This window comes from Haematobia irritans, chromosome 5 (genome assembly GCF_050003625.1).
Source record: "Haematobia irritans isolate KBUSLIRL chromosome 5, ASM5000362v1, whole genome shotgun sequence".
Lineage (NCBI taxonomy): Eukaryota > Metazoa > Arthropoda > Insecta > Diptera > Muscidae > Haematobia > Haematobia irritans.
This window is the reverse complement of record NC_134401.1, coordinates 92,599,285-92,671,373: the sequence shown is the minus strand read 5'-3', so window position 1 is coordinate 92,671,373 and position 72,089 is coordinate 92,599,285. Positions and strand designations below refer to the sequence as shown.

Here is a 72,089-nt window from a genome sequence, read left to right as displayed (position 1 = left end):
ACTCTGCGTCACACTGTGGAACAGGGTATTATAAGTTAGTGCCTATGTTTGCAACACCCTGAAGCAGACGAGATAGGGACATGGTATCTTTGGCAATACTGCTCAGGAATCGATCTAGCCATGTCCGTCTGTCTGTGAACACATTTTTATGATAAAAGTCTAGGTCGCAGTTTTGGTCCAATCGACTTCAAATTTGGAACAAATATGTGGTTTGGGTCAGAATAAAACCCAATTGATTTTGGAAGAAATCGGTTCAGATTTAGATATAGCTCTCACATATATCTTTCATCCGATATGCATTTATATGGCTCCAGAAGCAAGAGTTCTACTCCGATTGTGCATGCCATTGTTTGAAATCGGTTCAGATTTGGATTAGAATTAACATTGTTACTATACATGCCAATCGGAGGAAATTTTGTTCCCCATGAGACTTCAGAAGTAAAACATGAGGATCGGTTTATAGTGGGGGCTTTTTATTATTATGGACAGATATTGGCAAAGTGTTGCATGGTTGTTAGAGAGCATATACGAACATCAGGTAACAAATTTCAACCGGATCGCATCAAATTTGCCCCTGCAAGAGGCTCAAGATGTCAAATCGCGGGGATCGGTTTATATGGGGGCTATATATAATTATGGACTGATGTGGGCCAAATTTTGCATAGTTCTTAGAGAGCATTCCTCTAAACCTAAAGCACAAATGGTCTCTATTCCAGAAACTTTAAATTTAACTTTGGGAATCGTACCATTTTAAGCGATCTTATTGAGGGATCGGATCAAAGTAACAATTAATATCTGTGACTGGGCGCTTTCCAACACAGAAAAAAATTCACGAACATTTTTCCAATTAAAATTGTAATTGATTTGTTCAACAAAATCAATCACAAAAATGAATAGCATCAATTATTTTTTAATTGGATCAATTAATTTTTTAATTGACTTTCAATTAATTTTTTAATTGATACTATCATTTCCGTGATTGAAGACATTTCAATTAAAAAATTAATTGGATCAATTAATTTCGTGATTGAATCAGAAAAAATTGTTTGTGTGAAGCAAACATTTACATTTGATCCATGGTGGTGGTTATTTAAGATTCGGCCTGGCCGAACTTACGGTCATGATTTTGATTTAAAAAATATTGGTGAAATTTATTTCTGTCTACTCTAAATATTATTTTACGTCTCAGCCCACTGTGACTGGTTAACTGACACTCTAGCTTTTGCGATTTTTTTTCTATTCCCTTTTATTGTAGTTGCTATTGCGGCTATGTCAATCTGCACAATCGTACAACAAGCTTAGAATTTTCAACTAAGCGAACAAAAAAAAAAGTTTTTCTATAACACGTGTATGATTTTCTTTTTCTAATACCATGACTAATGATTCCGAAATTTTCAAAATTGGAAAACGGGGCGTAAAATGCACACACAATTGTGATGTAACACCAAATGACACCCAACATGCGTGTTACATGTGTTCAAATGGGTTATGCATGTCCACCGCATTCTACCAATGCGGCTCCACCATACATCCATCCATGGACAATTCATTGCATTTGGCATTTTGGAATTTTGTGCAAAATAGTGCGGTGACAACCACGTAAAACAACAAAATCGGCGACGACAACTGATTTTAAGAAAACTCCAAAATTTAAATCGTTTTGATTTTGCGATAAGATCTAGAATTCCTCCAAAAAATATCTTTGTGGCATGTGTAATAAATAAAAAGCTCTTGATCGATTAAGGTAGTGGCAACAGTTAGAAAAGAATTCGACAGATATACCAAAGTTATTACCAAAAATATAGGGCGGAATGTAGAGCAAAATACACTTGGTACAATCAATTTCGGAACTTGTTTTTTCTTGACCCTAAATGATTGGAACCTTTGAGCTCAACGTTTTATACCAAATGATCTGAGGGATATTGGGTTAGGTTACATTATAATGGTATCAGGCTCAGTTAGCATGGGTAACCAGATGAGATTCTTTTAGCATTTCCTTATTTAATGTCTTACTACTCACAGCATTACGTTATAAATACTAATGGGTTACCGCTCTCAGTAAAAATCGGTTAGCAGTGGTCAACAACGAAACACATCATATCGTGGGGTTCGGTTTCGAATCCTGTCCTGACCTTACTTCTTCAAACTGATTATTATTAATTTTTTTTTAACTATTTTGTTATTTTTTTTCTGAAAAAATAAAATATTTTTTTGCCATAATCAACTTGCGAGAATATAAAAATACTATCACATCTGATGCAACGAAATGTCCCAGACACAAAAGTCAAACTGGTTGAGATCCGGAGATTTTGGTGGTCATGATGGGGAGAAATGAATCGAGGAACCTCATTTTTAAGCCTGTTGGAACATTCATGGTCTGCAGCCGAAATGTTTGTATGTCCAGCGCTTTACTTATGTCTTTAGGACATTTCCCGATATTATTCGTCATTTATTTTTAATACTCCACGGTCGAATACGAGAGGGGAGCGACCATCGGACATTACAGCGTCTCACACCATTCCCATAGCCGGAGTGGCCAATTGAAGGTGTAAATTTTCAGCTGACCTCTATGGCAAATAAACCCCATCTTTTTTGTTCACAAACGTTTCAATTTTGGATGGCTTCTCATAGTAAACAAGTATATACGACCGTAAGTTTGGCCAGGCCGAATCGTATGTACCCTCCACCATGGATTGCGTAGGAACTTCTACTGAAGGCTGTCATCCACAATCGAATTACTTCGGTTGTGGTAATACTTACCGATGGCAAGATATCTTAACACTTCTTAACATCGTCTTCTAAATTCTAAGTTAGGCCATACGTGGTATATACACGGATGAAAAAGACTGTTTTTCATATGTTTGGCTATAAACATTATATGTTTGGAACACAAATTTTTAAACACAATATTTTTGAGTGCAAGCATATAATGTTCATAAACTAGCATAACATGTTTGGGACATATATGTTAATATGTTAGAACATATTATGTTTGGGACATAAAATGCTTGTAAATATAATATGCTTGGATGCAAACATATATTTATTTAGAAATAGCCTATAAACATATATGTGTTTAGTAGCTTGGAACGCTATTTAACAGGGAGCGATATTGAATTAAGTTGGTGGTTGTTGCTAGTTATTACAAAATTAACATTTTATTTTTCCTTGGGCAATTGATCAGCTACTTCTTTGATCCTTACAAACTGTGTGGTCCGCTGTTCGAATCCCCGTCCGGCAAAAGGTAAAATTAAAATAAAAAAAATCATACAATTGAATAATTTCTTCTACAATGTTTGTATTACAGAAAAAGGTGCTAAGAACTAAAAAATCTCGTGGAAGTGAGAAAGATGTGGGGGAATATACTATTGGGCAGAAACAAAATTTTGAGCATTCAGGTCGAAAACCTATGTTGTTAGCACCTATATTACCTGTTCATTTTCATAATTCATTATGATTGTAAATATATAAATAAATAAATAAAATTTTGAGCACAATATTGTTTGGGAGAATTTTTTTAAGCATATAATATTTTTGGGTGCAAAATGCTTCCAAACATATTATATGTTCACATAATAACATATTGTTTTTTGGAAGACAACATTATTGAATTTGGATGCAAAAATACAAAATGTTTGGAACTTAGACTACCCAAACATATATTGTTTAGACCAATATGCTTTCAAACATATTATATATTGGTAGAGATCAAACATATAAATGTTTGGGCAATACCCAAAAATGTATATGCTTGAAGCAAAATATGTTTGGGAGTATATGTTACAGAAGCGATTTTTTGTGAGCGTGTATTAAACTAAAAAAGCATACGTATATAATTCAGTTCATGACCGGTATATATAGGGACGTCTAAAAATAATTATGAATGGGAATCGGTTTATATGGGGGCTATATATAATTATAGACCGATACGGACTATTTTTTGCATGGTTGTTAGTGTCAATATACTAACACAAAATTTCAACTGAATCGGTTGAAATTTGCTCTTCCTAGAAGCTCCAAAATCAAATCTGGTGATCGGTAATTAAGGGCCGATATGGATCAATTTTTGCATGGTTGTTAGAGACTACACGGACGAAAAAAACTGTTTTTCATATGTTTGGGTGTAAAAATTATATGTTTGGCACTCAAATTTTTAACACAATATTTTTAAGTGCAAGCATATAATGTTCATAAACTAGCATTACATGTTTGGGACATATATGTTAATATGTTAGAACATATTATGTTTGGGACATAAAATGTTTATAAATATAATATGCTTAGATGCAAACATATATTAATTTAGAAATAGCCTATAAACATATATTTGTTTAGAAAGAGAGACCTAGAGAGTATGCTGCAAGTAAAATAATGGAAGTAACCAATTGGCGCCTTAAAAATATATCCACGCAAAGAAGATTTCATTAAAATTTTTTACTGCCAGTGTATACCCTAAGGTGAAACATAATATGTTTGAACAATACAAACAATATTTTGTTTGGACCAATCCTGAAAATATATATGCTTGAAGCAAAATGTGTTTGGGGTATATGTTACAGAAGCAATTTTTTTTTTTGTGGGTGTATGCTTAGTAAAATTCGCATTCCTAAAGGGTGATACGGTCAAAATTTGGTCAATATAAACTTGACGTATTTCTTTCAATTTTGCATTTAAAAAAACCTGAACACCCCTCATTTTGAAGTTGAGTGTGTGTAGAATGTTGCTCCTATTTTGATTTTGGAATTCACTCTTCAGTTGTCAAAATGCCGTCCAAGCAAGAAGAGCAGCGTATCAAAATTTTGCTCGCGCATCGCGAAACTCCGAGCTACTCGCACGCAAAGCTGGCAAAAAGTTGTCAAATCAACCGTTACAAATGTAAATAAAGTGTTTGGGGAACGTTTGTCGACAGCCAGGAAGTCTGGATCGGGGGGAAATCGAAAACCGGAAGCCGCTGAGACGACAAAGAGAATTGCCGGTAGTTTCAAGCGAAACCCTAACCTCTATCTCCGAGATGCCGCAAATAAGCTGGGTGTATCGTCTACAACCGTGCATCGAGCCAAAAAAAGAGCCGGACTATCGACTTACAAGAAGGTAGTGACTCCAAATCGCGATGATAAACAAAATACGACGGCCAAAGCGCGATCCCGGAGGCTGTACACGACGATGCTGACGAAGTTTGACTGCGCGGTAATGGACGACGAAACCTACGTCAAAGCAGCTTCCGGGACAGGAGTTTTATACGGCAAAAGGAAGGGGAAAGGTAGCAGATATTTTCAAGCACATAAAACTGTCAAAGTTCGCAAAGAAATACCTGGTTTGGCAAGCCATCTGTACCTGTGGCTTGAAAAACAGCATTTTTATAGCTTCCGGGACTGTCAACCAAGAAATTTACGTGAAAGAGTTTTTTAGAATAAACGTCTGCTGCCTTTCCTGAAGAAACACGGTTCTTCCGTACTGTTTTGGCCGGATTTGGCATCTTGCCATTGCGGTAAAAAGGCCATGGAGTGGTACGCCGCCAACAACGTGCAGGTGGTTCCCAAGGACAAGAACCCTCCCAACACGCCAGAGCTCCGCCCAATTGAGAAATACTGGGCTATTGTCAAGCGGAACCTAAAGAAGACAAGGCAAACTGGCTTTCTGCGGCGAAGAAGGTGGTCAAGGTGGCTGTACAAAATCTGATGGCTGGTGTCAAGCGTGAGGCCCGGCAATTCGGATTTGGAAAAGCGAAAGCCTAACTGAATATTTTTCCTGAATTTTATACTAATTGAACTTGAAAAAGAAATTTAATTTGATTTTTTAAATAAACGATTTCACCGATTTACACGCGTTTTCCCTTGACCAAATTTTGACCGTATCACCCTTTATGGCCGCTAACAATCATGCCAAATTTGGTCCACATCGGACTATAGTTATTTATAGCCCTCAATATAAACCGATTCGGCCTGATCGAACTTACGACCGTATATACTTGTTGAGCGTTTGTTTGCTTTGTAGTGAAGGTCCAAAAAATCAGCAAACTCGAAGACGACTTCACTAGTTTTAAGGAATTTTTCAGAATTATTAAAGCCAAGTTGGCCTTAATCAAACGTAATTTTTTCCATGTTAATATACCCATGTTTAAGTCCAATCACTTAACTATAAGGACAAAATGATTTCAATGAAAAGTTTATCGACTTTTGAACAAGGAAAAACTTTATATCAGAGAAATGTGTCTTATACACGGATGAAAACGACTGTTTTTCATATGTTTGGGTGTAAAAATTATATGTTTGGAACTCAAATTTTTTAACACAATTTTTTTAAGTGCAAGCATATAATGTTCATAAACTATCATAACATGTTTGGGACATATATGTTAATATATTAGACATATTATGTATGGGACATAAAACGTTTGTAAATATAATATGCTTAGATGCAAACATATATTAATTTGGAAATAGCCTATAAACATATATGTGTTTAAAAAGAAAGACCTAGAGAGTAAGCTGCAAGTAAAATAATGGAAGTAACCAATTGGTGCCTTAAAAATATATCCACACAAAGAAGATTTCCTTAAAACTTTTTACTATCAATGTATGCCCTAAGGTGAAACATAATATGTTTGACCAATACAAACAATATTTTGTTTGGACCAATCCTGAAAATATATATGCTTGAAGCAAAATGTGTTTGGGGTATATGTTACAGAAGCGATTTTTTTCGAGGGTGTATGCTTAGTAAAATTCGCATTCCTATTTTAAGGCCATAAAATCGTTGGTCTCACGACAATATTTGTTTCAGTGAGGCGAATCTCTTTCAAAAGTAAAGAAAGGAAGAGTCCTCCAGCAAAATGAAAAAAGTTAGTTTTCGAAGCTGATTTAGTGTACTTGCAAGTATGCTATTTATAAACGCTGATCTCACTTAAAAATTGGAAAAAATTGATTCGAATTCTAGTGACTGCTTTTCCTTCGATTGGGATATCGTACGACTTGGGAAAATGGACCTTAAAAGTAATGATTTGAAGAACTTCCATTTTAATTCTATTGTATGCTATTAGAGCATAATTACAGTTTTCGTTCTAATACAAAAGAGTTTAGAAATAACCGACTTTAGAAATCCATTCAGTGAAGAAAAATTCTACTCTCGTCTAAGTCTAATTAGTTTTATTTTCGATAACAAATTGTTAGCATTAAAAACAAATACTATTTTCACATCAAAATTAGAACAACTTCAGGGAGAAAACTTAGTTGTATTTTTAGTGCATTCTTGAATAAAAACCAAGCAAAAACTCCATTAAATATTGATAAAAAAATAGAAACTTTGCAGACAATCATCGTCAGCAATAATAAACAAGAAAAAAAAACACCAAAAAAATGAAAGGAGCAAACAAATGGAATTCATGAAAACAATAACGTAAGGAATAGGACAGAATCCATTTGCTGCCAACTCAACCTTCCGCCCTGATAGGCAGCGACAAGAGTCGGTGAAAAATTGAAGTATCAGCATGAAAACTACACTCATTGTGTTTTGTTTTCTCAAAAACTTTAAGGAGTTATACAACGTGAAAAGCTTCGAACAAACGAAGTCATCTAGAAATGCAATTACAGTTCAACAAATTCATTTAGACTAAATTATATGGGCCACACCACATGGATTGGAATTTAAAAACTAATCTGGGAGAAGGTTAAAGTGACAGCCCGATTAAGATTCAGGCTCATTTAGACTATTCAGTCCAATGTTATAGGTTATGTTAGGTTAAAGTGGCAGCCCACTTTAGAGATTAATTTGCAATTTGATTTTCTTATTAGTTTTCATGCGAGGAATTTTCATTTATTTATCGAGTTCATTCTTAATGCAACAAGACAAATATCATATTAACGTAGTACAAGGATAATGTGCATTATGTGTATTCATAGTTACACCCTCAAAGAAAGTCTCATATACACCCAGACACATTGTGCTTCAAGCATATATATTTTCAGGACTTGTCCAAATAAAATATTGTTTGTAGTGTTCAAACATTTTAGGTTTCACCTTATGCATTTATATGTTATATTTAAGGTGCCAATTGATTACTTCCATTTTTGTACTTGCAGCAAAATGCCATAAACATACTTGTGTTGGATTACAAATAACAAATATGTTTATGATTTATTTGAATGTTATACTCCAAATATTTATTTATAAACAAATTTATATTTACGTTTTACATATGCCTCAATGATGGACTTTTACCCTCACTGTGTTGTGTTGATTTCGTTCGTTATCTCTTTCATTCTTCCTTTCATTTTTCCCTACACTCTCTTGATCTCTCTTTTTAAACACCTGTATGTTTATAGGCAAGTTCTAAATTAATATATGTTTGCAACCAAACATTTTATATTTAAAACAAGTAAGGAAAGTCTAAAATCAGGCGAGGCCGACTATAACAGGTTGGCTGATAAGTCCCCGGTCTGACACATAGATGGCGTCGCTAGTATTAAATGCATATTATTTTTATATAGTACCAACCTTCAAATGATTCGTGTCAAAATTTGACGTCTGTAAGTCAATTAGTTTGTGAGATAGAGCGTCTTTTGTGAAGCAACTTTTGTTATTGTGAAAAAAATGGGAAAAAAATAATTTCGTGTTTTGATAAAATACTGTTTTCTGAAGCGAAAAAATACGTTTGAAGCAAAAACTTGGCTTGATAATGAGTTTCCGGACTCTTCCCCAGGGAAATCAACAATAATTGATTGGTATGCAAAATTCAAGCGTGGTGAAATGAGCACGGAGGACGGTGAACGCAGTGGACGCCCTAAAGAGGTGGTTACCGACGAAAACATCAAAAAATCCACAAAATGATTTTGAATGACCGTAAAATGAAGTTGATCGAGATAGCAGAGGCCTTAAAGATATCAAAGGAACGTGTTGGTCATATCATTCATCAATATTTGGATATGTGGAAGCTCTGTGAAAAATGGGTGCCGCGCGAGCTCACATTTGACCAAAAACAACAACGCGTTGATGATTCTGAGCGGTGTTTGCAGCTGTTAACTCGTAATACACCCGAGTTTTTCCGTCGATATGTGACAATGGATGAAACATGGCTCCATCACTACACTCCTGAGTCCAATCGACTGTCGGCTGAGTGGACAGCGACCGGTGAACCGTCTCGGAAGCATGGAAAGACTCAAAAGTCTGCTGACACATACCTTTTTTGTCTAATATATACCACGTATGGACTAACTCACAATTTAGAAAACGATTTGAGATACCACAACCCAAGTAATTCGATTGTGGATGACAGTCTTTCGTTGAAGTTTCTACGCTATCCATGGTGGAGGGTACATAAGATTCGGCCTGGCCGAACTTACGGTCAAAACTTACTTTCACTAAGTTTTATAATTTCGGTTTTAACCGGTTTTTAAAAAAAATGAGATTTTCGGATTTCTGGTTATTTGGACACCCTAGTTTGAACCCACGACCCTGTGTATGCAAGACCGTCATGCTAACCATTGCACACGGACCATCCGTTTTGTAAACAAACACACTACCCATTGAGCCAAGTAGCTCTTACACTCATCAACACAAATATCGTTATTGTCATCAGGCTAGGATGAAAAGAGGATCCAGGTTTCCCTGTCTCTTGTTGGCTGATATACACATAAGTCAATTCGGCTTGTTGTGCACTCTAACTTTCATTCGTACCCTTCTTTTATTCCAGGAACTCTGTGTCCTTCACGAATTCCCCAACAACTTGTCCTATGGACTTGAACATTACATTTAGGAGCCACCGTGGTGCAATGGTTAGCATGCCCGCCTTGCATACACAAGGTCGTGGGTTCGATTCCTGCTTCGAACGAACACCAAAAAAATTTTCAGCGGTGGATTATCCCACCTCAGTAATGCTGGTGACATTTCTGAGGGTTTCAACGCTAAGTGGTTTCACTGCAATGTGGAACGCCGTTCGGACTCGGCTATAAAAAGGAGGTCCCTTGTCATTGAGCTTAACATGGAATCGGGCAGCACTCAGTGATAAGAGAGAAGTTCACCAATGTGGTATCACAATGGACTGAATAGTCTAAGTGAGCCTGATACATCGGGCTGCCACCTAACCTAACCTTGTTGCACTTCCTCTCCATTGATGAACACCAGACTATTGACGCGTATGTCAGGATTGGTCTTATTACGCTCTGATATATCCAGTGCGACATCTTTGGATGCAGGCTCCACTTAGAGCCCACCGCTCTGCACAATTTTCAACATATGTAGGCTTTCTCAGTCCTTTCTTTGATTTGGCTCTTCCAATTCATTTTCCTGCCTAAAGATACTTCTAAATACTTTATTTTTATCATCTTGTCCAAGAAAGTCGGTTCGATATATTGGGCACTTTTAGTTCTTCTAGTGAATGGGCATAATTTCTTCTTCTCCGTCTTGTCATGTCTTCTCCGGGATAACATTCAGACCCCTGGGTCTTGCCTAATCATATGCCATCCTTAGGATCCTTTCTGGCCTCGTACAGAGTCTGTTAGGTGTTAAGATCTGTTCCCTGCAGCTATATATAGTTCAATTTTCTTTAAATGAAGTTTCTTATGATCTCTACTTATAGATTGCAGCCCACATATCTATAAATAGAATTGCTTACATTGCTGAAGCATTGATGGCTATAGCGATATTTATGTATTGATAACAATAAGAGATACATAGCCCACGGTGATATTGTGTTTGATTACAAAACGGATGGTTCATGGTTCAATTATCCGTACAGGCAATAGGTTTCCTTCATATCGTGATAGCTCATGAAGCCACCACCGTAAATCCAAATCCGATTTTTGTCCTGTTAAATAAAATTGAATCGGAACGTCCCATACATGAAGAGGAAACAAACTTCAACAGCCAGCAACAGACATAGCTTTCTTGAACTATTTTAACAAATAATAGTACAAGGAAAAATCGATATTTTAGTTTCTGTGCGAACTAACAAAAGTAGCCAAAAAATGTTTTGTGAACTTTTCGAGAGGAAGGATGAGGATGTGTGTATGGTCGTCGGTTTATTCACACAATCACACAATACTGGGATGACATTTAGGCATCTCCAAAACAACTACGTCTTACTATCTGCATCTTAACAAACTAAGCCGAACACAACTCACCTTTCCCATAAATGTTGGTCCACACCAAAATCTCTTTCTTTTGACGGTGTTCCGATGACGTTTTCTTTGTCCTCTCACTCGTTTCACAAATAAAGAAACAAAAACCTTGGCAAAATGCTACAGAAAATTTTTCAATTATAAGTTTGCCAAACAAATCTTGAAATCATTCATCCATGCATTCCTGCTCAGCCCGCTTGCCTACCGAGAGACAAAAAGAAATGAGACCTAGGACAAAACAAAACGAAACGACTAACTCGACAAAAACTTTATTTGAAAATTCAATGCACTTTTAACTTTTGTACTTCCAAACATCCATAACTCCATTCCACCACCTCTTCTGGGGGTTAGCTTCAAATCGTATTGCTTTGATAAGAGGAAGTTTGATAAAACTAAAACATCTATAGATCTAGCAACAGTCTGTTCACAATACCTAAATTTGGTAGAAGGATACAAATTCCCATGTTGTTATGATTAGAGGATATTCTTCGTTTTACACCCTCCAACAATGGGAGGGAATTTATACTCACTAACTTTGACATTCTATTAGGAATGCATAGAATTTTTCATCTGAGACATCATGAAGTATAAAATATCATTGATCGGGGTAGAATGATTAGTCGTCCTTGTTGGGCCGTCCACATTTTAAAATCACGTTGTACTGATCCCACCAGAAAAGAAAATGTAGATTTATTGTAGAAATTGTGAACCCTCCGACGGTTGAATCAATATCCTCAGGGACCTTGTAATTCATTTATAGAATTTTATATGAAAATTTATGTTTACATTTTTTTTACACTCTTCCAGAGGATGTGGGTATACTAAATTTGTATTCCGTTTGAAATATTGGTCTCAAACCCCATTAAAAATATATATTCTGGAAATTCTGCGTCGATCAATAACTTCCGAACGAAATAATTTATCGACTTGAAACGTTGTACATTATTGATGTAGGTCAAATGATAACCCCATATAAACCGACCCCCAGATTTTACTTCTGGATACTATTGGAAGAGCAAAAATCATTCGATCCGAAATAGAAAAACTTATCGACTTTTGGACAAGGAAGAAAACTTTATATCAGAGAAATGCGTATTCTATGATAAAGCACATTCCCATTCGTATTTTAATGACATGAAATCTTTGGCTTAATGACATTATTTTTTCAGTGTAGTCTTCAAAATTTTAAGTTAGTCCATATGGAGTCTATGTTAGATAAAACAAGTATATACGGCCGTAAGTTCGGCCAGGCCGATTCTTATGTATCATCCACCATGGATTACGTAGAAACTTCTACGAAAGACTGTCATCCACAATCGAATTATTTTGGTTGTGGTAATACTTACCGATGGCAAGATATCTTAAAACTTCTAACTAGAGGTGTGCACGTGACACGAAATTGTCGTGACTCACGAAATTTTTCGTGTCTCACGCGTGAGTCGTGAGTCACGCTGATGGCAACGGCGTGAACGTGATCAACAAACCAAATGTCGTGCGTGAGTCACGAAACTAATTTCTTCGTGAGTATGCGTGAGTAACGAATTTCGTAAAAACACGCTCACGAAAATAATCCCGCCCACGGACATAAAACGCTTACGAGTTGAATTCATTTACAATTTTATTGACACCTGGGATGTTAAGAGTTTATTAACTCTGTCGATTTTAATAATTTTCATGTTTTCCCTAAGGTAAATTACTCATAAAAGTTTTCGTGAGTCACGTTATTTTTCGTGAGTCTCCATATTTTCCGTGAGTCACGACATTTTCGTGCGTGAGTACAAATTTTCTTTTCGTGAGTGTGCATGAGTCCTATCAAACAATATCGTGCGTGAGTAAGATTTTTCCGTCGTGAGTATGCGTGAGCGTGAGTAAAATATTACTAGAGTGCACACCTCTACTTCTAGCATAGTCTTCTAAATTGTAAGTTAGTCCATACGTGGTATATATTAGACAAAAAAAGTATAAATAGGTAAGTCTACAAATAATTACGAATCGATATGGAATTTTGCGCGGTAATTATAGGACCACAATTGAAATATGGGGGTCGTTTTATATGGGGGCTATATACAATTATGAACCGATATGGACCAATTTTTGTATGATTGGGGATCGGTTTATCTGAGGACTATACATATCTATAGACCGATATGGACCTAGTTAGGCATGATTTTTAACGGCCATATACTACCACAACTGAATCGGATGAAATTTGCTCCTACAAGAGGCTCCAAACCCACATGTGGGGATCGGTTTATATATATATGATTAAGCACCGATATGGACCAATTTTGGCAAGGTTGATAAAGACCATATACTTAGACCACGTACCCAATTTCAACCGCATCGGATGAATTTTGTTTTTCAAAAAGGTTCCGGAGGTCAAATCTGGGGACCAGTTTATATGGGGGCTATATATAATTATGGACCGATATGGACCAATTTCTGCGTGGTTATTAGATACTATATACGTACACCACGTACCAAATTTCAACCGGATCGGATGCAATTTGCTCCTCCAAGAGGTTCCGGAGGTCAAATCTGGTGATCGGTTTATATGGGGGCTATACGTAAAAGTGGTACAATATGACCCACTTGCAATACCATCCCACCTACATCAATAACAACTACTTGTGCCAAGTTTCAAGTCGATAGCTTGTTTCGTTCTGAAGTTAGCGTGATTTCAACAGACGGACGGACATGCTTAGATCGACTCAGAATTTCACCACGACCCAGAATATACACATATACTTTGTAATACATATGCCGCATCCCATGGTGGAGGTTATAGTAATAATTTTATTGAACTAAAATAAAGTAAATTGGCTATCGTGCCGCCTTTTTATACTCCCCACCGTAGGATGGAGGGTATACTAACTTCCGTTTCTAACATATCGAAATATTAGTCTCAGACAACATAAAGTATATATATTCTGGATTGAGGTGACATTTTTATTAATCTCAGACCCCATAAAGTATATATATTCTGGATTGTGGTGACATTTTTAGTCGATCTAGCGATGTCTGTCCGGCTATCCGTCCATACGTCTGTTGAAACCACGCTAACTTCCGAAATAAACATGCTATCGACTCGAAACCACAAAAAGTTGTTAGTGATGTGGGCCATATCGGACTACTTTTAGGTATAGACCCTATACACGGACGAAAAAGACTGTTTTTCATATGTTTGGGTGTAAAAATTATATGCTTGTAACTCATATTTTTTAACACAATATTTTTAAGTGCAAGCATATAATGTTCATAAACTAGCATAGCACGTTTGGGACATATATGTTAATATGTTAGAACATATTATGTTTGGGACATAAAATGTTTGTAAATATAATATGCTTAGATGCAAACATATATTAATTTGGAAATAGCCTCTAAACATATATGTGTTTAGAAAGAGAGACCTAGAGAGTATGCTGCAAGTAAAATAATGGAAGTAACCAATTGGCGCCTTAAAAATATATCCACACAAAGAAAATTTCACTAAAATTTTTTACCAGTGTATGCCCTAAGGGAAACATATTATGTTTGAACAATACAAACAATATTTTGTTTGCACAAATCCTGAAAATATGTATGCTTGAAGCAAAATGTGATTGGCGTATATGTTACAGAAGGGAGCCACCGTGGTGCAATGGTTAGCATTCCCGCCTTGCATACACAAGGTCGTGGGTTCGATTCCTGCTTTGACCGAACAAAATAAAGCAGCTGATTTTTATCAATTTGGAATCTTGAAATATTAACTAATAAACCACAAAAAATGGCATTGGTGACTTTAGGGGGGAACACAACAAAAACTCTACGTAAAATTTATATATAAGAACGAACGAACACGAAACAATGAGACTGACAAAAATTGATTTTATAACAAATTTAAAACAAGTTTTATAATTTTTTTTTTATTTTAAAATATAGTTAATACCATTTAGTTTAATATTAATTTCGATTTATTTCGATACAATTTTTCTTCCTTTTGTTTTATTTATTTAAAAGTGCACTTAATTTTATACTTTTTCACACTTCAAAACCCAACTGCTTACTTACACTCTCTCTCTCTCTTTTGAAGCCGTTCTTAAAGAGTACAGATGGAATAAAACAAAAAAAATACACATTGTAAAACCTTTTTTGCATAAGAAACAGTGATGCCACACTTTATGACAAAATTACTAACTTTGATTTTTTATTTTTGGCCAAAGGGTTCGACCACTGCGCAGAAGCGATTTTTTTTTGATTCCCGGATTTGAATTCTGGAGACACATTTCATCACATCTGGTTGAAATATCCCTCTAATTAGCATGCGAAATCTGGTTTATAATAACTTATAGGCTCCTCTAGATGTAAAGTGGTTCAAGATATAAAGTGGCTTATATACTCGTAGGTACTTAATATGCCTTCTAACTCCATATGGGCTAACTTACGATTTGGAACACAATGTTAAGAAGCTTTAAGATGCCTTGCCATCGGCAATTGTTACCACATCCCAAGTAATTCGATTATGGGTTATAGTCGTTAGTAGAACTTTTTAGGCAATCCATACCGAAGGGTACTTAAAATTCGGCTGGACCGAACTTACGGCCATAAATACACGCAAAGAAAAAAAAAACGTTTGGAAAACGTGTACCGAAAACGTTTTTCTTTTGTTATAGTTTTTTGAATTTCTTCGAAAATTTTAAACTTTTATCACCAAAAAAATTCGTTTGTTAGAAAAATTTTATTTTTTCTATAAAAAACAAGTATATAAGGCCGTAAGTTCGGCCAGGCCGAAGCTTATGTACCCTCCATCATGGATTGCGTAGAAACTTCTTCTAAACACTGCCATCCACAATCGAATTACTTAAGTTGCGGTAACGCTTGCCGATGGCAAGGTATCTTAAAACCTCCTAACACCATCTTCTAAATTCTATGTAAGTTCATACGTGGTATATATTAAATCAAAAAAGATCGATCCAATACGTATATAATTCAGTTTGACAAAGTAGACATAAAATTTTGACAAAATTTTCTACAGAAATAAAATTTTAACAAAATTTTCTATAAAAATAAAATTTTCACAAAATTTTCTATAGAAATAAAAATTTTGACAAAATTGTCTATAGAAAGAAAATTTTGACGAAAATTTCTACCGAAATAAAATTTTAACAAAATTTTCCATAGAAATAAACTTTTGACAAAATTTTCTATACAAATAAAATCTTGGTAGATAATTTTTGGCTCGAGTGGCAACCATGATTATGAACCGAATACAATTTTAACAAAATTTTCTATAGAAATAAAATTTTGACAAAATTTTCTATAGAAATAAAATTTTGACAATGATGAAAATTTTATTATGAACAGAATAAAATTTTAACAACATTGTCTCTAGAAATAAAATTTTGACAAAATTTTCTATAGAAATAAAATTTTGACAAAATTTTCTATAGAAATAAAATTTTGGTAGATTATTTTTGGCTCTAGTGGCAACCATGATTATGAACCGATATGGAACAATTTTTGTGTGATTGGACCAATTTTGGTATGGTTGTTAGCGACCATATACTAACACCACGTTCCTAATTTGAACCGGATCGGATGAATTTTGCTCCTCCAAGAGGCTTCGGAGGACAAATCTGGAGAACGTTTTATATGGGGGCTATATATAATTATGGACCGATATGGACCAATTCTAGCACGGTTGTTAAAGATCATATACTAACACCATGTTCCAAATTACAACCGGATTGGATGCAATTTGCTTCTCTTTGAGGCTTCGCAAGCCAAATCTGGAGATCGGTTTATATGGGGGCTATATATAATTATGGACCGATGTGGACCAATTTTTGCATGATTGTTAGAGACCATATACCAACACCATGTACCAAATTTCAGCCGGATTAGATGAAATATGCTTCTCTTAGAGGCTCCACAAGCCAAATCTGGGGATCGGTTTATATGGGGGCTATATATAATTAAGGACCGATATAGACCAATGTTTGCATGGTTGTTAGAGACCATATACCAACACCATGTACCAAATTTCAGCCGGATCGGATGAAATATGCTTCTCTTAGAGGCTCCACAAACCAAATCTGGAGATCGGTTTATATGGGGGCTATATATAATTATGGACCGATGTGGACCAATTTTTGCATGGGCTATACGTAAAAGTGGACCGATATGGCCCATTTTCAATACCATCCGACCTACATCGATAACAACTACTTGTGCCAAGTTTCAAGTCGATAGCTTGTTTCGTTCGGAAGTTAGCGTGATTTCAACAGACGGACGGACGGACGGACATGCTTAGATCGACTCAGAATTTCACCACGACCCAGAATATATATACTTTATGGGGTCTTAGAGCAATATTTCGATGTGTTATAAACGGAATGACAAAGTTAATATACCCCCATCCTATGATGGAGGGTATAAAAACAAAAAACCAAAAACAACTTCGGTCGAAGCAGGGCTCGAACCCACGACCCAAGGCAGACGTAGCAACCACTGCTCCACGGTGCCCAACTAAATGTTTGTTTCTGTTAAATAAAGATTGTTTAATCGGCTCGTGGGCGCCGCAAGCTATGCTATATTAATATAACTTATATGGATAATTATCTATTAATGACAATAACAGCTACGTAGCTCAGTGGATAGTGTGCTGGCTTACAAATTGCATGGTCCGCGGTTCGATTCTCCGTCTAGGCAAAAGGTAAAATTTAAAAAATTTTTTAAATCGAATAATTTCTTCTACATTGTTTGTATTACAGAAAAAGGTGCTAAGAATTAAAAAATAAAAAACCTCGTGGAAGTGAGAAAAATATGAGGGAAAATGCAATTAACCGGAAAAGATTGTTTTTTGAGTTAGTCTTTATGAAATTGTTTTTAATCCTGGAAAAGAATAAACGTTTATCACAAAAAGTATATACTTTTCTCCAAAAGAAACTTTCTTACAGCGAAAAGCAAATGAGAAACGAACTTTGTTTGTCTAAAATTTCGTTTGGGAGGAAAGAATTTTTTTTGCGTGTACTTGTTTGAATGAACGCCTTGGATTGTTGTTAAAATTCTTTTTACTTTAATAAGGTCGTGACTTATTAAGTATTAGAGCGATCGTTGTATAAAGGCCTTTTGAGGTGATTTATAAAAATCCTATGTTTTGTTTAGTGTTCGTAATAAATTTTATTTCTCGGTAATTTACCAGGCATAAAACATAAAAGCATGAAAAGTGATCCGAACCTTTCTTTCGGCTGACGTAAAAGAGGGATGAAAAACGCTGTACTTATCACCATGGTAAATAACATAGTACCCCCGAAGTGGTAAAAACAATTATGTAAATACGAGTTCAATTTCTGCTTCCTTCCACATTATTTATTTAGCCCTCACCGCTTTACTTTAAACAACGTTTTTATACCCTCCACTATAGGATGGGGGTATATTAACTTTGTCATTCCGTTTGTAACACATCGAAATATTGCTCTAAGACCCCATAAAGTATATATATTCTGGGTCGTGGTGAAATTCTGAGTCGATCTGAGCATGTCCGTCCGTCCGTCTGTTGAAATCACGCTAACTTCCGAACGAAAGAAGCTATCGACCTGAAACTTGGCACAAGTAGTTGTTATTGATGTAGGTCGGATGGAATTGAAAATGGGCCATATCGGTCCACTTTTACGTATAGCCCCCATATAAACGGACCCCCAAATTTCGCTTGCGATTGCTCTAAGAGAAGCAAATTTCATCCGATCCGGCTGAAATTTGGTACATGATGTTAGCATATGGTATCTAACAACCATGCAAAAATTGGTCCATATCGGTCTACTTTTACGTATAGCCCCCATATAAACGGACACCCAAATTTGGCTTGCGATTGTTCTAAGAGAAGCAAATTTCATCCGATCCGGCTGAAATTTGGTACATGGAAGTACTATATGGTTTCGAACAACCATGCAAAAATTGGTCCATATCGGTCCATAATTATATATAGCCCCCATATAAACCGATCCCCAGATTTGACCTCCGGAGCCTCTTAGAGGAGCAAAAGTCATCCGATCCGATTGAAATTTGGTCCGTGGTGTTAGTATATTGTCTCTAACAACCACGCAAAAATTGGTCCATATCGGTCCATAATTATATATAGCCCCCATATAAGCCGATTTGACCTCGGGAGCCTCTTAGAGGAGCAAAATTCATCCGATCCGGTTGAAATTTGGAACGTAGTGTTAGAATGTGGTCTCCAACATACACGCCAGAATTGGTCCATATCGGTCCATAATTATATATAGCCCCATATAAACCGTTCCCCAGATTTGATCTTCGGAGCCTCTTAGAGGAGCAAAATTCATCCGATCCGGTTGAAATTTGCAACGTGGTGTTAGTATAAGGCCGCTAATAACCATGCCAAAATTGGTCCATATCGGTCTATAGTCATATAAATGCGATCCCCAATCACACAAAAATTGGTCCTTATCGGTTCATAATCATAGTTGCCACTCGACTCAAAAATAATCTACCAAAATTTTATTTCTACAGAAAATTTTGTCAAAATTTTATTTCTATAGAAAATTTTGTCAAAATTTTATTTCTATAGAAAATTTTATCCAAATTTTATTTCTATAGAAAATTTTATCCAAATTTTATTTCTATAGAAAACTTTTTCCAAATTTTACTTCTATAGAAAATGTTGTCAAAATTTTATTTTGTCAAAATTTTATTTCTATAGAAACTTTAAACTTAATTATATACGTATTTAATCGGCCTTAGGATGGGGGTATAGTAACTTTGTCATTCCGTTTGTAACACATCGAAATATTGCTCTAAGACCCCATAAAGTATATATATTCTGGGTCGTGGTGAAATTCTGAGTCGATCTGAGCATGTCCGTCCGTCCGTCCGTCTGTTGAAATCACGCTAACTTCCGAACGAAACAAGCTATCGACTTGAAACTTGGCACAAGTAGTTGTTATTGATGTAGGTCGGATGGTATTGCAAATGGGCCATATCGGTCCACGTTTACGTATAGCCCCCATATAAACGGACCCCCAAATTTGGCTTGCGATTGCTCTAAGAGAAGCAAATTTCATCCGATCCGGCTGAAATTTGGTACATAGTGTTAGTATATGGTCTCTAACAACCATGCAAAAATTGGTACATATCGGTCCACTTTTACGTATAGCCCGCATATAAACGGACCCCCAAATTTGGCTTGCGATTGCTCTAAGAGAAGCAAATTTCATCCAATCCAGCTGAAATTTGGTACATGGTGTTAGTATATGTTCTCTAACAACCATGCAAAAATTGGTCCACATCGGTCCATAATTATATATAGCCCCCATATAAACCGATCCCCAGATTTGGCCTGCGGAGCCTCAAAGAGAAGCAAATTTCATCCGATAAGGCGGAAATTTGGTACATGGTATTAGTATATGGTCTCTAACAACCATGCAAAAATTGGTCCATATCGGTCCATAATTATATATAGCCCCCATATAAACCGATTCCCAGATTTGGTTTGCGGATCCTCTATGAGAACCAAATTTCATCCGATCCGGCTGAAATGTGGTAGATGGTATTAGTATATAGTCTCTAAGAACCATTCAAAAATTGGTCCATATCAGTCCATAATTATATATAGCCCCTATATAAACCGATACCCAGATTTGAACTCCGGAGCCACTTGGACGAGCAAAATTCATCCGATCCGGTTGAAATTCGCAACGTGGTGTTAATATATGGCCGCTAATAACCATGCCAAAATTGGTCCATATCGGTCTATAGTTATATATAGCCGAGCCCCAATCACACAAAAATTGGTCCATATCGGTCCATAATCATGCTTGCCACTCGAGCAAAAATAATCTAGCAAAATTTTATTTCTATAGAAAATTTTGTAAAAATGTTATTTCTATAGAAAATTTTGTCGAAATTTTATTAATATAGAAAATTTTGTCAAATTTTATTTCTATAGAAAATTTTGGCAAAATTTTATTTCTGTAGAAAATGGTGTCAAAATTTTAAATCGTTTGAAAATGTTGTCAAAATTTTATTTCTATAGAAGATTTTGTCAAAATGTTATTTCTATAGAAAATTTGGTAAAATCGTATTTCTATAGAAAATTTTGTCCAAATTTTACTTCTATAGATAATGTTGTCAAAATTTTATTTTGTCAAAATTTTATTTCTATAGAAAAATTTTTCAAACTTAATTATATACGTATTTAATCGGCCATTTTAAGTTTAATATATACCACGTATGGACTACGTGGTATATATTACGGTATTAGGAAGTTTTAAGATACCTTGTCATCGGCAAAAGTTACCGCAACCCAAGTAATTCGATTGTGGATGACAGTCTTCAGTAGAAGTTTCTACGCAATCCATGGTGGAGGGTACATAAGCTTCGGCCTGGCCGAACTTACGGCCGTACATACTTGTTTAGTTTAATATATGGACTATTTGGTATATATTACGGTGTTAGGAAGTGTTACCGCAACCCAAGTAATTCGATTGTGGATGACAGTCTTCAGTAGAAGTTTCTACGCAATCCATGGTGGAGGGTACATAAGCTTCGGCCTGGCCGAACTTACGGCCGTATATACTTGTTCTAAATGTGCTTGTGTGTGCTGCAGTATGGTCTATAAATAAATCTGAGTGCTGATGACTATAACAATATATGTGTGTTGATGAATATAAGAGCTTAATGATCCAGTAGATAGTGTTTTCGTTTACAAAATGAATGGTCCGTGATTCGATATTCGGTACGGGTCAAAGGTAAAATTTTAAAATAATTTAAGAAATCTTTGAATTGCTTTTACTTTCTTTTTATTACAGAACAGAAAGTAGTGATAGCTAAATAAATCATTTTAAAAACGAATTAAGCTTGTATTTATAAAATTGAGAAATCTCGTGAGTTTAGTTCAAAATCTTTAGATCTAATCAAACTATTTTTTGGGATGGAGTGAGACAATAACTTCCAAAAAAACTCTAGAAAATCTTTCATAGTTCAACAAATTTTATTAACAAATTATGAATGCAATCAAATGTATCAAAAAATAAAATCTAACAAATCATTTAGACGTTTTTACCAAAAATCTGTGTCAGTAGATCCAAACGTAACTCAATAATAACCAGAACGCCGTATATACTTCTTTATAAAACAAAATGCAAGTATGTGGAACAATATCGCTACAAATACCAGGCCTAAACAATCCATCCAAAATGTGTCATCAGCAGTACGAAATGATCCACGATTGAGAACTTCCAGACCATTCTGTATACAAGGATGACCCTGAGTTTTCGGGCATTCTGAAACAATGGAAAGATTAGTTTGAAATTTCAATCACATATGTTACCAACCAAGTGTCAACTCACCTATTCCTTCCACATCAATCCAAAAGCTATACATGAGCGATTCATTGGAGTAGAAGAACAACGATATATATTTCAGCAAAGGTATTGAGTCCACATTATAATAGGCTCCACCAAATATCAAAAATAACAAATCAAATGGAGCAGCACATTCCGAAGCCATTTTCTCTGTCTCAAAGAGGGTCGACAAGAAAAGACCATATCCTGTAGCAGCCACAGCAGATAAACTCAAACTTAAGCCCATGGTAAGGAAAAGCACGAAACCTCGTTGATAGTATACAAAGCCATAGAAAACCGAAAAGAATAGATAGCTCTTGAAAAATGCCATGGGTATAAAGGACAAGACAACAGCAACATAATAGGCAGATAAACTGTATGTGCCCTCACCCACCTCCCGCCGTAAAATGGGTAGGGCAGCTGGAAACACATAGGTAACACCATAGGAAAAAGTGAAAATCATTTCACTGCTTAGCATAAACATAGAACCTCCTATATCCTGTATTGAAGTCTGAGACATATCGGCCACACCCGAATACATAATTGCCAAAGTTACCGAAGTGATCTGTAAGAGAAGACTCATGAACATTGAAGAGATTCCCCTAATCTATAGCCATTTTTTACCATAAAGAGTCCTGTAGATATAATCCCCTCTCTTATGTTACGCGAATCGTCGATAACGAAACGCATCAACAGGTAATACACTTGAAATGGCCACCAAATCTTTTTGCTGGAAATGAAACAATGGGAGATCATAAAATTTTTTACATTCAGATAATTCACTTACAACTCTTTCATGCTGGTCAAATATTCTCCACTGTAGGGTTTTGGCAATAACCAACTGTTGTTATATCGTCCCATAGTATGAACAGTATATTTGGACTTAACCGAAGCCCCATCTTTCCGCTTTGTATGACTATCGGATATGGTTTTCAAATAAAAATCGGCAGGATTGCAATTTTGTGGTATGGAGTATCCTAATCTGAAAAAAAAGGAATAAACTAGAATATATCCCTAAAGTAATATTGTTCGAGCGAAGAAAGAGCAAAACTCAACCTCACAAGGGTATTTACTTAGCTTCAGCATTCCGTTGAGAATGTCTAAACAGTGGCATAAAACGTTTCATTCGCTAAAAAAGGTGGCACACTAAGATAATTACTTAGTAACAAGTTTGTCGTTCCGTTTGCAACACATCGAAATATCGATCTCCGACTAGGTTAGATTAGGTTAGGTTATGTGGCAGCCCGATGTATCAGACTCACTTAGACTATTCAGTCCATTGTGATACCACAGTGGTGAACTTCTCTCTTATAACTGAGTGCTGCCCGATTCCATGTTAAGCTCAATGACAAGGGACCTCCTTTTTATAGCCGAGTCCGAACGGCGCTCCACATTCCAGTGAAACCACTTAGAGAAGCTTTGAAACCCTCAGAAATGTCACCAGCATTACTGAGGTGGGATAATCCACCTCTGAACAACTTTTTGGTGTTCGTTCGAAGTAGGAATCGAACCCAAGACCTTGTGTATGCAAAGCGGGCATGCTAACCATTGCACCACGGTGGCTCCCATTTTTAGCCATGCGAATATGTCGGTTCGCTCGCTATCTCTGGACAAGAATGGCACGATATTTTTGGTAGTACTCACCTATACTCACGAAATGAAAATCCGTACTTATGCACGTAAACCTTTTAAAAACACATACTCACGAGTGCAACAAATTCGCTTCACTCATATAATTTATCGTAACTCACCACTAAATGTCATACTTTTTAAAGGTTGTCCCCCATGTTTTGCATTTTATTGTGAATGACCCATTTTGTGCACCCTTGGATCGATGGCAATGGCCATATAATTCCCAAAAGGAATTTCATTCCTTATGTGTATTTTTCCAAGCGGTATAATACCAACAAACTGCTCTTCCTTCACTCTAAATTTTGTGAATGTAAAAAATAAACTTACTTGCTAAAAAATTCTATCGCTTCATCCACGCGGCCTTGGTAGATTAGATTTCCTCCATCCATGAGTATGATATGAGTAAATAATTGAAATATATCCGAGGTAGGTTGATGAATAGAACAGATTATTGCTTTCTTAAATCGACCATTTGGACTATTATTCAAGGCCTTAAGACTGGGTAAATCCGAATCGAAAATCTCCATTTCTATCGATCTACTAGGACTGCATTCACCACTGGATGAAGAAAATGAATCTTCACCATACAATGAAGTTAGCGACTTATCCAATATTCGATGGCGTGTACACAGATGGCGCAATGTTTTTATCACAGTGTAGGCATTATAACTATCCAGTCCGGTGGTGGGTTCATCACAAAATATAAATGGGGGATCAGTGATAAGCTAAGAGGAATATAAAATGGATATATTAACTATATAGGTTAGGTTAGGTTTGGTTAAAGTGGCGGCCCGATTAAGATTCAGGCTCACTAAGACTATTCAGTCCATTGTGATACCACATTAACTAAAAGTACCTATTACATATGGGCACTTCTAGTTTTAACCGCTGAACCATCTCGATTTTTTCTTCTGTTGAACCAACCAGATTGTTCCAAAAACATTAGCAGACTGCTTAAGTTAACGTTCTCCAGGTCCGCCAGTAATTTATAACTCGAGTATGCATGCTGCCGTTTCGAGAGCGAACTTGAATCGACGCTAGTTCTAAGATAAATATCTATCATCCTCTCCAGAGTCTTAAGTAGGAATGAGAATAAGCTGATTGGTCGGAAATCCTTCGCACTCGTGTGAGAGGCTTTTCCCGCTTTAGGTATGAAAACGACATTTGTTTCCCTCCACTTTCCTGGGACATATGCTAAGTTGATACATCCTATATATATCGCCGACAACGAGGGGATGATTCTATCAGTCACTGCTTGTAACTCCGCCGGAGTAATTCCATCAGGTCCGGGGGATTTGAATGGTCCAAAGCTATTTAACGAACATTTTATTCTAGATTCCGATACAATTTCCTCGATATGAAACGACCGCTGAGCCCCTGTGACACTGCCAGGAGCTCAGACCGTCTGATATTCAGGAAAATGTGTGTCTCCTCACTGGACGTTGTCCAATTGCCCTCCGATGTTTTAATGAAACCTGGAGTGGAGTTAGTGGATGCTAGTACCTTCCGTAGTCTGAAAGACTCGGACGTATTTTCAATACTGCTGCAGTAATCATTCCAAGAGTTATGCTGAGCCTTTCTCAGTTCTCGCTTGTATTCTTTCAGATTCTTCTTGTAAGCGTCCCAATCCTCAGGAGCTCTGGTGGACTGTGCTTTGTTAAAGAGCTTCCTGCAGGATTTCCTCATATTACTTAACTCCGTAGACCACCATGGTGGTCGATTTTTTCCTCTTGGCTTCCCTCTAGGGCATGCAGCTTTCAGTGAAATGTTGAAGGCCTTAGTAATCCTCTCCACTGCGTGTTCGATATCTTGCACAGTGCTCATATTTGTCTCTAGTATTTCCAGTATCATCATATTGAACGATTCCCTATACCTATTCCAATCAGCTTTCCTAACATTTGGCGGAAATAGGGTCTTGGTGGTATGAACATCTAATTTGAAACTGATGTAGCGATGATCTGAGAAGATACGTTCACTTAAAACCTGCCAATCAGATATCATTTCATTCAGTTCTTGCGAGGCCAAGGTAACGTCCAAAACCTCTTGCCTGTTTTTAGTGACAAAGTTTGGGGCATCTCCCTCATTGCAAACTACCAAATTAGTACGCAAAATAAACTCTAGGAGTGACTCTCCTCTTGTATTAATGCTACCACTTCTTTGTTTTCAATGACTCCTCAACTATCATGTCCTATGTAGACCGAAGTTACCCAATATTTGCATTTGGCTAATTCTAAACTGGCAACGACAGTGTTGCAAATAGAAGGCTCGATTTACATCATTACCAGTATACTGCAATAGTTTGAAACCAGGAGTACTTAATTCACGTATTTGGGAGCCACCGTGGTGCAATGGCATGCCCGCCTTGCATACACAAGGTCGTGGGTTCGATTCCTGCTACGACCGAACACCATAAAGTTTTTCAGCGGTGGATTATCCCACCTCAGTAATGCTGGTGACATTTCTGAGGGTTTCAAAGCTTCTCTAAGTGGTTTCACTGGAATGTGGAACGCCGTTCGGACTCGGCTATAAAAAGGAGGTCCCTTGTCATTGAGCTTAACATGGAATCGGGCAGCACTCAGTGATAAGAGAGAAGTTCACCAATGTGGTATCACAATGGACTGAGTAGTCTAAGTGAGTCTGATACATCGGGCTGCTACCTAACCTATCATAACCTAAAGGTGTGGGCCGCTGTAATGGCCTCTTTCGTATTCATCGACCGTGGGGTCGACAGACAACAATTTCGTCCGCAGACCATGGACGTTCCAACTGGACTCAGCAAGCGCCAACCAAGAATGGTTTAAAAAGGGCGGTTCCTAGTTTCATTTCCAAAGTTTCAATCATCTCAAGTTGACACTTCACCGAGAATGAACCAAAATACCGCAAAGCCACTTCGGTATGAAAATGTCCCCAGGAAAATAAGCTCCAAAAGCCAAATAAATAAGAAAAGGCTCAAAGGTGGGGCGATACTTCGGTTAGGTTAGGTTAAAGTGACATTAACTAAAAGTACCTATTACATATAGGGTCTTCTTCTTGTTTTTTTTTACCGCTGAACCTACTCCATTATTTTCTTCTGTTGAACCAACCAGATTGTTCTAACAATATTAGCAGACTTAAGTTAACGTTTAAGTTAACGTTTTTCAGGTCCGCCAGTAATCTAAAGCTACATGTCCCTAAAATTCGCTTACGCCTTACACAAAATGCAGGACACTCACACAAGAGGTGTTTAATTGATTCCTTTTCTTCGTCATCATGACAGTCATTATACTTCGCGCCAATAGTTTTTGCTAAATCGCCTATCAGGTAGCGACCCGTTATAGCAGATATCAGGAGTGATATCTGACGTCTTGAGAACACTAGCATATCTACACACAAAAAAAATTTTCTGATTCAATCAAGAAATTTATTGATCCAATTAATTTTTTAATTGAAATGTCTTCAATCACAGAAATGATGGTATCAATTAAAAAATTAATTGAAGGTCAATTAAAAAATTAATTGATCCAATAAAAAAATTAATTGATACTATTAATTTTTGTTTCAATTAAAAAATTTGTTGATTCAATTAAATTTTTATTTTCGTGAAATTTTTTTTTGTGTAGTGTGCGGTTTAAGTTTAAATGGGGCCATATTTGCTTGGTGTCGTTACAACCCTTGCAATTCTCCCATCGAACATTTGCCATCATGACAGCCTTCTCACGGAGTTAGAGCTTGCAGGAAGCTAGAGGCATGCCAATAGATTCCAGTTCCACTAGAATACCTAAGATAGTTCCTAGCCTTGCTAACTCATCCGCTTCGCAGTTCTCCTGTATATTCCCGTGACCAGGCACCCATATTACGTGAATATTGTACTGCACAGCCATCTCGTTGAGAGATTTGCGGCCGTTTTCGAGTTAAGGAACACAGAGTCCAAGTATTTTATTGCAGGTTGTCTGTCTGAGTATATATTAATGCCCAAAATTGTTGGAACATTACTTTTCAATTCGCCACCTCTTTTTTTGTATAATATTTCAGTCTGAAAAATCTTTTTGCTTATCGAAGTTCCAGGTCATTAGGGCGACACTTCATAATGAAAATGAGCCCCAACAGTTGTAACTGAAGCATGCAAATCGAACCGAAAGCTAAATTACGGTTGTGTTTCACTTTTGATTTAAACGACTGTATGAAAATGAACCCCAACTATTGGTACGCGTTAGCTAAGCAATTATATGAATTTTCAATTGCGTTAGCCCACTTTGGACTGTATCTATAAGAGCCCGACCAAGGGCCGCCCATCTTTATAATTTTAAGTTTGCAATAGCCCACTTGGATCTATCTAAAGGGAAAAGTTTACACCTCACCATTTCGATCACTTTGCGTTCGCTATAGCCTACTTTGGATTCCGACCATAAAAAAAAAAAATTTGAAATCTCGGCGAAAGCCCAACCAAGCAATAAACAATAGGGTGTAGGTAGATATAATGGTAGCCCGATATATCAGGCTCACTTTGACTATACAATCCATATGTTAGGCTCAATGACAAGGGACCTCCTTTTTATAGCCGAGTCCGAACGGTGTTCCACATTGCAGTGAAACCACTTAGAGAAGCTTTGAAACACTCAGAAATATCACCAGCATTACTGAGGTGGGATAATTCACCCTTGAAAAACTTTTTGGTGTTTGGTAGAAACTGGGTTTGAACCCGTCGTGTGTATGCAAGTCTGCACCACGGTGGCTCCCTGGCTACCGGGGGTGTACAATTGCTCCATTGTCAACTCCTAGAAAGCTCCTAATAAAATTTCCGCTTTACTTTGTTGACCAAATCAACGATACTTCGGTTCACTTTTACGTATAACGCCCATATGAACCGATCATGGAAGAACAAATTTCATCCAATCCTTGTGGCTCTCTAATTACAGAGCGAAAATCGATTCGCATCGGTTCATAGTTATTCATAGAGTCCTCTTTATTCACCGATCAAGAACTGTCGTGGGATTCTGTATTTCTTCACGATAATCTCATTGTTAATTCTGTTTACCAAAAAAGTTGTTTGCACTAACGATCGTGTCTTTCTGTAACTAATCTTGAACTATTGTTTAAGCTGCATTGCGCTTGGCAACCCTGCTACTAAAAACTGTGTAATGGAAGAATAGCACAAAAACAGTTTGCTAATTTAAAAGAAATACACAGAGCCGGAAGTGAAAAATTTGTGATATTCTCAATCTATGTGAAATTCCCTTTAATTTAAAACCATTTAAGGCTGTTCCGCCCGACTAAATTCTTAGAAGGCTCAGGCTTTTTACCTTTGGGTTTTTAAAATGTTGCAGAAAACTCTTTATACCCTGCGCCACACTGTGGAATAGGTTGGCTGATAAGTCCCCGGTCTGACACATAGATGGCGTCGCTAGTATTAAATGCATATTATTTTTATATAGTACCAACCATCAAATGATTCGTGTCAAAATTTGACGTCTGTAAGTCAATTAGTTTGTGAGATAAGGCGTCTTTTGTGAAGAAACTTTTGTTATTGTGAAAAAGTGGAAAAAAGGAATTTCGTGTTTTGATAAAATACTGTTTTCTGAAGGGAAAAAATACGGTGGAAGCAAAAACTTGGCTTGATAATAAGTTTCCGGACTCTGCCCCAGGGAAATCAACAATAATTGATTGCTATGCAAAATGGTGAAATGAGCACGGAGGACAGTGAACGCGGTGGACGCCGGAAAGAGGTGGTTACCGACGAAAACATCAAAAAATCCACAAAATGGTTTTGAATGACCGTAAAATGAAGTTGATCGAGATAGCAGAGGCCTTAAAGATATCAAAGGAACGTGTTGGTCATATCATTCATCAATATTTGGATATGCGGAAGCTCTATGCAAAATGGGTGCCGCGCGAGCTCACATTTGACCAAAAACAACAACGTGTTGATGATTCTGAGCGGTGTTTGCAGCTGTTAACTCGTAATACACCCGAGTTTTTCCGTCGATATGTGACAATGGATGAAACATGGCTCTATCACTACACTCCTGATTCCAATCGACAGTCGGCTGAGTGGACAGCGACCGGTGAACCGTCTCCGAAGCGTGGAAAGACTCAAAAGTCCGCTGGCAAAGTAATGGCCTCTGTTTGATGGGATGCGCATGGAATAATTTTTATCGATTATCTTAAGAAGGGAAAAACCATCAACAGTGACTATTATATGGCGTTATTGGAGCATTTGAAGGTCGAAATCGCGGCAAAACGGCCCCATATGAAGAAGAAACAAGTAAGGAAAGTCTAAAGTCGGGCGGGGCCGACTATATTATACCCTGCACCACTTTGTAGATCTAAATTTTCGATACCATATCACATCCGTCAAATGTGTTGGGGGCTATATATAAAGGTTTGTCCCAAATACATACATTTAAATATCACTCGATCTGGACCGAATTAGATAGACTTCTACAAAATCTATAGACTCAAAATTTAAGTCGGCTAATGCACTAGGGTGGAACACAATGTTAGTAAAAAAATAAGGGATACATTTAAATCTGAAGCAATTTTAAGGAAACTTTGCAAAAGTTTATTTATGATTTATCGCTCGATATATATGTATTAGAAGTTTAGGAAAATGAGAGTCATTTTTACAACTTTTCGACTAAGCAGTGGCGATTTTACAAGGAAATTGTTGGTATTTTGACCATTTTTGTCGAAATCAGAAAAAACATATATATGGGAGCTATATCTAAATCTGAACCGATTTCAACCAAATATGGCACGCATAGCCACAATGCTAATTCTACTCTCTGTGCAAAATTTCAACTAAATCGGAGTTAAAAATTGACCTCTATGGTCATATGAGTGTAAATCAGGCGAAAGCTATATATGGGAGATATATCTAAATCTGAACCGATTTCAACCAAATTTGGCACGCATAGCTACAATGCTAAGTGTACTCCCTGTGCAAAATTTCAACTAAATCGCAGCAAAAAATTGGCCTCTGTGGACAAATGAGTGTAAATCGGGCGAAAGCTATATATGGGAGATATATCCAAATCGGAACCGATTTCACCCAAATTTGGCACGCATAGTAACAATGCTAATTCTACTCCCTGTGCAAAATTTCAACTAAATCGGAGTTAAAAATTTGTCTCTGTGGTCATATGAATGTAAATCGGGCGAAAGCTATATATGGGAGATATATCCAAATCTGAACCGATTTCAACCAAATTTGGCACGCATAGTAACAATGCTAATTCTACTCCCTGTGTAAAATTTCAACTAAATCGGAGTTAAAAATTGGCCTCTGTGGTCATATGAGTGTAAATCGGGTGAAAGCTATATATGGGAGATATATCCAAATCTGAACCGATTTCAACCAAATTTGGCACGCATTGTTACAATGCTAATTCTACTCCCTGTGCAAAATTTCAACCAAATCGGAGTTAAAAATTGGCCTCTGTGGGCAAATGAGTGTAAATCGGTCGAAAGTTATATATGGGAGCTATATCTAAATCTTAACCGATTTGGCTGATATGTTGCAAGTTTTTCGAGACCCATAAAATATTCGGATGTGCGGAATTTGAGGAAGATCGGTTGATATACACGCCAATTATGACCAGATCGGTGAAAAATATATATGGCAGCTATATCTAAATCTGAACCGATCGTCTTTGAGCCGAAACAGGACGCTATACCAAATATTAGGACAATCGGACTAAAACTGCGAGCTGTACTTTGCACACAAAAATACATCAACAGACAGACAGACAGACGGACAGACAGACAGACGGACATCGCAAAATCGACTCAGAATTTAATTCTAAGCCGATCCGTATACTAAATGGTTGGTCTATGATTACTCCTTCTTGGCGTTACATACAAATGCACAAACTTATTATACCCTGTACCACAGTAGTGGTGAAGGGTATAAAAAGTGTTGTTCCACCAAGACAACGCACCGTGCCACAAGTCATTGAGAACGATGGCAAAAATTCATGAATTGGGCTTCGAATTGCTTCCCCACCCACCGTATTCTCCAGATCTAGCCCCCAGCGAATTTTGCTTGTTCTCAGACCTCAAAAGGATGCTCGCAGGGAAAAAATTTGGCTGCAATGAAGAGGTGATCGCCGAAACGGAGGCCTATTTTGAGGCAAAACCGAAGGAGTACTACCAAAATGGTATAAAAAAATTGGAAGGTCGTTATAATCGTTGTATCGCTCTTGAAGGGAACTATGTTGAATAATAAAAACGAATTTTGACAAAAAAAAATGTGTTTTTCTTTGTTAGACCGGGGACTTATCAGCCAACCTGTTAAGTTAGTGCATATGTTTGCAACACTCATAAGGAGACGAGATAGACATATGGTGTCTTTGGCAATATTGCTCAGGGCCGGCCCCTGAGTCGATCTAGCCATGTTCGTCTGTCCGTGAACACATTTTTGTAATCAAAGTCTAGGTCGAAATTTAAGTCCAATCGACTTAAAATTAGGCACAAGTATGTGTTTTCGCTCAGAATAGAACCCTATTTTCGAAGAAATCGATTCAGTTTTAGATATAGCTCCCATATATATCTGTCGCCCGATATCTACTAATATGGCCCCAGAAGCCTGGATTTAAGCCTGATTTGCTTTACATTTTGCACAAGGACTGCAGGTGATAGTGTCGTAAAGTGTGCGGAATTGGTTGAAATCGGTTCAGATTAAGACATAGCTCCCATATCTATCTTTCTCCCGATATGCACTTATATGGCCCCAGAAGTCAAAGTTTTGATGTACATGCCGATTTTAGTTGAAATCGGTTCAGATTTAGATATAGCTTCCATATATATCGTTCGTCCGATTTAGACTCATTTGACCCCAGTGGTCAAATTTGTAATTCGATTTAAGTGAAATTTTGCACAGCGAGTAGAATTAATATTATAGCTGGGCATGCCAAGGTTGGTTGAAATCGGTTCAGATTTAGATATAGCTCTCATATATATCTTTCTCCCGATATGCACTTATATGGCCCCAGAAGCCAGCGTTTTGCTCTGATATGCTTTAAAAATTGTACTGGGAGTAGAATTAACGTGCTCGATATACATGCCAATATTGGATGAAATCGGTTCAGATTTACATATTGCTCACATGTATATCTTTCGTCCGATTTACACTCATCTGACCCCAGAGGTCAAATTTGTAATCCGATTTAAGTGGCATTTTGCACAAAAAATTGAATTAACATTGTAGCTATGTATGCAAAATTTGATTGAAATCGGTTCAGATTTAGATATAGCGCCCATATATATGTTGTTGCGATTTCGGCAAATTGGGAAAAATATCCACATTTTCCTTGTGGATATTTTTGAAAAGTTACCTAAAAATTTTATTTAAACAATTGGAAATGAATTTTAAAGCAACGACAATTTAGAAGACAATGATTAGAAGTTTTAAGATACCTTGCCAAGGCAAGTGTTACCACAACCCAAGTAATTACATTTTGGATGAGCGTCTTCGACCTCGCCGAAATTATGGTCTGATATACTTGCTTTTTAGTAGGGTCAAATATCACCCCATACCTTACCTCTTCAGCTAAACTAAGTCTTTTGCGTTCGCCACCAGATAATTGTTGAATACGTGTGTGCGCCACATTCCTTAGGCCCACGGCCAACAGGAGATCATCAACTCTTAGACGTTTCTCTGCCCGGGAAGTTTTTCGATGCATTTTAAAGTGGGACTACAAAAAACATATAATAGATATTAGTAAAAGGTCCTCTCCCGAATAAAGTTTTCCATACAAACCATAAAATACAAATGCTCATAGGCCGTAAAAGTTTGAACATTAATTTCGAACTGTGGTAGAAAACTCGAAATCCTTATCATCTCGGAACGAGTCATGGCCACACCGTTTACCTCTACCTCTCCAGTAAGATTTCCCCTTAGACGTTGTGATATAGCCGCCAAAAGTGTGGTTTTGCCAGCGCCACTACATCCCAATATAGCCACTAGGTCACCAGTTCTCATATGACCACTCACTGAAAGATATATTTAATGAGAAAATCAATCGTTCCATCGTTTAGCAATTCATTTAATTCCAGACAAACAATCATCTATTGCATTAATCGGAGTACACAGGAAAACCATTAATAAAACATGGTTACGGTAAAGTGAGAAGATATCGAGGAAAAAAAGTGTAGTAGCACATCGCCCACATATTGGTTTGATGCAATTATCTCTCAAAACCACAAAGGTCTCTACGATAATACACGGGAAGATAGACAGAATCTTTTTATAGATCCTCTTAGGAAACACTTTCAAGACCATATATCATATGATATAATACACGTTGTATTATTTATTATTCACTGCTATATATTCTTCCGAAATGATCTTCATGTTTATGTTTATTCCATTTGATATTGACTGAGATAACCAACATTGTTGGTTATCTAATACCAAACACACACACAGCTCGATCTCTATCTCGCATCTCTGATAATTCGTGGTGTGTCACAATCGTTTGGCGACAAGAAAATATGCAACAGCCGCATACACATTGTAACCCAGTCTGGACCGGCAAGTTACTATGAATTTTAGTAGGTGAGAATATAATACCTCGAATCTGCTGAAAGTTTCAATCAACAATACATACCATATATTTTCCGCTCGATTAGTACGAGTACATGTAAATGAAAATATGATGTAAACGAGGAGGCATGATGATTCGTAGAACCTACAGTATTGGAGAATAATTGAAAACGACAACATACCACGAAAAATGACTATCGTTCTGAGCAACCTAGTAAAGAAGACCTACGCTGCACTGTGTGCGTGCCAAAAGCTGCTGGGGAGACGTTCGGGAATGAAGCCCTCTCACTTTCACAGGCTGTTTACAGCAGATATATAGATATATATAGATATGTTTGGGTGTAAAAATTATATGTTTGGAACTCAAATTTTTTAACACAATATTTTTGAGTGCAAGCATTTAATGTTCATAAACTAGCATAACTAGCATGTTTGGGACATATATGTTAATATGTTAGAACATATTATGTTTGGGACATAAAATGTTTGTAACTATAATATTCTTAGATGCAAACATATATTAATTTGGAAATAGCCTATAAACATATATGTGTTTAGAAAGAGATACCTAGAGAGTATTCTGCAAGTAAAATAATGGAAGTAACCAACTGGCGCCTTAAAAATATATCCACACAAAGAAAATTTCATTAAATTTTTTACTAGCAGTGTATGCCCTAAGGTGAAACATAATATATTTGAACAATACCAAAAATATTTTGTTTGGACCAATCCTGAAAATATATATGCTCGAAGCATATATGCAGTTTGGGGTATATGTTACAGAAGCTATTATTTTGAGGGTGTATCTATGGGTGTTATGTCAGGTGGACGATGACGAACCATCGAAATCATATACAAAAGTTCAACAGGATAAACAGGACGGTCCTTATTTATATGACGGGTGCAATGAAAACAACGGCCACCGCAGCTCTAGAGGTACTGATGGGATTCTGCCCACTTTATCTGCATATCAGGAAAACAACGGAGGTGATACTCATGAGACTGAAGAGCCTGGATTTGCTCGGGCAAAAGGTTAAAGTGGCAGCCCGATTAAAATTCAGGCTCACTTAGACTATTCAGTCCATTGTGATACCACATTAACTAAAAGTACCTATTACATAGGAACACTTCTAGTTTTAACCGCTGAACCTTCTCGATTATTTTTCTTCGCTGAACCAACCAGATTGTTCCAAAAATATTAGCAGACTGCTTAAGTTAACGTTTTCCAGATCCGCCAGTAATCTGAAGGTATATGCTCCTAAAAGTTGCTTGCGCTTTACATAAAATGCAGGACACTCACACAAGAGGTGTTTAATTGATTCTTTTTCCTCCGCATCATGACAGCTCATACAATAGTCATTATACTTCGCGCCAATAGTGTTTGCAAAATCGCCTATCAGGCATCGACCCGTTATAGCAGATATCAGGAGTGATATCTGACGTCTCGAGAACATTAGCATATCTAGTGTGCGGTTTAAGTTGAAATGGGGCCATATTTGCTTGGTGTCGTTACAACCCTTGCAATTCTCCCATCGAACATTTGCCATCATAACAGCCTTCTCACGCAGCATGAGCTTGCAGGTAGCTAGGGGCATACCAACAAATTCTGGTTCCCCTGGAATATGTAAGGTAGTCCCTAGCCTTGCCAACTCATCCGCTTCGCAGTTCCCCGGTATGTTCCTATGGCCAGGCGCCCATATTAGGTGAATATTGTACTGCTCAGCCATCTCATTGAGACATTTGCGGCAGTCGATGGCCGTTTTCGAGTTGAGGAACACAGAGTCCAAGAATTTTATTGCAGGTTGACTGTCTGAGTATATATTAATGCCCACATTTTTTGGAACATTACTTCTCAGCCAATTCGCCACCTCTCTTATTGCTAATATTTCAGCCTGAAAAACACTACAGTGATTAGGTAATATTTTCGCTATTCGAAGTTCCAGATCATTAGAATATAATCCGAACGCCACTTGTCCATCCAATTTGGAGCCATCAGTGTAGAAATCTACATATTCTTTATTCCCCGGGGTCTGTGTGCACCACGCCTCACTGTTGGGGATTAGAGTCTCAAACTTTTTGTCGAAAAGTGGACTCGCCAAAGTGTAATCCACTACGTTAGTCACATCTGGCATTATTTTGAGGACCGAACTGCGACCGTAACCTTTTTCCGACCACAGCGATAGTTCGCGCAACCGCACAGCCGTTATTGCAGCTGACTGTTTGGCAAAAATGTCTAAAGGCAATAGATGCAGCATGCCATTAAGGGAATTTGTTCCTGTCTTGCTGAATGCGCCTGAAATACACAAACACGCCATACGCTGAACTTTATCTAAACAAGTCGGTTTCTGAAGTGCCGGCCACCAGACTACAACACCATATAGCATTATAGGTCTAACCACTGCCGTGTATAGCCAATGCACAATTTTTGGTTTTAGGCCCCACCGTTTTCCTATTGCCTTTTTGCACGAGTACAAAGCTACAGTTGCTTTCCTCGCCCTTTCTTCAATATTAAGCTTAAAGTTCAGCTTCCTGTTCGAAATAACGCCAAGGTATTTTGCACACTCACCAAAGGGAATTTCAATACCCCATAAGGAAATAGGCCTAACCGTGGGAGTTTTGCGATCTTTGCAGTACATAACTAATTCTGTGTTTGCAGGATTTACCCCAAGACCATTGTCTTTCGCCCATTTCTCAGTCAACCGGAGGGCCCTCTGAATAATAACTCTGATTGTGGATGGGAATTTTCCCCTGACTGCCAGAGCCACATCATCTGCGTATGCCACCACTTTTATCCTTTCTTTTTCTAGAGTAACCAGAAGGTTATTTATAGCAACATTCCAAAGAAGAGGTGATAGAACTCCTCCTTGGGCAAGATATTAGGACAGATTTTGTGGCGACTCAGCATGTATATTAGGGCAAGTTGAAATCGATTATACCAAGTAAAGGGATTGGGAAGAGGGACGCATACATTTTGGAGACCTGAATATTAACACGGATAAATGGTTCAAGGCACTGGCAGTGGTATTTACTGCAAAGAGTTAGGGATTAGAGATTCATATAAAAAGGATGGCGGATGCAGCATTTTTCAGGCGGAGTTATTTGCCATTGCGAAAGCTGCAGGAGTACGACGATATTCAGAAGCGATATCAGCATCTTTGATTCTTTTAAAACTCAAACAAAACATGTTGTTATATATCCAGAATTTGATGTACACACAAAAAAATAATTCTTTCCTTCCAAACGAAATTTTAGACAAACAAAGTTCGTTTCTCATTTGCTTTTCGCAGTAAGGAAATTTATTTGGAAGAAAACTAAATTCTTGTTGTGATAAACGTTTATTCTTTTCCACGATGTAAAAATAATTTCATAAAGACTAACTCAAAAATCAAATCAAACAATCTTTTCTGGCTAATTGCATATTCCCTCACATCTTTCTCACTTCCACGAGTTTTTGTAGTTCTTAGCACCTTTTTCTTTAATACAAACAATGTAGAAGAAATTATTTGATATTATAATTTTTTTAAATGTAACCTTTCGCCTGGACGGAGAATCGAACCGCGGACCATGCAATTTATAAGCCAACACACTACCCACTGAGTTATGTTGCTGTTATTGTCATCAATAGATAATTATCCATATAAATTATATTTATATAGCATAGCTTGCGGCGCCCACGAGCTGATTAAACAAACTTTATTTCACAGAAACATACATTTAGTTGGGCACCGTGGAGCAGTGGTAGCTACGTCCGCCTTGTATGCCAAGGGTCGTGGGTTCGATCCCTGCTTCGACCGAACTCCAAAAAGCTTTTTTTTACATATATTATTCCAGATATGTTCGGAAGATTCCGAAAAGATGTCCAACATTACAGACTACCATATTAAATTTTTACTGTGAACTGTAAAATGTGTCTTATTAAAGACTTAAAGTCACGAAAGAACAGTGCTTGATATAAACAAAATGGACAGTGTTAATGGTTCAAAAATATTTTTTTTTTTTATTGAAAAAATAAAAATTTTGTAAGAAACGAATTTTTTTGGTGATAAAAGTTTAAAATTTTCGAAGCAATTCAAAAAACTCTAACAAAAGAAAAACGTTTTCGGTACACGTTTCCAAACGTTTTTTTTTTCTTTGCTTGTGGTCTCCATATGCAGAAACATGCCATATGAACCGATCTACATGGGAGAGTATCTGCCATCAATTTGTGTACAAATAAATATTAATCATCGAAAATCGCTTATAGTTTTTCAAAATATTTCTCATTAAGATCCATATATTCGTTTGAACTAATTTTCGGAGCACTTTTGCCACTCTGATTGAGGAATCTCCAAAATCTTCTTCAGGTGATGAAAAATGTTGACCTCTCATTTTATTTTTTCGTACAGGAATAATTCGGTGCTAAGTCAGTACTATACGGATGATGACTCAATCAAATTGCACAAAAATGCAGTTGTTTGAGCCGATTTGTGAGAGCTCGCATTGTAGTTGTCATCCGTCTTTGCCGGTTGGTTTTCCTGATTTCTTGGAAGAAAACTGGCAAATAAATGGTTGTGTACCACTTAGAATTGCAACATGTCCAATTTTTTCCGAAAAATAAAATCTATATGAAATAGAAATTAATTATCAGATCAGCCTCGTTAAACATATGCGGTTTACTTCAACCACAACTACCGACGATTTTCTGTCGCATTCACAGTAACTAAATAGATAAATAGAACAACGTGCTAACGCGAATACATATCTGATAGACGGTGTTTACGAAATCATAGGAGTGCATCAAATCATCGGAGTCTATCTACTTATGTTTAGAGCAAACCTCCTCTATAGGTGACTCTTTCCGGTGAATTGTAAAAATGTTACAAATAGAAGGGAAATCGATTATTAAAAAAAAAAAAAAAAAAAACAAATAAAAAACAAGTAAGGAAAGTCTAAAGTCGGGCGGGGCCGACTATATTATACCCTGCACCACTTTATAGATCTAAATTTTCGATACCATATCACATCTGTCAAATGTGTTGGGTGCTATATATAAAGGTTTGTCCCAAATACATACATTTAAATATAACTCGATCTGGACAGAATTCGATAGACTTCTACAAAATCTATAGCCTCAAAATTTATGTCGGCTAATGCACTAGGGTGGAACACAATGTTAGTAAAAAATATGGGAAACGTTCAAATCTGAAGCAATTTTAAGGAAACTTCGAAAAAGTTTCTTTATGATTTATAGCTCGATATATATGTATTAGAAGTTTAGGAAAATTAGAGTCATTTTACAACTTTTCGACTAAGCAGTGGCGATTTTACAAGGAAAATGTTGGTATTTTGACCATTTTTGTCGAAATCGGAAAAACATATATATGGGAGCTATATCTAAATCTGAACCGATTTCAACCAAATTTGGCATGCATAGCTATATATGGCAAGCTATATATGGGAGCTATATCTAAACCTGAACCGATTTCAACCAAATTTGGCACGCATAGCTACAACACTAATTCTACTCCCTGTGCAAAATTTCAACTAAATCGTAGCAAAAAATTGGCCTCTGTGGTCATATGAGTGTAAATCGGGCGAAAGCTATATATGGGAGCTATATCTAAATCTGAACCGATTTCAACCAAATTTGGCACGCATAGTAACAATGCTAATTCTACTCCCTATGCAAAATTTCAACTAAATCGGGGCAAAAAATTGGCCTCTGTGGGCAAATGTGTCTAAATCGGGCGAAAGCTATATATGGGAGCTATATCTAAATCTGAACCGATTTGGCTGATATTTTGCACGTTTTTCGAGCCACATAAAATATTCGGATGTACGAAATTTGAGGAAGATCGGTTGCTATACACGCCAATTATGGCCATATCGGTGAAAAATATATATGGCAGCTATATCTAAATCTGAACCGATTTTTTTCAAAATCAATAGGGATCGTCTTTGAGCCGAAACAGGACCCTATACCAAATTTTAGGACAATCGGACTAAAACTGCGAGCTGTACTTTGCACACCAAAATACATCAACAGACAGAAAGACAGACGGACAGACAAACAGACAGACAGACGGACATCGCTAAATCGACTCAGAATTTATTTCTAAGCCGATCCGTATACTAAAAGGTTGGTCTATGATTACTCCTTCTTGGCGTTACATACAAATGCACAAACTTATTATACCCTGTACCACAGTAGTGGTGAAGGGTATAAAGAGGCAAAACAGGCGTTGCCAACTATATGATTCTAAATTCGCATTCTAACTCATTTGAGGATACCGAGCTATCGACCGATTAAAAAAGGAGGTCCTTTGTCCTTGAGCTAAAATATAGAACCGGGCAGCGTCCATTGATAGAGAAAAAGTAAGTACTTGTGCTATCACAATGAACTGAATAGTGTAAGTGAGCCTAACATATCCTGAGTAATTGCCCCGATTGTCCCGATGTTTACTGCTAAACTTACGTTAGGTTTAGTGGCTGCTCTTTATTATAGGCTCACTTAGTATATTCAGTCCATTGCGATACCACAAGTGGTGAACTTCTCTCACCAGTATTACATAATTATTTTTATACCCTCCACCATTAGGTTAGGTTTAGGTTAAACTAACCTAAACCTACCCTCCACCATAGCATGGGGGTATATTAACTTTGTCATTCCGTTTGTAACACATCGAAATATTGCTCTAAGACCCCATAAAGTATAAATATTCTGGGTCGTGGTGAAATTCTGAGTCGATCTGAGCATGTCCGTCCGTCTGTCTGTTGAAATCTCGCTAACTTCCGAACGAAACAAGCTATCGACTTGAAACTTGGCACAAGTAGTTGCTATTGATGTAGGTCAGATGGTATTGCAAATGGGCCATATCGGTCCACTTTTAAGTGTAGCCCCCATATAAACGGACCCCCAAATTTGGCTTGCAGACCCTCTAAGAGAAGCAAATTTCATCCGATCCGGCTGAAATTTAGTACATGGTATTAGTATATGGTCTCTCATGACCATGCAAAAATTGGTCCACATCGGTCCATAATTATATATAGCCCCCATATAAACCGATCCCCCGATTTGGCTTTCGGAGCCTATAAGAGAAGGGTATTTCATCCGATCCGGCTTAAATTTGGTACATGGTGTTAGTATATGGTCTCTAATGACCATGCAAAAATTGGTCCACATCGGTGCATAGTTATATATAGCCCCATATAAACCGATCACACAAAAATTAATCCATATCAAGTTCATAATTGTATATAGCCCCCATATAAGCGACCCCCATATTTCACTTCTGGCTCCCTACGTACCGTGCAAAAGTCCATATCGATTCGTAATTATTTGTAGACTTACCTACACATACCTTTTTTGTCTAATATATACCATGTATGGACTAACTCACAATTTAGAAAACGATGTTTAGAAGTTTTAAGATACCACAACCCAAGTAATTCGATTGTGGATGACAGTATTTCGTAGAAATTTGTACGCTATCCATGGTGGAGGGTACATTAGATTCGGCCAGACCGAACTTACGGCCAAATACACTTGTTTTTTTTTTTTTACTTGTCAAAAAATATGCATACTTTACAGAAAACATTAAGGATCAAAATTTAAAAAATGTCATTAGAATTCTACCAAAAATGTAGATTTTTGTAGATTGGCAGAATTCTTCATTTTTTGGTAGATTTTGCGAAATATTCCTCTCTAACTAAGAGGTACTTCAATTCTTAATAGTAATAAAATTTTGCAAAAATTTTCTATAGAAATAAAATCAACAATTATCAATTGGAAAAGAAATAAAATCTTGTCCCAAATACATACATTTAAATATAACTCGATCTGGACAGAATTCGATAGACTTCTACAAAATCTATAGCCTCAAAATTTATGTCGGCTAATGCACTAGGGTGGAACACAATGTTAGTAAAAAATATGGGAAACGTTCAAATCTGAAGCAATTTTAAGGAAACTTCGAAAAAGTTTCTTTATGATTTATAGCTCGATATATATGTATTAGAAGTTTAGGAAAATTAGAGTCATTTTACAACTTTTCGACTAAGCAGTGGCGATTTTACAAGGAAAATGTTGGTATTTTGACCATTTTTGTCGAAATCGGAAAAACATATATATGGGAGCTATATCTAAATCTGAACCGATTTCAACCAAATTTGGCATGCATAGCTATATATGGCAAGCTATATATGGGAGCTATATCTAAACCTGAACCGATTTCAACCAAATTTGGCACGCATAGCTACAACACTAATTCTACTCCCTGTGCAAAATTTCAACTAAATCGTAGCAAAAAATTGGCCTCTGTGGTCATATGAGTGTAAATCGGGCGAAAGCTATATATGGGAGCTATATCTAAATCTGAACCGATTTCAACCAAATTTGGCACGCATAGTAACAATGCTAATTCTACTCCCTATGCAAAATTTCAACTAAATCGGGGCAAAAAATTGGCCTCTGTGGGCAAATGAGTCTAAATCGGGCGAAAGCTATATATGGGAGCTATATCTAAATCTGAACCGATTTGGCTGATATTTTGCACGTTTTTCGAGCCACATAAAATATTCGGATGTACGAAATTTGAGGAAGATCGGTTGCTATACACGCCAATTATGGCCATATCGGTGAAAAATATATATGGCAGCTATATCTAAATCTGAACCGATTTTTTTCAAAATCAATAGGGATCGTCTTTGAGCCGAAACAGGACCCTATACCAAATTTTAGGACAATCGGACTAAAACTGCGAGCTGTACTTTGCACACCAAAATACATCAACAGACAGAAAGACAGACGGACAGACAAACAGACAGACAGACGGACATCGCTAAATCGACTCAGAATTTAATTCTAAGCCGATCCGTATACTAAAAGGTTGGTCTATGATTACTCCTTCTTGGCGTTACATACAAATGCACAAACTTATTATACCCTGTACCACAGTAGTGGTGAAGGGTATAAAGAGGCAAAACAGGCGTTGCCAACTATATGATTCTAAATTCGCATTCTAACTCATTTGAGGATACCGAGCTATCGACCGATTAAAAAAGGAGGTCCTTTGTCCTTGAGCTAAAATATAGAACCGGGCAGCGTCCATTGATAGAGAAAAAGTAAGTACTTGTGCTATCACAATGAACTGAATAGTGTAAGTGAGCCTAACATATCCTGAGTAATTGCCCCGATTGTCCCGATGTTTACTGCTAAACTTACGTTAGGTTTAGTGGCTGCTCTTTATTATAGGCTCACTTAGTATATTCAGTCCATTGCGATACCACAAGTGGTGAACTTCTCTCACCAGTATTACATAATTATTTTTATACCCTCCACCATTAGGTTAGGTTTAGGTTAAACTAACCTAAACCTACCCTCCACCATAGCATGGGGGTATATTAACTTTGTCATTCCGTTTGTAACACATCGAAATATTGCTCTAAGACCCCATAAAGTACAAATATTCTGGGTCGTGGTGAAATTCTGAGTCGATCTGAGCATGTCCGTCCGTCTGTCTGTTGAAATCTCGCTAACTTCCGAACGAAACAAGCTATCGACTTGAAACTTGGCACAAGTAGTTGCTATTGATGTAGGTCAGATGGTATTGCAAATGGGCCATATCGGTCCACTTTTAAGTGTAGCCCCCATATAAACGGACCCCCAAATTTGGCTTGCAGACCCTCTAAGAGAAGCAAATTTCATCCGATCCGGCTGAAATTTAGTACATGGTATTAGTATATGGTCTCTCATGACCATGCAAAAATTGGTCCACATCGGTCCATAATTATATATAGCCCCCATATAAACCGATCCCCCGATTTGGCTTTCGGAGCCTATAAGAGAAGGGTATTTCATCCGATCCGGCTTAAATTTGGTACATGGTGTTAGTATATGGTCTCTAATGACCATGCAAAAATTGGTCCACATCGGTGCATAGTTATATATAGCCCCATATAAACCGATCACACAAAAATTAATCCATATCAAGTTCATAATTGTATATAGCCCCCATATAAGCGACCCCCATATTTCACTTCTGGCTCCCTACGTACCGTGCAAAAGTCCATATCGATTCGTAATTATTTGTAGACTTACCTACACATACCTTTTTTGTCTAATATATACCATGTATGGACTAACTCACAATTTAGAAAACGATGTTTAGAAGTTTTAAGATACCACAACCCAAGTAATTCGATTGTGGATGACAGTATTTCGTAGAAATTTGTACGCTATCCATGGTGGAGGGTACATTAGATTCGGCCAGACCGAACTTACGGCCAAATACACTTGTTTTTTTTTTTACTTGTCAAAAAATATGCATACTTTACAGAAAACATTAAGGATCAAAATTTAAAAAATGTCATTAGAATTCTACCAAAAATGTAGATTTTTGTAGATTGGCAGAATTCTTCATTTTTTGGTAGATTTTGCGAAATATTCCTCTCTAACTAAGAGGTACTTCAATTCTTAATAGTAATAAAATTTTGCAAAAATTTTCTATAGAAATAAAATCAACAATTATCAATTGGAAAAGAAATAAAATCTTGACAACATTTTCTATAGATATAAAGTCTTGACAAAATTTTCTATAGAAATAAAATTTTGACAAAATTTTCTATAGAAATAAAGTTTTGACAAAATCTTCTATAGAAATAAAATTTTGAAAAAATTTTCTATAGCTATACAATTTTGAAAAAATTTTCTACAGCTATAAAATTTTGACAAAATTTTCTATAGCTATAAAATTTTGACAAAATTTTCTATAGAAATAAAACTTTGACAAAATTTTCAGTAGAAATAAAATTTTGACAAAATTTTCTGTAGAAATAAAATTTTGACAAATTTTTCTATAGAATATTTTGACAATATATTCTATTGAAATAAAATTTTGACAAATTTTTCTATAGAATATTTTGACAATATATTCTATTGAAATAAAATTTTGACAAAATTTTCTTAGAAATAAAATTTTGACAAAATTTTCTATAGAAATAAAATTTTGACAAAATTTTCTATAGAAATAAAATTTTGACAAAATTTTCTATAGAAATAAAATTTTGACAAAATTTTCTATAGAAATAAAATTTTGACAATATATTCTATAGAAATTAATTAAATTTTGACAAAATTTTCTATAAAAATAAAATGTTGACAAAATTTTCTATAGAAATAAAATGTTGACAAAATTTTCTATAGAAATAAAATTTTGACAAAATTTTCTATAGAAATAAAATTTTGTCAAAATTTTCTATAGAAATAACATTTTGACAAATTTTTCTATAGAAATAAAATTTTGACAAAATATTCTATAGAAACAAAATTTTGGCAAAATTTTCTATAGAAATAAAATTTTGACAAAATTTTCTATAGAAATAAAGTTTTGACAAAATTTTCTATAGAAATAAAATTTTGAAAAAATTTTCTATAGCTATAAAATTTTGACAAAATTTTCTATAGCTATAAAATTTTGACAAAATTTTCTATAGAAATAAAATTTTGACAAAATTTTCTGTAGAAATAAAATTTTGACAAAATTTTCTATACAAATAAAATTTGGCAAAATTTTCTAAACAAATAAAATTTTGACAAAATTTTCTATAGAAATAAAATTTTGACAAAATTTTCTATAGAAATAAAGTTTTGACAAAATTTTCTATAGAAATAAAATTTTGACAAAATTTTCTATAGCTGTAAAATTTTGAAAACATTTTCTATAGAAATGAAATGTTGACAAATAAAATTTTGAAAAATTTGGGATTTTATAATTTGGTAGATTTGTGGTAACATTTTCTTGAAATTTTGGTATATTATTTTTGACACGAGTGACAACCGTGAGTTCATTGGTAAATTAAAAAAAAATAAGAAATTCTAAACCATTTTGTGAGAGGCACACTTAACTAACGTACACAAAAAAATTATTAAAGTCAAGGAAACTTTTTCAAAACATAATAATTTCATGAACAACATCGAATTAAATTGGCTTTAGTGTAGAGGTGTGCACATGATTAATATTTTACTCATCTTACTCACGCACGATATTGTTTTGTAGGACTCACGCACACTCACACACGAAATATCGAAAAATATTGTGACTCACGAAAAATGTCGTGACTCACGAATAATTTTATGACAAATTTACCTTAGGGATGTGTTTGAAAACATGAGTATGATTAAAATCGAGAGCGTTATTAAACTCTTAACATCCCAGGGGTCACTAAAATTGTAAATGAATTCATCTCGTAAGCGTTTTATATCCGTGGGCGGGATTTTTTCGTGAGCGTATTTTTCCGAAATTCGTTACTCACGCACACTCACGAAGAAATTATTTTCGTGACTCTCGCTCACGCACGACTTTTGGTTTATTAATCACGTACACTCACGCCCTCACGCCGTTGCCATCAGCGTGACTCACGAAAAATTTCGTGATTCACGACAATTTCGCGCCACTTGCGAACCTCTTTTTTTAAGTGTGGCATTGAATTCATGAAGCTTTGTTTACAAGGCAAGCATGCTTGGTTAATTTTCAAATTTAGTATGACATTTGCCGCAATCGCAAAAAATCAACCTTATCAATTGGGGAGGATCTACCCTATTTTCCTCATTCCTACTTTTTCCATATATTTGTATTTACTTACCATTATTCAATATTTGCAATTCGCGTTGTTTTCGACATGATTGCCAAAAGCTGTAGTTATTTTCCTCTCTGGCTGGCACATAATAGTTCAAATTCTTCCATTCCAAACTTAGGCCGGCATTAAATGTGGAACCAATGTCATCCATAATGGCGAAATTTTGAATTGTGAAAATTTTTCCGAAATTTAAGTTTTTAATATATGCAGAAAACGGACCAACTTAACCCCAAATAATTTTTAAACAGTTAATAATGAAAGAATTTCGGAATACTTTTACTTAATTCGGTAGAGTTCCGTGGGAAAGGTTTTAGGATAAACATTTACAACTGTAATTTGATTTCAAATCCACAAACATTTATAGGCCGTGATAATAAAACGTATATCTTATCTTGTTTTGAGTTTAGGACATGTTGCATTCCGTCTAATTTGTTTGCTTGTCTATAATTTTATTCTATTAAAATGACTGAACTTCACTAGTTTGTTGATTTTTCTGTGATTCTCTAATGTCACAACAGTGCACCTTTTATGTCTTCCTCTATGGTTTATCGTTTGTTTAACCACTCTAGATCTAGATCACTTTTTCACTACTGCATGGTTGTTATTGTTACATATCAAAGAGATTTATTTAATTTTCTTTTCAGTTATCTTTTCTTTTAATATTTTTCCTGAATTTAGTATCCGATGCTATCAACCGTTTAGTTTCAATGCTGCACACTAACTGAGTCAACTAAATCTGTCTCTGTAAACTCAAATACTTAGGGCAGATAGATTGTCTTAGATAAATCTAATGATTTTGTTTAGTTTGAGAAGATGGATATCGTTAGATGTGAACGAGTGACACAAAGTGAATCACGATTCGTAATCAATAAAGACATTGCGCGTTACAAAGACACACACGAAAAAATTTCTGATTCAATCACAAAATTAATTGATCCAATTCATTTTTAATTGAAATGTCTTCAATCACAGAAATGATAGTATCAATTAAAAAATTAATTTAAAGCCAATTAATAAATTAATTGATCCAAAGAAAAGAATAATTGATAATATTAATTTTTGCGATTGATTTTTATTTCAAGACTTTAATTGGAAAAATTTTAGTGATTATACCCTAAACCACATAGTGGTCAGGGTATAATAAGTTTGATCGGCCAAAAAATGTGCCTACCAGAAATATTGATTTTAGACCCCATAAAATATATACCGATCGACTCAGAATCACCTCCTGAGTCGATCTAGCGCTTGGTGTCCGTCCGTCGTCCGTCCGTCTGTCCATGTATTTGTTGTTCACAGGATTCCGGTCGCAATTATTATCCGATTTTGATGAAATTTGGTACAGGGAGTTTTTTGGGCACAAGGACGAACGCTATTGAATTTGGAAGAAATCGGATCAAATTTAGATATAGCTCCCATATATATGTATCGCCCGATTTCGACAAATGGGGTCACGTTGCGCGTTTTTTTAAACGAAATTTGGCAAAAGGTAATCTTTTCCATCGCCCTTCAAGTCTGCAAAATTTCATCGAAATTGGTTCAGATTTAGATATAGCTCTCATATATATGTATCGCCCGATTTTCCCAAATTTGGCCACAAAACCTTTATTTATCAACCGATCTTACTCAAAGTTGGCTAAATATAATCTTCTATAACACTAACTATATGTGCAAAAAATCATCGAAATCGGTTCAGATTTAGCTATAGCTCCCATATATATGTACCGCCCGATTTTTCTAAATTTGCCCTAAAACCCTTATTTATCACTCGATCTTACCCAAATTTGGCTAAATGTATTCTTCTATAGCACTAACTATATGTGCAAAAAATCATCGAAATCGGTTCAGATTTAGCTATAGCTCCCATATATATGTATAGCCCGATTTTCCCAAATTTGGCCATAGAACCTTTATTTATTAACCGATCTTACTAAAAGTTGGCTAGATCCAGTCCTCTATAGTACTAACTATATGTGCAAAATTTCATCGAAATCGGTTCAGATGTAGATATAGCTCCCATATATGTATCACCCCATTTTGAAAAATTCGCCCCTAATAACTTTATGTTTGACCATACAGGCCTCATTTCTTAACTGATCTTACTCAAATCTTGCACAAGGTAACCTTTTGTGGTATTAATCAAACCCGCAAAATATTATGCAAATTGGTTCAAATTTAGATATAGCTTCCATATATATGCATCGCTCAATTTTCCCAAATTTGGCCATAATACTCTTATTTATTAACCAATGTTACTCAAATTTCAAATTTTGATGTACTAGCCGATCGTATTTATACGTATTTGTAGCTCTTACGTAAGAATATTGCTCGATTTTTACAAATTTGGATTTATTACCAACACTAATTTAACGATTTTCTCTTTTTTAATAATGGGCTTAATATTAGAGGCACACTCACCCCGTAGGTGCAATATCAACACAGCCAGTGTTGGTAGAAGTAGGGGAAATTGCATATATGTAGGATTTTTCTAATATTTAGCGTCTTGTAGGGACGTAGGGCCACAATGTAGGACATTTTCACTCAACACAATTTGTAATAATTTTTACATTTTGGTGGCGCTTGATCTTTAACAATGTGTGGTAAACTTTATTCCTGTAGAAAAATTTGTCAACATTTTATTTCTAGAGAACATTTTGTCAGAATTGTATTTCTATAGAAATTTTTTTCAAAATATTATTTCTATAAAAATTTTTCTCAAAATTTTATTTCTGTAGAATTTTTTTCTCAAAATTTTATTTCTATAGAATTTATTGTTAAAATTTTATTTCTATAGAAAAATTTCTCACAAAAATTTGTTTATAGAAACTTTTTCCAAAATTTTATTTTTATAGAGATTTAACCAAAAAGATTACTAATTTGGGTAGAATTCTACCAACTGTGGCAACCGTGGTTGTAATACAAATTTATGTTCTAAGTTATATACGTTGCATATTCATGTTTTAAGATAATAAAGTACTTAGAACCATTTTTTAAATTTAACGAAAAATATAGTAGGGAAAATTGTTTGGGAATGTATGGGAAAGTAGAGAACTTTTTTGTCCATGTAGGGTAAACCAAATATTTTCCCTGGCAACATTGACTATGAGCTATATTCAAATTGATACAAAGCATCCATAGAGATGTACCTCTTAATTTTCTTAAATATGCAACCGCGGTTTATCTCCCAGACCTATATGTTACCCCACAAATGCTTATGATTACTAATTCTGTAATGGTGGTTTAGGGTATGATATAGTCGACCCCGCCCGACTTTCTACTTTACTCAGAATGATTGGTATACGAGCGCTATTTTTGTTGTTTACAGCAACTTTCATCTCGCCCAAAGAATTGAATTAGTTTAGGTTAAAGTGGCGGCCCGATTAAGATTCAGGCTCACTTAGACTATTCAGTCCATTGTGATACCACATTAACTAAAAGTACCTATTACAAATGGGCACTTCTAGTTTTAACCGCTGAACCTTCTCGATTATTTTCTTCTATTGAACTAACCAGATTGTTCCAAAAACAGTAGCAGACTGCTTAAGTTAACGTTTTCCAGGTCCGCCAGTAATCTGAAGCTATATGCGCCTAAAATTTGCTTACGCCTTACACCAAATGCAGGACACTCACACAAGAGGTGTTTAATTGATTCCTTTTCCTCCGCATCATGACGGCTCATACAATAATCATTATACTTCGCGCCAATAGTTTTTGCGAAATCGCCTATCACACACAAAAAAATTTCACGAAAATTTTTCCGATTAAAATTTTGAGTTTTACAAAATATTCAATTAAAAATTTAATTGATTCCACCAATTTTTTAATTGAAACAAAAATCAATCACAAAAATAATAGTATCAATTAATTTTTTAATTGGATCAATTAACTTTTTAATTGACCTTCAATTAATTTTTTAATTGATACTATCATTTCTGTGATTGAAGACAGATTCTAGTTCTCCTGGAATATGTAAGGTAGTCCCTAACCTCGCCAACTAAATTTGCTTACGCCTTACACCAAATGCAGGACACTCACACAAGAGGTGTTTAATTGATTCCTTTTCCTCCGCATCATGACGGCTCATACAATAATCATTATACTTCGCGCCAATAGTTTTTGCGAAATCGCCTATCACACACAAAAAAATTTCACGAAAATTTTTCCGATTAAAATTTTGAGTTTTACAAAATATTCAATTAAAAATTTAATTGATTTCACCAATTTTTTAATTGAAACAAAAATCAATCACAAAAATAATAGTATCAATTAATTTTTTAATTGGATCAATTAACTTTTTAATTGACCTTCAATTAATTTTTTAATTGATACTATCATTTCTGTGATTGAAGACAGATTCTAGTTCTCCTGGAATATGTAAGGTAGTCCCTAGCCTCGCCAACTCATCCGATTCGCAGTTCCCCGGTATGTTTCTATGGCCAGGCACCCATATTAGGTGAATAACAGGTTGGCTGATAAGTCCCCGGTCTAACAAAGAAAAACACATTTTTTTTTGTCAAAATTCGCTTTTATTATTCAACATAGTTCCCTTCAAGAGCGATACAACGATTATAACGACCTTCCAATTTTTTGATATCATTTTGGTAGTACTCCTTCGGTTTTGCCCCAGGCACCCATATTAGGTGAATAACAGGTTGGCTGATAAGTCCGCGGTCTAACAAAGAAAAACACATTTTTTTTGTCAAAATTCGCTTATATTATTCAACATAGTTCCCTTCAAGAGCGATACAACGATTATAACGACCTTCCAATTTTTGATACCATTTTGGTAGTATTCCTTCGGTTTTGCCTCAAAATAGGCCTCAGTTTCGGCGATCACCTCTTCATTGCAGCCAAATTTTTTCCCTGCGAGCATCCTTTTGAGGTCTGAGAACAAGAAAAAGTCGCTGGGGGCCAGATCTGGAGAATACGGTGGGTGGGGAAGCAATTCGAAGCCCTATTCATGGATTTTTGCCATCGTTCTCAATGACTTGTGGCACTGTGCGTTGTCTTGGTGGAACAACACTTTTTTCTTCTTCATATGGGACCGTTTTGCCGCGATTTCGACCTTCAAACGCTCCAATAACTCCATATAATAGTCACTGTTGATAGTTTTTCCCTTCTCAAGATAATCGATAAAAATTATTCCATGCGTATCCCAAAAAACAGAGGCCATTACTTTGCCAGCGGACTTTTGAGTCTTTCCACGCTTCGGAGACGGTTCACCGGTCGCTGTCCACTCAGCCGACTGTCGATTGGACTCAGGAGTGTAGCGATGGACGGAATGGACGGATATCGACGGAAAAACTCGGGTGTATTACGAGTTAACAGCTGCAAACACAGCTCAGAATCATCAACACGTTGTTGTTTTTGGTCAAATGTGAGCTCGCGCGGAGCTTCCGCATATCCAAATATTGATGAATGATATGACCAACACGTTCCTTTGATATCTTTAAGGCCTCTGCTATCTCGATCAACTTCATTTTACGGCCATTCAAAATCATTTTGTGGATTTTTTTGATGTTTTCGTCGGTAACCACCTCTTTCCGGCGTCCACTGCGTTCACCGTCCTCCGTGCCCATTTCACCACGCTTGAATTTTGTATACCAATCAATTATTGTTGATTTCCCTGGGCAGAGTCCGGAAACTCATTATCAAGCCAAGGTTTTGCTTCCACCGTATTTTTTCCCTTCAGAAAACAGTATTTTATCAAAACACGAAATTCCTTTTTTCCCATTTTTTCACAATAACAAAAGTTGCTTCACAAAAGACGCTCTATCTCACAAACTAATTGACTTACAGACGTCAAATTTAGACACGAATCATTTGAAGGTTGGTACTATATAAAAAAAATATGCATTTAATAATAGCGACGCCATCTATGTGTCAGACCAACCTGTTATTGTGCTGCTCAGCCATCTCATTGAGAGTTTTGGACAGTCGATGGCCGCTTTCGAGTTAAGGGACATAGAGTCCAAGGATTTTATTGCAGGTTGACTGTCTGTGTATATATTAATGTCAACATTTTTTGGAACATTACTTCTCAGCCAATTCGCCACTTCTCTTATTGCTAATATTTCAGCCTGAAAAACACTACAGTGATTAGGTAATCTTTTCGCTATTCGAAGTTCCAGATCTTTAGAATATACTCCGAAGCACACTTGTCCATCCAATTTGGAGCCATCAGTGTAGAAATCTATATATCGTTTATTCCCCGGGGCCTGTGTACACCACGCCTCACTGTTGGGAATTAGAGTTTCAAACATTTTGTCGACAAGTGGTGTCGCCAAAGTATAATCCACTACGTTAGGCACATCTTGCATTATTTTGAGGACCGAACTGTGACCGTAACCTTTTTCCGACCACAGCGATAGTTCGCGCAACCGCACAGCCGTTGTTGCAGCTGACTGTTTGGCCAAAATGTCTAAAGGCAATAGATGCAGCATGACATTAAAGGAATTTGTTCCTGTCGTGCTGAATGCGCCTAAGATACACAAGCACGCCATACGCTGAACTTTGTCTAAATTTGTCGGCTGATGAAGTGTCGGCCACCAGACTACAACACCATATAGCATTATAGGTCTAACCACTGCCGTATATAGCCAATGCACAATTTTTTGCCTTTTTATACCAGTACAAAGCTACCGTTGCTTTCCTCGCCCTTTCTTCAATATTAAGCTTAAAGTTCAGCTTCCTGTCCAAAATAACGCCAAGGTATGTTGCACATTCAGCAAAGGGAATTTCAATACCTCCTAAGGAAATGGGCCTAACCGTGGGAGTTTTGCGATCTTTGCAGTACATGACTAGTTCTGTCTTTGCAGGATTTACTCCAAGACCATTCTCTTTCGCTCATTTCTCTGTCATCCGGAGGGCTCTCTGTATAATGTCTCTGATTGTGGATGGGAATTTTCCCCTGACTGCTAGCGCCACATCATCTGCGTATACCACCACTTTTATCCTTTCTTTTTTAGGGAAACCAGAAGGTTGTTTATAGCAACATTCAAAAGAAGAGGTGATAGAACTCCTCCTTGGGGAGTGCCTCTGTTCACATACCTTTGTATGTTTGCTTGTCCTAGTGTGGCTGAAATGCGTCTCTTCCTTAGAAGTTCGTCTAACAGCCTAAGTATACCTGGATCAACATTCAGAGTTGTCAGTCCATTTAATATCGAGCTCGGATGGACGTTATTGAACGCCCCTTCGATGTCTAGAAACGCAACGATTGTGTATTCTTTGACAGATAGTGAGCTTTCAATAAAGCTGACTAGTTCATGTAATGCGGTCTCAGTAGACCTGCCCTTCGAGTATGCATGTTGTCGTTTCGAGAGCAAACTTGAATCGACGCTAGTTCTAAAATAAATATCTATCATCCTCTCCAGAGTCTTAAGTAGGAATGGGGATAAGCTGATTGGTCGGAAATCCTTCGCATTCGAGTGAGAGGCTTTTCCCGCTTTAGGTATGAAAACGACTTTTGATTCCCTCCACTTTCGTGGAATATATGCTAAGTTGATACATCCTATATATATCGCCGACAACCAGGGGATAATTCTGTCAGCCACCGCTTGTAACTCTGCCGGAGTAATTCCATCAGGTCCGGGGGATTTGAATGGTCCAAAGCTATTTAACGCCCATTTTATTATAGATTCCGATACAATTTCCTCGATAGGAAACGACCGCTGAGACCCTGTGGCACCGTCAGAACATGGTTCGACCGTCTGATTTCCAGGAAAATGTGTGTCCAATAGTACCTCCAGCGTCTCCTCACTGGACGTTGTCCAATTGCCCTCCGAAGTTTTAATGAAACCTGGATCGGAGTTAGCCTCGGACGTATTTCTAATACTGCTGCAGTAATCATTCAAAGAGTCATATCTGTTCTCGGTTGTATTCTTTCAGATTCTTCTTGTAAGTGTCCCAATCCTCAGGAGCTCTGGTGGACTTTGCTTTGTTACACACAAAAAATTATCACCAACATTTTTTCAATTAAACACTTAATTGAATTTGGAAACGGATTCAATTAATATGTAATTGATTCAATTAATTATTTAATCAAATCCGAATAAAAACCAATTAAAACAAGTAAGTAAAGTAGAAAGTCGAAAGCCTAAACCACCATTACAGAATTAGTAATCATAAGCATTTGTGGGGTAACATATAGATCTGGGAGATAAACCGCAGTTGCATATTTAAGAAAATTAAGGGGTACATGTCAATGGGTGCTTTGTGTCAATCTGACTATAGCTCATAGTCAATGTTGCCAGGGAAAATGTTCGGTTTACCCAACAAGGACAAAAAAAGTTCCCTACTTTCCCATACATTCCCAAACAATTTTCCCTACTATATTTTTCGTTAAATTTAAAAAATTTTACAAAACAAAAATGGTTCTAAGTACTTTATTATCTTAAAACATGAATATGCAACGTATATAACTTAGAATATAAATTTGTATTACCACCACGGTTTCCACAGTTGGTAGAATTCTACCAAAAATAGTAATTTTTTTTTGTTAAATCTCTATAAAAATAAAATTTTGGAACAAGTTTCTATAAACAAATTTTTGTGAGAAATTTTTCTATAGAAATAAAATTTTGACAATAAACTCTATGGAAACAAAATTTTGAGAAAAAATTCCATAGAAATAACATTTTGAGAAAATTTTTTATAGAAATAATATTTTGAGAAAAAAATTCTATAGAAATACCATTTTGACAAAATTTTCTATAGAAATAAAATGTTGACAACATTTTCTACAGGAATAAAGTTTTGACAAAAATTTCTATAGAAATATTTGTTTGCTAGATTTGTGTTAATTTGTGGTAATCTTCAAATTTTGTTAGATTTTTTTTTTGGCTCGAGTGGTAACTGTTGTTACCACACATTGTTAAAGATCAAGCCTTGCCGGCTTCTAATTTCCTCCTCTAGAGCCACAAAAACGTAAAAATTATTACAAATTGTGTTGAGTGAAAATGTCCTACATTGTGGCCCTACGTCCCTACAAGACGCTAAATATAGGGAATTTCCCCTACTTCTAGCAACACTGGCTGTGTTGATATTGCACCTACGGAGTTAGTATGCCACTAATATTGAGCCCAATATTAAACAAGTAAAGGGTGATTCTTTTGAGGTTAGGATTTTCATGCATTAGTATTTGACAGATCACGTGGGATTTCAGACATGGTGTCAAAGAGAAAGATGCTCAGTATGCTTTGACATTTCATCATGAATAGACTTACTAACGAGCAACGCTTGCAAATCATTGAATTTTATTACCAAAATCAGTGTTCGGTTCATTTCATCATTGAATTTTATTACCAAAATCAGTGTTCGGTTCATTTCTGGTTGAATGGCTACGTAAATAAGCAAAATTGCCGCATTTGGAGTAAAGAGCAACCAGAAGCCGTTCAAGAACTGCCCCTGCATCCCGAAAAATGCACTGTTTGGTGTGGTTTGTACGCTGGTGGAATCATTGGACCGTATTTTTTCAAAGATGCTGTTGGACGCAACGTTACGGTGAATGGCGATCGCTATCGTTCGATGCTAACAAACTTTTTGTTGCCAAAAATGGAAGAACTGAACTTGGTTGACATGTGGTTTCAACAAGATGGCGCTACATGCCACACAGCTCGCGATTCTATGGCCATTTTGAGGGAAAACTTCGGAGAACAATTCATCTCAAGAAATGGACCGGTAAGTTGGCCACCAAGATCATGCGATTTGACGCCTTTAGACTATTTTTTGTGGGGCTACGTCAAGTCTAAAGTCTACAGAAATAAGCCAGCAACTATTCCAGCTTTGGAAGACAACATTTCCGAAGAAATTCGGGCTATTCCGGCCGAAATGCTCGAAAAAGTTGCCCAAAATTGGACTTTCCGAATGGACCACCTAAGACGCAGCCGCGGTCAACATTTAAATGAAATTATCTTCAAAAAGTAAATGTCATGGACCAATCTAACGTTTCAAATAAAGAACCGATGAGATTTTGCAAATTTTATGCGTTTTTTTTAAAAAAAAAGTTATCAAGCTCTTAACAAATCACCCTTTATATACGGCCGTAAGTTCGGCCAGGCCGAAGCTTATGTACCCTCCATCATGGATTGCGTAGGCCGATGGCAAGGTATCTTAAAACCTCCTAACACCATCTTCTAAATTGTATGTAAGTCCATACGTGGTATATATTAAATCAAAAATCGATCCAATACGTATATAATTCAGTTTAACAAAGTAGACATGACATTTTGACAAAATTTTCTACAGAAATAAAATTTTAACAAAATTTTCTATAGAAATAAAATTTTCACGAAAATTTCTATAGAAATAAAATTTTGGTAGATTATTTTTGGCTCTAGTGGCAACCATGATTATGAATCGATATGGACCAATTTTTGTGTGATTGGACCAATTTTGGTATGGTTGTTAGCGACCATATACGAACACCACGTTCCTAATTTGAACCGGATCGGATGAATTTTGCTCCTCCAAGAGGCTCCGGAGGTCAAATCTGGAGAACGTTTTATATGGGGGCTATATATAATTATGGACCGATTTCGACCAATTCTGGCACGGTTGTTAAAGATCATATACTAACACCATGTTCAAAATTACAACCGGATTGGATGAAATTTGCTTCTCTTGGAGACTTCGCAAGCCAAATCTGGGGATCGGTTTATATGGGGGCTATATATAATTAAGGGCCGATATGGACCAATTTTTGCATGGTTGTTAGAGACCATATACCAACATCATGTACCAAATTTCAACCGGATCGGATGAAATTTGCTTCTCTTTGAGGCTCCGCAAGCCAAATCTGGGGATCGGTTTATATGGGGGCTATATATAATTATGGACCGATGTGGACCAATTTTTGCATGATTGTTAGAGACCATATACCAACACCATGTACCAAATTTCAGCCGGATCGGATGAAATATGCTTCTCTTAGAGGCTCCACAAGCCAAATCTGGGGATCGGTTTATATGGGGGCTATATATAATTATGGACCGATGTGGACCAATTTTTGCATGATTGTTAGAGACCTTATACCAACACCATATACCAAATTTCAGCCGGATCGGATGAAATATGGTTCTGTTAGAGGCTCCACAAGCCAAATCTGAGGGTCTCTTTATATGGGGGCTATACGTAAAAGTGAACCGATATGGCCCATTTTCAATACCATCCGACCTACATCGATAACAACTACTTGTGCTAAGTTTCAAGTCGATAGCTTGTTTCGTTCGGAAGTTAGCGTGATTTCAACAGACGGACGGACGGACGGACGGACGGACATGCTTAGATCGACTCAGAATTTCACCACGACCCAGAATATATATACTTTATGGGGTCTTAGAGCAATATTTCGATGTGTTACAAACGGAATGACAAAGTTAATATACCCCCATCCTATGATGGAGGGTATAAAAAGAGAAAATCGTTAAATTAGTGTGGGCAATAAATACAAACTTGTAAAAATCGAGCAATATTGTTATGTAAGAGCTACAAGTACGTATAAGTGCGATCGGCTAGTACATCAAAATTTGAAATTTGAGTAACATTGGTTAATAAATAAGAGTACTATGGCCAAATTTGGGAAAATCGAGCGATGCATATATATGGAAGCTATATCTAAATCTGAACCAATTTGCATAATATTTTGCGGGTTTGATTAATACCACAAAAGGTTACCTTGTGTAAAATTTGAGTAAGATCAGTTACGAAATGAGGCCGGTATGGTCAAACATAAGGTTATAAGGGCGATTTTTTTAAAATCGGGCGATACATATATGGGAGCTATATCTAAATTTGAACCGATTTCGATGAAATTTTGCACATATAGTTAGTGTTATAGAAGACTACTTTTAACCAAATTTGCTTAAGATCGGTTGATAAATAAGGGTTTTATGGCCAAATTTAGAAAAATCGGGCGGAAGCTATAGCTGGGAGCTATAGCTAAATCTGAACCGATTTCGATGATTTTTTGCACATATAGTTCGTACTATAGAATATTATATTTAGCCAACTTTGAGTAAGATCGGTTGATAAATAAAGGTTTTGTGGGCAAATTTGGGAAAATCGGGCGATACATATATATGAGAGCTATATCTAAATCTGAACCGATTTGGATGAAATTTTGCAGACTTGAAGGGCGATGAAAAAGATTACCATTTGCCAAATTTGGTGACGATCCGTTCGAAAAAAAGTGCAACGTGACCCCATTTGTCGAAATCGGGCGATACATATATATGGAAGCTATATCTAAATTTGATCCGATTTCTTCCAAATTCAATAGCGTTCCTTGTGCCCAAAAAACTCCCTGTACCAAATTTTATCAAAATCGGTTAATAATTGCGACCGGAATCCTGTGAACAACAAATACATGGACAGACGGACGGACGGACACCAAGCGCTAGATCGACTCAGGAGGTGATTCTGAGTCGATCGGTATATATATATGGGGTCTAAAATCAATATTTCTGGTAGGCACATTTTTTGGCCAATCAAACTTATACCCTGACCACTATGTGGTTTAGGGTATAAAAACATGGAAATCGGGAGACTTAACAAATTTCAAAGATGAGAGTCCTGAACTTAATGAAACAAATTTTTAAAACAAAGATTATAAACTTTGTTCTAATTAGAAAATTGTCCATAATATTATATAAATTTTAAATCTTAAAATTTTATTTGCATAATATTACATATTAGGTCAATATACAACTTTTCGCTGTAGTTATTTTCAAGCATGGCGTTGCTGCAAGTTTATCCATTTTTTTTTTCAATGAAATTTATTTCAATAATTTTACATACATTCAATGATAGTATATTTTAAATTAGGGTGGTTCCATTCTACAACTGACGTGTTTTTGAGAAAAACTTGTGTTCTGGGCATTGTTTTCAGTATGAAGAAGACGATACTAAAAAGAATTCTTATAAAGAGAAAACATTATCGATGTTAGAGCCACATAAGTCCATCCTAATTCAGAAACTCATATAAGGAACTTGGATTACTCTCATTCACACCATCTATATCATCGCCAAGATTTTCCACATCCAAAGAACCATCAGAGTCTTTATAGCGTAATTTCAATAAAAGTTCCCTTCTCTTCTTGATGCTGTCAATCAGAGATACTCTCTTTGTGGTTCTCACTTCGAGGAAATTTCTTTCCCGCATGGTCTGTAATCTTCGACGATTTTCAAGTCTTCTTCTTAATCTACGGCAGGAGCGATAAATACACTTGGAGAGATTTAAGAAATCCACAAGAATATGCCGAACGAAAGAATAGATAAAGGCAATAATGGAAATGAAACTAATGCCCAGGAATAACGCCATTGTGCCACCAAAGGATACTGAAAAATAGGGTCTTCAAAATTATATTCTTCGGAATTTACAAACATATACAACTTACCCAATAAATCTTCAAAACTAAAGACAACATCACGACGCATTCGAACTTTTGGTGGAATTAGATCCCAGCGAAAACTGGAAGTAACCACATCTGTTTTTGTTTCATCCAAAGTGCTACCACCCCAGGAACTCTTTTTCATGGTGTGTATGGTATATTCCATTTCAACACATGTATTGGGACATTTGCAAATGTGTAAAGCCCAAACCGGCCACTTAAAGTCCAGTAAACATTCGAATCCTGACGGATTACAGGTGGGACCATCTATAACGAAACATTTAATAACACTAGTTTACAAAATATTTTTCTTCATGTACATTGGATGAGATGTGACTTTATGTATTTTGATCTGCTGAATTCGAAAAAAAAAATTTAATTTTTGTATGGAATAGTTTTTGAGATATCCTGTTAGTTTTAGTTTTTCGCTCTTTTTTCACTAAACAAATTATATCTCGAGTTAGAAACGTCCGAGTTTGCCTCAACTTTCAAATTTTCAAATAATTTATAAATTTCTATATATAAATTATTTGAAAATTTAAAAGTTGAGACAAACTCGAGTACTGGCACCAGTCCTGGAATAGGTCGGTTGCACCAACAAACAAAAAATTAAACATTTCTTTTTAAGAGTACCACGGCATCATCCATCAATTTTTTTCCATTTCAGACGAAGTTCGTTTATAACAGGTTGGCTGATAAGTCCCCGGTCTAACAAAGAAAAACACATTTTTGTGTCAAAATTCGTTTTTATTATTCAACATAGTTCCCTTCAAGAGCGATACAATGATTATAACGACCTTCCAATTTTTTGATACCATTTTAGTAGTACTCCTTCGGTTTTGCCTCAAAATAGGCCTCAGTTTCGGCGATCACCTCTTCATTGCAGCCAAATTTTTTCCCTGCGAGCATCCTTTTGAGGTCTGAGAACAAGAAAAAGTCGCTGGGGGCCAGCTCTGGAGAATACAGTGGGTGGGGAAGCAATTCGAAGCCCAATTCATGAATTTTTGCCATCGTTCTCAATGACTTGTGGTACGGTGCGTTGTCTTGGTGGAAAAACACTTTTTTCTTCTTCATATGGGGCCGTTTTGCCGCGATTTCGACCTTCAAACGCACCAATAACGCCATATAATAGTCACTGTAGATGGTTTTTCCCTTCTCAAGATAATCGATAAAAATTATTCCATGCGCATCCCAAAAAACAGAGGCCATTACTTTGCCAACGGACTTTTGAGTCTTTCCACGCTTCCGAGACGGTTCACCGGTCGCTGTCCACTCCGCCGACTGTCGATTGGACTCAGGAGTGTAGTGATGGAGCCATGTTTCATCCATTGTCACATATCGACGGAAAAACTCGGGTGTATTACGAGTTAACAGCTGCAAACACCGCTCAGAATCATCAACACGTTGTTGTTTTGGTCAAATGTGAGCTCGCGCGGCACCCATTTTGCACAGAGCTTCCGCATATCCAAATATTGATGAATGATATGACCAACACGTTCCTTTGATATTTTTAAGGCCTCTGCTATCTCGATCAACTTCATTTTACGGTCATTCAAAATCAGTTTGTGGGTTTTTTGATGTTTTCGTCGGTAACCACCTCTTTCGGGCGTCCACTGCGTTCACCGTCCTTCGTGCTCATTTCACCACGCTTGAATTTTGCATACCAATCAATTATTGTTGATTTCCCTGGGCAGAGTCCGGAAACTCATTATCAAGCCAAGTTTTTTGCTTCCACCGTATTTTTCCCCATCAGAAAACAGTATTTTATCAAAACACGAAATTCCTTTTTTCCATTTTTTTTTTCACAATAACAAAAGTTGCTTCACAAAAGACGCTTTATCTCACAAACTAATTTGACACGAATCATTTGAAGGTTGGCACTATATAAAAATAATATGCATTTAATACTAGCGACGGCATCTACACACAAAAAAATAATACATTTATTTTATGAATAGTGTTCACAAAAATTTTCCAAACACGGGATTCATAAATTAAATGAAAACAATTCATAAAATCAAAAATACCGGTTTTCATTGAATGTGTACATAATATGATATGAATGGAAATTTTAATATTACAAATGAAGTACACATATTTTTGTCATTGAAAAATATGTACCTTTACATAATATGTACTAAAAACGTCATGCATTATATGCAACTTTTCTTTTAATTTTTTCTCCCTGATTCTTAATGCCTGCATAATTGGTAAAATGTATGAAAACATTTATTAAAACCCGCATTAAAGTCCGGCCAGCAAAGAACATAATTTTATACTATTTTATATTATTGATAAACATGAGCACCAACGCCTCCAATTAATATTGTTTTTTCGTAATTTTTTTTTACAGCAATAAAAAATCTTCAAGTCGCGACGGCGACTCAAACTGTACTGAAAAACTCAAATACATCAAACTCGCGTGTTACCTTCAAAATGGTATGTTTCGTTTTTTGTTGTCTCGTATTACATGCTTGTATTGTATACATATGTGAGTAACTCTATGTTGTGGCTCTCTCACGCTAAGAGGAAACCAGTATTTTTGATATATTAAGTAAAATTTCATTAATTTTATGAAACCGTCTCTATATACTATTAAAACATTCATAATTTCATAACAAGTATTTATTAAAACAATATATTATGTAAGTGTACACATTTTTTATGAAAAATTCCATAAATTTATAAAAACGTACAAATTTATGTACAAATTCATATTTTATTTTTTTGTGTGTATGTGTCAGACTGGGGACTTATCAGCCAACCTGTTACAAATCCTAGAAATTACGCTATTTGGCCATTTAAAGTTAAAATTTAGATTTTGGCCAATTAATGTCCTGTTTCTGTATAAATAGCCATTTTTGATAATCAATGTATAATAATCGTGATTTTCCGAAGGAGGGGAGAGGATTGTCGATAAATTGGAACTCGGAAAATTATTTTATTATTTTTGCACAGGTTTCTGCCAGACTTTTTTAAGTAAAAAACTTAAATGTACATGATTGAATTGACAGGCAACGTAGAGGGCGCTTCATTTCCCGATATAAGTTCGGGAAATGCATGTTCTCCGTGTCCAACATTTTAACAATTGGTCAATATGGTCAATGTTTAAGTACTTTTACTATTTCCGATTTACTGGACGGGAAACCACGCTTGAAATTCACAGGAAATGTAGAAGATTGTCCAACTATTTAATGGTGATTTCGAGTGGTAAAAAATATTTTGCATATTTTACACCTTACCCCCATAAATCGAAATTTTTTGTTCGATTGGAAAATTCGGTGCAGCCTACCCAAAATGTGCACGTTCGTTTGACGGAGTGTTACCCATCGCAAGAGCAAATGTGTAACCCATTTTACACCATAGCTGGCCTACGGTGCAGAGGGTTACACTTTCAATCAGATGTTGAACACGCTTTTGTTCTTCGACCTAAATAATAGCGTTGTTGCAACTACAAAAGAAAGTGCGTGACGCGTGTATTGTGGTTGCTTTTCTTCAACACAGCTGATTAATTTACCAAAAAGAAGCATATCAATTGTTTAGTGCCGCGACAACAAAATTCGATATTAAATATTTTTAATATAATAGCAAAATGCAAAAAGCACATGCGTTTTGTTTTGGCCAACACCATTGAAGATGCGCTATTTGAGAGTAGTTCTACTGACGACGAGGAAGAAGTTACAACATCATTGCTTGGGCGAAATGACCAACGGCGAGTTAAAAACTTTGTTGAGGATGTAATTAATTTGTACTCTGAAGTAGAAGTAAGATCACAAAAAAATATAAAATCAAAAGTTTTAACAATTTCCCTTAGTTCAAGAAAAATTTGCGTGTCGAGATTCCAATAATAGTAGTTAATAATAATCGAAATAATTCCGCCAAATTTCTTTTGTTTTGATTTTATATCAGTGTTGCACCTTTTTTGTTCGTTTTCACACGCAAACGGTGTTGTCATTGCAAGGGGTTTCGGCAACAGTGTGGTAACACCATAAAATGTTGTACCATTTGTATGCAACACTTTTTTCCCAAACGAAATCACCATAAGTGAATTGCAGAAAATTTAATTAGGTAGTAAACGGTAGAGCTTAGCAAATACATATGTATATTAGACCTGTCCAGGAAATGTATGAGATTTTTCAAAACACAAATTTTTTAATGAGCACTTACAGTTTTAGAATCTCTCAATGATTGTAATAAAAACTGTGAAAAAAGATTTTGAAAAACTTTTGCCAATAAGTTGCTCAACGCGGTTGAAGTCAGGATTTTGGCAATTTTCGAAAATTTTAAAGGTATACGTACAAACAAAATTTTAAATAATTTATAAGAAATATCTAAAAGCGCAATCTTTGAGCTAAATGCTCAAGCAAATAATAAAAAATTCAAAACGTGAAATTTATTGAGCCGTTTGCTTGCTGTAGTCTCTGGAAATAAAAAAATGCAAAAAATTTCCGCAATTTTTTTTTCAATGCATTATATTTTTTCGAAAAAAAGAATTTATATACGTTTGCATATTTTTTATAAATTTAGATTAAGAATTTTTGGATGTGTCATTAGTCGCTAAAAAATTAATTTCTTTATGAAAGGTCTCACTTAAATATTTTACTTTTAGTTATATGTGGCACTTTTTAAAAATTTTAATCTATCTTATTATTGCTTTGACTTTTAGCTCATAGACTGATATTTCACAATAACACATATGGGTTAAGTGAGACTTTCATAAAGAAATTACTTTTTTAGCGACTAATGACACATCCAAAAATTCTTAATCTAAATGTTTTTTATACTTTATTGTTCCAAGAATATATAAAAAATATGCAAACGTATATAATTTTTTTTTTTTCGAAAACATATAATGCATTGAAAAAAAAATTGCGGAAATTTTCTGCATTTTTTTAATTCCAGAGGCTACAGCAAGCAAACGGCTCAATAAATTTCACGTTTTGAATTTTTTATTATTTGTTTGAGCATTTAGCTCAAAGATTGCGCTTTTAGATATTTCTTATATTTATTAATAAATTATTTAAAATTTTGTTTGTACGTATACCTTTAAAATTTTCGAAACTTGCCAAAATCCTGACTTCAACCGCGTTGAGCAACTTTTTGGCAAAAGTTTTTCAAAATCTTTTTTCATAGCTCTTATTACAATCATTGAGAGATTCTAAAACTGTAAGTGCTCATTAAAAAATGTGAACTTTGGAAATCTGGACAGGTCTAATGTATATGCATCAAGGACAACAACAAAGGAAATACATACCCAAAAATGTATAGAAGAATGGTATACAATTACACATTTCAACCGCCATTGTGGCTCGACATTTGGCCAAACAAATTGACTTGCTGTAAATCTGAAGAAATTTAAAAAATGCAGCGCTTCTTCATTAATTATTATTATTTTTTTATTGATTAATTACAGTTAATTACCTTTAGTTCGGAGGTTTCCTCATCGTGAAATACACATTTACGTTGATCAACATTTAAGCTTCGTAAATTTGTAGATGCCCTTGATATGAAAACAGAAAATTATTTTAGCTAGGGAATTATAAAATGTACAAAAAATAGTTATGGTTCCACCAAACTGCGCACCGTTTCGCTATAAACTCGCATTAAATTAATTAAAAGTTCGTTTATCGATAATATTGTATTGAAAATTTTCCATTTAGTTTTTTATTTTTAAATCACGAAATTAATTAATCAGATACATAATTGATTAAACAAGTATATACGGCCGTAAGTTCGGCCAGGCCGAATCTTATGTACCCTCCACCATGGATTGCATAGAAACTTGTACTAAAGACTGTCATCCACAAGCGAATTACTTGCACGCAGAGAAGGAATATGATAACCTCAAACATGTTTCAAGAGCAAAATGTTATTTTTGTATGGTGAATATGTAACATGTTTGTCACTAAAATGTTATTTTCTTGTCACATATAACCTGCTTGCCGAAATCAGATACATGATTTCCGAGAAAATAATATGGTTGTGAAAACCATGTTACATGGTCACCACCCAAAAATAACATTTTGCTCTTAAAACATGTTTGGGGTGATCATATTCCTTCTCCGAGTGTGGGTTGTGGTATCTTAAAACTCCTTAACATCGTTTTCTAAATTGTGAGTTAGTCCATACGTGGTATATATTAGACAAAAAAGGTATGTATAGGTAAGTCTACAAATAATTACGAATCGATATGGACTTTTGCACGGTACGTAGAGAGCCAGAATTGAAATATGAGGGTCGCTTATATGGGGGCTATATACACCCAGTAAAAAAAGCGTCGCCAAAAAAGTAGTGAAAATGTTCTGTTAGGATCCGGAAGTTGTGCAAAATTGGCGCAGAAGCGATGAATTTAACATGGGCTTGTCATAGGACGGATGTCCACCATTTCAACAGCCGTTGCACTAAATTTGCATCACTTCTTACTCTGTAATTCGAATTCAATGTTTTGGATGTGAATTAAAAAATGTTGTCATATTTTGACAATTAAATAATTTTTATAATTTTTTATGATTTGTAATACATTCTAACGCTTGTCTGAAATGTTTTAATTAAAATATTTTGTAAAATTCGCAATATTTCTTGAATGGATTTAGAATTTTTTCGACCAAATTTCAATAATTTTTACCATTTTTTTAATGCTTACACTGTTTTTAACTTTATTGAAACAAACAAAATTTAATTTACCCATTAAAAATAAGAAAAAAGCGAGTTATAAATAATTGAATTAAAAGAACTTCCTGAGTAGTTAAACTAAAGAACACCTTTGGAAGTATATCTTTTGGAAGTGCTCTTAAAGTTGTGCCTTTGGAAGAACTTCCAATTTTTTTGATGGGCAATTATGAACTTGATATGCTCTAATTTTTGTGTGATTGGAGATCGATTTATCTGAGAGCTATATAATTATAGAGCGTGGTTGTTAACGGCCATAGTTAGGCGTGGTTGTTAACGGCCATATACTAGCACAATGTACCACATTTCAACTGACTCGGATGAAATTTGCTCCTCCGAATCTCGGGATCGGTTTATATGGGGGCTATATATGATTATGGACTGATATGGATCACTTTTGCCATGGTTGTTAAATATCATATACTACCACCTCGTACCAAATTTCAACCAAAAGGCATCTGAGGTCCAAAAGGCACCTGAGGTCAAATCTGGGGATCGGTTTATATGGGGGCTATATATAATTATGGATTGATATGAACCAATTCCTGCATGGTTGTTGGATACCATATACTAACATCACGTACCAAATTTCGACCGAATCGGATGTATTTTTCTCTTCCAAGAGGCTCCGGAGTTCAAATCTGGTGATCGGTTTATATGGGGGCTATATATAATTATGGACCGATGTGGATCAATTTTTGCGTAGTTGTTAGAGACCATATACTTACACCATGTAGCAAATTTCAGCCGGATCGGATGAAATTTGCTTCTCTTAGAGGCTCTGCAAGACAAATCGGGGGATCGGTTTATATGGGGGCTATATATAATTATGGACAGAGGTGGACCAATTTTTGCATGGGTGTTAGAGACTACATACTAACACCATGTACTAAATTTCAACCGGATCGGATGAATTTTGCTCCTCCAAGAGGTTCCGCAAGCCAAATCTGAGCGTCGGTTTATATTGGGGCTATACGTAAAAGTGGTCCGATATGATCCATTTGCAATACCATCCGACCTACATCAATAACAACTAATTGTGCCAAGTTTCAAGTCGATAGCTTGTTTCGTTCGGAAGTTAGCGTGATTTCAACAGACGGACGGATGGATATGCTTAGATCGACTCAGAATTTAACCACGACCCAGAATATATATACTTTATGTGGTCTTAGAGCAATATTTCGATGTGTTACAAACGGAATGATAAAGTTAATATACCCCCCATCCTATGGTGGAGGGTATACAAATTAATTGATTTTTTCGGCACTTTTCATTATTTTTTAATTGAGTAAATAATTTCTTTTTATTTATTTTGATAGTAAAAATTAAATTAAGGCAATCAATTATTTATTGCACTTCACTAGCTTTTCCAATTCATGTTTCGATTGATTCATTTCAACTTTCGATCCATAATTCTATATAGCCCCTATATAAACGGATCCCCAGATTTTACTTCTGGAGCCTATTGAATGGGCAAATTGCATCCAATCTGGTTGAAATTTAATACGTGATGTTAGTATACGACAACCATGTAACAATTGGTCCATATCGGTTCATAATTATATACAGTCCCCTATAAAAACAAATCTCCAAAATTTAACTTCCGGAGTCTCTTGGGGGAGCAAACTTCATCCGATCCGCTTGAAATATAGCCCCATGGACCAATAGTTTGGATTGTAAGAACATGTACCGAGAGCATTTAATTAACCCTTAAATGCGCACTGTATCTTTTAAGATACAAGCAGAAAAAAATTCTTACGTCTGTAAATTTTGATTGAATTCTATGAAATCAAGTTTGATGCATTTAAAACATCAAATATGCCTTTCCGCCAAAACTATAGTACTTCTGAGTAATCTGCAAATAAAAACTTTGTTTAATGCGCATTGTATTTTTTAAGATACAACCACTACTTTTTCCAAAAAAAAACACATATTTTTTTTTAAATGTGGTATGCAGATGTTCTTTTTTACCATTTTGCATATTATATATTTTTCGGTGAAATGGGCGATCTTGTGCATTTAAAGGTTAAAATGAGCTTTCCATATCCTAATGGCATTTAATTTCAAAATATACACCGATATGGATCAGGTGACTGATATAATTATGATCGAATATAGCCAACTTTTGGTATTATAGTTAGTCGACTAGCCTTGCCTAACAAATGAATTTGTGAGTATTCGCCTCCCGGTGTTTAGAATTCAAATCTCGATGCAAAACGCGTTTTTTCGATTTCTTCTCCAAAAAAAAGTCGAAGTCGACTTTTGATAATCTTCAAATTGGACTAATCGACTTTTTGGAAAATCGAACTTTTATGTTATGCTATGTTCCCACTGACTCGTTTTCCCCACTCGTTTTTCCAAAACATTTCAGCGAGTTTAAATGTTTTAATATGACAGTTACCATTGAAACTAGAAATTCCCATTTAATCTAAAAATCAAATATATGCAACGTTTGTTCAAATAAATACCGCGACCGCCAAGGAAATTTTTTAAGTTATTTTCATATTTCTATGTTCTTCAAAGCCTTTGTTTATTCGTTTTTTTCTATGAAATTTATTTCCATAATTTGACATATATTTTGAAAAGAGTATGTTCAGTCAGAGGAAGCCACCATGGTGCATACACGAGGTCGTGGGTTCAATTCCTACTTCGACCGAACACCAAAAAGTTTTTCCGCGGTGGATTATCCCACCTCAGTAATGCTGGTGACATTTCTGAGTGTTTCAAAGCTTCTCTAAGTGGTTTCACTGCAATGTGGAACGCCGTTCGAACTCGGCTATAAAAAGGAGGTCCTTTGTCATTGAGCTTAACATGGAATCGGGCAGCGCTCAGTGATAAGAGAGAAGTTCACCACTGTGGTATTACAATGTCTAAGTGAGCCTGATACATCGAGCTGCCACCTAACTTCAGTCAGAGTTCAGTCAGACCATATTCGAAGTTAGGGGCATTCACATTATAAAATTGACGTTCACATTATAAAATTGAAGAAAACTTGTATTTTGAACTTAATTTTTTGTATGGGGAAAACGACTCGTTTTGAAATGCTCATAAAGGGAAAACATTTCAAACTCCAAAACATGCTTGGTGAGAACGTCGTATTAGCCAAAATCTTTTGATAGTGACTAAAATCGATTTTTAATTAAAGTCGGAAATGGAACGGAATGAATCTCCGGTTTTGCTGAAATTTTATCAAAAAGATGAAAGTCGCGAAAAGAACTTTTCAATAATCGCAGAATCCCAAAATTTTAGAAAGTAAAACAAAATCGAAATACTAATTATTAATATTTCAAAATAAAAATATTAAATTTTATAAAAATATTAAATGTTAAAGAATAAAAACATCAAATGTGATAGCTACCGAAAGATCGATTAATTCAAAATAACATTTTTGTATAAAGGATCATAGAGTGGATTCTCCACACTGGAGTCACTATCACGAGTGATATAGATACTTACACTGTTTCCAAAACTTTATATGAAGCAACTATTTCATCAGATTTATGCAAAGCAATGCTACCAGAATCCGATGAAGAAATTTCGAATGGAGAATGAACATCTATCTGCAATGATGAAATCCATGCTAAATTAATTCGCCATCTTATTATCGTAACATATACAGACCATGCCAGTACTTTCCAGAAGATCGATTTTTATGAAACACTGCTGCTTACCAAAATTACACTTTAAAGGTTTCTTCAAGTCATCAAAAGTAACCTGGCCAAATTTTGCACTAAGTTATCGAAACAAAAAACCGATTTGCCATGATACATTTAGAAGAAAATATGAGTTACATTACAGCATACTTTCCTATCAAGACTTCCCCCATCGATGAATTGATGACGTAGCAAGAGCCACGCTCTGTCATTACCGACATCACTGGGACTTCGAAATTTCCCTCATAGGTATTAATGATCTGCTCGAAGGGTCTATCAATGGCCTGTATCAAATCATACAAATCCACATCATCGAAACGTTTATCTTCAGCAAATTTAGCCAAATCCACATAATTACTGGCGGTGGCATTGACCACAGCATACAAAAAGTCCATGTAATAGAAATAATCTTCATCCACGATAGAGACATTCCAATTTTCCAAAATGAATTCATTTGCCTTATAGGAATCGATGTGGTCGTAATAGCACAAAGTGATAGCTGGCATATAGCCTACCCAATCACGATAATTTCGGTCCACTGAAATAACGGTTGGCGATTTCAGAAAGCGTGAAACTTGTATTCCCGATATCCATAAGGCACCATATATTGAACCAATGAATGTTAATAGCCAAAAGACCCTATGGAATACAATGAGTAAATAATTAAAAACAGTTGCAGAGTTAAAGTTAAATGAGTAAAGAAGAAAGTCGTACGAAGGCGAATATATTATACATTAAACCACCACTACTAAATTAATAAACCTGCACCAAAAAAAGTTTACTTGGATCCAAAGATTTTGACCTTCCCTTAAGGATTTTGATATTGATTCCAAGCCAAAGATGCGGCTTTTTTAAAATAAAGAATTTTTTAGCGACCTATCTGGCTTTAAATCTAGGACCAATAAAATTAAAATTAGGGTACAGATCTCATTTATCAAATTTTCATTCTCTTTCCGAGGTTTATTAATAAAGGTAGTCACGTACAAATAAAAGCCAGTTTAAAAATGTAAATTATAATGGATACTTCAACGTAAAAAATGTTTTCTTAATTAAAAAAAAAAGCTTTAAACCAAAGACGCTAAATCCTCAAAATAAGTCTTAGCATATATTTGAAGCGTTTTTATCTTAAATCTAAAGTTTCAATATTTCAGTTA

At 35.9% G+C, this 72,089-nt stretch overlaps 2 protein-coding genes across 2 annotated transcripts in view; both read right to left on the bottom strand.

The window, feature by feature from the left end:
• Positions 1-22,088: 22,088 nt before the first annotated feature.
• bw (brown) lies at positions 22,089-47,935 on the bottom strand. The gene is made up of 8 exons (XM_075312276.1): positions 47,235-47,935; positions 33,828-34,060; positions 33,610-33,762; positions 24,419-24,816; positions 23,247-23,441; positions 23,084-23,189; positions 22,466-23,024; positions 22,089-22,399 (listed from the first exon to the last, which is right to left on the bottom strand). Exons 1-8 carry the CDS (start codon positions 47,377-47,379, stop codon positions 22,212-22,214), a joined length of 1,977 nt encoding a protein of 658 aa, XP_075168391.1. The 5' UTR covers positions 47,380-47,935; the 3' UTR covers positions 22,089-22,211.
• A 12,251-nt stretch (positions 47,936-60,186) lies between these two features.
• Positions 60,187-72,089, bottom strand: part of ppk3 (pickpocket 3) — a 20,506-nt gene continuing 8,603 nt past the window's right edge. The window contains exons 2-8 of the mRNA XM_075311663.1: positions 71,082-71,574; positions 70,904-70,996; positions 70,739-70,842; positions 66,035-66,113; positions 65,868-65,958; positions 60,620-60,880; positions 60,187-60,560 (exon numbers count right to left, since the gene is read on the bottom strand). Of these exons, the coding sequence (XP_075167778.1) occupies positions 60,187-60,560; positions 60,620-60,880; positions 65,868-65,958; positions 66,035-66,113; positions 70,739-70,842; positions 70,904-70,996; positions 71,082-71,574 (1,495 nt within the window). The remainder of the gene's footprint in view (positions 60,561-60,619; positions 60,881-65,867; positions 65,959-66,034; positions 66,114-70,738; positions 70,843-70,903; positions 70,997-71,081; positions 71,575-72,089) is intronic.

Bases quoted from the DNA above. Each gene is read 5' to 3' on its own strand.
- bw (XM_075312276.1), bottom strand. From the start codon at position 47,379: ATGGATGACATTGGTTCCACATTTAATGCCGGCCTAAGTTTGGAATGG. The intron at 24,817-33,609 runs GTAAGGTATGGG...TATTCCTCTTAG, and splicing joins GACTTAGTTTAGCTGAAGAG to CTTATCACTGATCCCCCATT. The intron at 23,190-23,246 runs GTAAGTGAATTA...TTTCATTTCCAG, and splicing joins TTGACCAGCATGAAAGAGTT to CAAAAAGATTTGGTGGCCAT.